The following is a 72089-nucleotide window of genomic DNA, read 5'->3' on the forward strand; positions in this document are numbered from 1 at the left end:
ATCATATATCAGTCTGATTAGAAGTAACAATAACATATGACCCCCACCCCCCCCATTAGCAGCAACTAGACTAAAAAACCTTTCCAAAGCCAATTACAACACAATACATGACAGCATTAATAGCTTTATAGCCTCTTCCCTCAATGATGGCATAGACATCTATACAGGGATTTACACCAGTGCCTTGTATAAGCATTTGTACAAATCTATTGACTCAGCTGTACCTGATGGGATCAAAACAAGATCCTCAAGAAAGAACAAGCTGGCCTGGTGGGCATCCACCATTAACAGGTTATACAATAAAAGAAAGAAATTGCTGTCCAAGAGCAGGACGGAACCATCTCTGAACTGGAAGCATTCCCTCCTTGACTTAAGCAAGCAAATAAGGCACCTTGTCAGACATTCTAAAGCTAACTATGAATCCAAATTAGCCTCCTTCACTAAGGATAACCATAAGGCCTTCTTTAGTTATGTCAGAAACCTTAAAGGAAGAACCCAGATCTGCATGAATGGGTTGTTATTGGCACCACATATACTGAACCCACAGAAATAGCCAACTTGCTAGCTGACAGGTTCAGTGAAAGCTCCCCCCTGGCCCTGCTACATATCCCCTAAACCATCCCTACCACCTCCCATCCATCTAGAATCTCCAAGGAGCAGGTTGTAAATGCTCTCTCCAAAGCCAAAAATACAGACTGTATGGGACCTGATAATATCTGAGGCTGCATTCTAAATGGATTAAAGCAGGAACTGACTGCACCACTGGGTACTATTTTTAACTACAGTCTAAGCACTAGTTTTGTACCTGCTGAAAGGAAATCAGCAACGGTCATCCCTTTACATAAAGGAAGTACCTCCATAGACCCTGGGAACTATAGACCCATAAGCCTGACCAGCCTAATCTGCAAGGCTATGGAAAGAATACTCATGGAACTTATCATCAAAGATATAGGAGACCGCCAAACACTTGACCCAACCCAGTTTGACGTTGTTAAAGGGAGATCCTGCCTCTTGAACTTGGTAGACTTCTTTGAGACAGTCACCAAAGCCCTGGACGAAGGCAAATCCATGCATATGGCCTACTTGGACCTGGCCAAGGTCTTTGCCACTGTTCCCAACTCAGGCATCACTGATAAACTCACCCAGCTGGAGATCAACCCATATATTGTCAGGTGGGTTGCAAACTGGCTCACTGATAGAACACACACAGTCAAAATAGGTGACTCTACCTCTACCAGCAGACCCGTAACCATTGTTTTTGCACAGGGATCTCTGCTGGGGCCCCTATTGTTTGGAATCTACTTCTCAGATGTACAGGATAAAACATAAGGACTATGGCTGACAAAGTTTGCTGATGATTGCAAACTGGGCACCGTCATCAAGGCCCCATATGATTTCAATACTCTACAAGAGGGACTTACACAGATAACTGACTGGTGGCAAAGTCATGGGCTAAAACTGAATGAAAAAATGCATTATCATCCTCTTTGGCAAGGGCAACATCCATGCAGATTATCACATTAATAATAACACCCTAAGCATGCAAACAGTGGTGAGAGATTTGGGCACACGTTGACAGCCACGATTTTTCTTTGAACACCACGTCTCCACAGTGGTAAGAAAGGCTTTCTACATCACCCACCTCATAAGTAATGACATTGTATAGAGAACAAAAGAGCTTATAATCCCCCTGTACTCCTCACTCATCAGGCCAATAATAGAGTACAATGCTACCTTTGGTTTGTACCTTTCCAGGCACCTGCAGCAACTAGAAAGACCTCAGAGGTTTCTTACAAAGAAAATTCAGGGTCTTCAACATATCTCATATGTTGACAGACTTGAAATCACTATCACTACACTCTGTCTCTTACAGACTACTCAGAGGTGACCTCTGCCTTGCATATAAAGCAATCTCAGATTCTGCTCTAATGGAAATGCTGCACATTCGTAAATCAAATAGTATAAGATGCAGTCGCTCTAGGGAACTTAACCTAGTATGTGACATCAACAGGACTTGCTGGAGATACAAATACATCTTACAGCAGTTACCTCTCCTTTGGAACAAACGTCCAATTCAGGTGAAGCAGAGCTGCTTGCGGACCCTATTTAAGTATAATTTGGATGATTGGATGCCGCAAATTCACCCTGGGAATTTCACCTGTGTCTGTCTTAGACAGGGGCAGTAGTTGTTGGCTTATTTCCACTTAATACCTTGATATTCTTGGGAACATGGGTTGTATTTGGCTAGGCTTGTAAGGGCCCTAGGGCCATTAGCCTGTTACCTCCTATGTTTCTATCAGAGTGGGGGACCACAGCTTGTAAACTACCCAAAGTTGAAGGTACACTTAATCTGTTACTTATTGTAAGGGTGAAACAAGGTATGTCAGCAATTATTTAGTCAGTGGTTGAAGTATGCCTACATTTGAGTAGGAGAAAGGAGCAGAGAGGCATATGGCCAGGAGACACAGCTGAAGTGGGAGAGAGAAATAAAAAGGGAGAAGTATGGACTGTGTATGATAAGAAAGTCTGAAGGTGGAGTGGTGGTGGTAGTGTGATTGATGTGTATATTTGCAGAGAATTTTTGCTACTTATATGTGTCATGTGATAAGAGTTGCAGAAAATAGATGGAATTGTGATGAAGGAATAACATGGCTTGCATCATGCTTGCAGTGGATGTTACTTGTTAAAAGAAGGAGTGATGTGTCTAGGTGCAAACTTGCAGAGCGAACAGCTGCCATTTAGCAGAAGGTAACTTTTTACATATTGCTTATTTTGTAAATTGACACTAACCTTAAGGGGAGTCGAGGATAAACTATTGTATAAAATCATAGGACAAGTCCTTTGCATATCATGTAGCTAGATATATAGAAGGATAGATATCTTATTGTACCCAACTGACTATAAATTTTAGCATGTTCTACTAACTCTTGTATTTATTGTTTATATGGCACTCAAAGTGTAATGTGTGCATCTGTTATCATCACAACCAAATATGGCAGTAAATTTGGCCTGCCATGCTTCACTGCTGCTTCTGTCTGTATTGATATCCATCTATTCCATACTTCTAGTATTATTGTGTTATAGTTCATTATCACATCATTGCTTTACAACTTATTGTGCTTATCTCACCGCTCACTGTTTCTTCTATGCCCTAATGGCTATTGTTTATCTAGCATATGTTGCCTTGTGTTTACTTTTACTGTAATCTATGTTTCCTTATTGTCTATGTGATTTTGCAATCATTTCATTCTTTCATGTCCTGTGTTATTGCTCTGGTCTTGGCTGAAAAGGATGTTTTGACCAGACCACCTACACAGTTAACAAAGTCTAAATAAAATAAAGTAAAACAAAATAAAACACAATTAAGGCATCAGTTATCTTCTATTTCCGTAAGTTATTATTTCTGCTTGTTCAAAGCAATATGATTTCTTCCAATTCCTAATAGAGGGGCAGATTGAATTAAACATTACATTTTTTTTTTCTTACTGGGGAGGCAAAAGCAGACCTTTTCTGTGCATATATTTACTTGATATGTACTTGAGTGAAGAGGCTGGGAAGCACAAAAGTTTCAAGTACTGGAAAAAAAATGGATAACAAATAGCAAGCAGTAGAGTCAGATGAGGAAGGACTATTTGATGAAATGTGGGAAAATTTACATATTAGTTAACTGAACATACATTTGCGAAGGATGTTGGAAACCTCCCACTGTTCTGAGTCTGATTTTTTCAATAAAAATAATTAACAGAATATCATATCAACAATGCAGACAGTTAATGCTAGACTAAAGCATGGCAAACATTTTTATAAATTATGCAAACTTGTATTCTTGAAACCTTTTAAAGAACATATATATATATAAATGCATGTGTAATCCAGCTCTTTTTATGCTGTTTTATTACTGTATCTGTGTATATGATCTGTTCTTACTGTGCAAGTACATACATTTGTTAAATTGGGGGATCAAGTTATTTATGTAGCCATGAAGTGTAGGAAAGTTATAGCACAGTAAACTTGTGGGAAAGATTATATGAAGCAGATGTCTAGGTATAGTATGGGACTCAGCACTTGAGATGGCAGTTTGTTAACAGGAGGGTCACTTGTATTCTTCAGGCCAAGAGGGATAATCTTGCGTCTTTATTACCCAAAGTGTCTTCATTTCTAGCTTTAGTGAAGTGGTTTTGGACTAAAAGAGTAGGAGGAGTGGTGCTGGCCATATGCAACATGGAATGTTTGTACAGACCAATCAGCTGGTAAACAGTTTTGCCAATACTGAAGAGGAAGTAAAAATTGTAATCCTGCAGAAAATAAATATTAAGGTAGAGGAAGTTATTAAGTTGTGTAGGAAAGTTCATAGGTTGGTACTAGGTTATCGGCCCTAGGGCCTATACAAGCCTAGCCATAACAATTCCCTGGCTATTTATTCCCACAGTATTTACTTCCCTGGAACCCTGTCTAGCAGGGCGACTGACGTGATCCCCGGGGTGAATTTCCTATCTCCCATCCAATCATCAAGGTTCCTTTTGAAGAGGGCCAAAGAGGTGCTCTGCTTGACATGTATGGGCAGTCTATTCCGGAGTCTGGGGAATCTTTGGGTCAGAAACCTATCCCTCCCGTATGTTTTGTTCATTGCAATGACAAGGTTTAGATCCCTGGAGCGTGTGTCTCTGAGGGATTGGGATTTCTTTAAGTGTAGCATGTCCAACAGCTCTGGGTTTGATATAGCCTTGTATGTTAAGCAGAGATTGCCTCTGAGTAGACGATATGCGACACAGTATAGGTGGATATTTTTTAGATGGTCAGCACAGAGCATCTGCTTTAGGCCTGTGATTCTTTTAGTGAGCTATTTCTGCGGTCTTTCTAGTTGTTGCAGATGTCTTGAGAGGTACACACCAAATGGGCCGTTGTATTCTATAATGGGTCTAATGAGGGATGAGTACAGTGGGACAATGACTTCCTTTTTTTCTGGATGAAAAGCCCTTAGTGATGAGGTGTGCCACATAGAAGGATTTCCTGACTGTTGCAGCATTGTGGTTATTGGAGGTGAGACCACTGTCCACCTGTGTCCCTAAGTCTCTTATCACACTTCCGGTGTTTAGTGTACTGCCACCTATGTGGTAATTCATGGGTACATGTTTTTTCCCAAAGGGGATACATATACATTTCTTGGCATTGAGCTTGAGCCCATAGCTCTGGCACCAAGTATCTGTTTCTGTAAGGCCCTTTTGTAGAATATCCACATCATTTGGGGATTCAATAATGGCTCACAGTTTTCAGTTATCTGCGAACTTTGTTAGCCAGAGTCCCTTAGTGTTGGCCTGTACTGGGTGGGATGGTTTTGAAGGCCTTGGCAAGGTCCAGATAGGCTGTATGGACCACCTTACCCTTGTCCATGGCACTGGCGACTGATTTGAAGAAGTCAATCAGGTTCAGGAGACAAGATTGACCCTTCACAATCCCAAACTGTGTGGGGTCCAGTGTTTGAAGGTTGCCAATGTCTTTGTTTATAAGTTCCATGATAATACGTTCCATGGCCTTGCAGATCAGGCTCATCAGACTGATAGGGCAGTAGTTCCCAGGATCCAAGGTGTATCCCCCCTTGTGGAGTGGGATAACTGTAGCTGTGCATCATTCAGTGGGCACGGAGCCTGAGGTGAGGCTATGATTAAACATGATACTTAGGTGAGGTGCCAGTTCATTTTGTAGTTCATGTAGTACACAGCCTGGGATGTCGTCTGGTCCCATGGATGCTGTATTCTTAGCTTTGGAGAGTGCATTTTTTACCTGTGTGGCCGTTATTACCAGAATTCGGCAATCTTTTGGTATTGAGATGGGCCCTTTAGAGGGTGTGAGGGGGTGAAGTTTGCACTGAATCGATCTGCCAGAATATTGGCAATATCCTTGGGATCAGTATATTTAATGCCATTCTGTTGTAGCTCAATGCAGATCTGAGCATTGCCATTTAGATTCTTGACATAGCTATAGAATTCCTTGTGTTTATCTTTGGAATCTTTGGTAATTTTATTTTTGGGGTTCGAGGAATCTCAGCTTCTTACTGAGGATGGTAAGGGAGTTTTTTGCATCCTGGGATTTTCTTCTTTTCTGCAAGGGACCACCAGATTGGCTTCCTTTTTTTGGAGGAGAGCATCTTGGTTCTATTGGGTTGGTATGATTCATGCACGAGTGGATTTGCTCGTACAGTGCCTTAGTGTAGGATTCAGCAGTCGAACTTTCAGTTCCTGTCTGCATGGATGTCATGATGTTTGTCACTTCTGGCTTGAGTAGCATGAAGCTGGCTTTGGAGAAGTTTTTTCCGGAGGTTTCCTTACTTGGTGGTGGGGGTGAGATGTGGATGTCAAGGGTGACTAGTTTTTGGTCAGACCTGACAAATGAGGGGGTGAACATAGGTGTGGAGCATTCATTTCCCATGTTGGTAATGACCAGGTCTAGGATATTGGAGCCTCTGGTGGGACTAAAGTTGATCCAGGGCATTGGAATTTATGAATTCCAAGAACCATTGGGTAAAGGTCTTCGTACACAAGTAGTTTTCCCAGTTAATGGCAGGGTAGTTGAAATCACCCAGTATTAGGGTGTTTCGTTGTATCTTAATATTTTCCAGTATGTTTAGAAAGGTGTAGTGAGAATCTTGGGGCATGGTGTGGGATCTGTAGCAAGTACAATTTGGATTGCAGTCTTCCCTAGTGTTAGTTGCACCTGGAGAATTTTAGACTCATTGTGTTGGGCAGCTAGCCTGGTGTTGTGAATATCCTTGGTGAATATGGACACTCCTCCACCTTTAGTGTTTCGGTCATGGTTTGGTGGCCGAAAAGTGTGTTAAGAGTTGTAGCCTGGTATTGCAGGGGTGCTCTCTGGAGTCTTGAACTAGGTCTCAGTTACTGCACAGATATTGATGTTCTCCATTTTTAGAAGTGGCTCGAGAGAGTGCATTTTGAGGTTAAGACTTCTAGTACTGAGTAGCATTACCTTTAGACTTTGCATGCTTGTACCTGTTACGGTGGTGGTTTTGTACTTTGAACTTTGCCTAAAAAAGGCACTATAGGGGTGGCAAGAGCCTTAGCCAGTAACCTGAATCCCAGGGGCAACAGGTGCAGACCATCTCTGGCAAAGCATTGTGGTCTGTCGATCATGTCGTCCCAGGCAGACAGATACTGGATCCCCTTTGAATGACTCCAGAAGCTTAGCCAGTTGTTGAAGTCAATCATTTTGTCCTTATACTGTGGTATCATTCTGGGGGAAGGCAGGATGCTACTCAGGGCTAGGGTCATACCTGCCTGGGCCACATTATCTGAGAGTTCTTCCATGTCTCTTTTCATGTAGTCCAGGTATATAAGATCCAAGTGTATAAGAAGCTGGATAAGCAGGGGAATTAGAACAAAGGGTAACAACTGGGATGAACCTTGAGGAAGGATGTCCACTGCAGGGTGCTGTTTATGTTCTGAATCAGGAGGATAGTGAAGTCTGGAAGAGATTTCTGTGAAGACAACAATGATTAGGAGGGAGGATAGATAAATGCTGATTGGGGGGGGTTCACCATATTCCTATATCTGCTGAGAAGTGAACACCATTATAAAATAGAATACCACGAGGAGTGTCAAGAAACTGTAAGTAGAAGAGGGGGTTGTGGAAGTATGGAAATAATTGAAAGGACAGATGATACATTTTCATTTAGTAGAGAGAATTTGGAAAGAACTCTAGGGATGGTCAGATTAGCAGAGTAAGATGGGATTAATTTAAAGTGACCAGAGGAGATAGAAAATAAAAAAGAAGGGGTTGCTGAGGAAAGAAAAAGAAATATTAATAAGGATATGTGGAACAGCTCAACGAAAAAGCAAGAGAGTTAGCTTCAGTACTGTAACTGGTTATAGGTGCAAGTGTGGAGACTGTAGTAGAAGATTAAACTGGAAGAGTGTCTTGGATTGAAGTTGAGCTAGAGAGAATGAAAGCAGTTTGCTGAGGATAAGGGAGAGGGTGTGCACTTACTGCCATAGAGGTTGAAGAAAGATGAAAGTGAAGAGATTACAAGATGAATGTAGTAGGCACATTACACATTGCCTCTAAGTGGCAAGGCTGTTGCACCACAGGGCTGTTACAGAAAGGCAAAAGGTGGCAGTGGCTTTTACAAAATTCTAAGCAGTGATGGATGCCACATGTAAGACAGTCAAGGAGAAGGTAAGAGACAAATGGGTAAAGGGTTGAGAAGGCATGAGGCTAAGTAAAAATAAAAGAAATAGAGCAGAGAGACATACTGAGGAGGATGAAGCATATTTTTCAATTAAACATGCTGAGGGCAAAAAGCTGGGCAGTGGAATGGCTACTCAACAGATAAATATAAGCTGATGGCACATGAAGGATATGAAGCTTTGTGGGAAGATATGAATGAAATGTTAGCAGGTGATGAGCCCCCAGATTGCTGGGGGTGGGGATCAATCCAATTTTGCTGCATATAGGACAGAAGACATTAGATGATCCTTCAATTTATAAACCACATTGATTAAGCAATAATGATGCAACAGCATTTGCTAGCATTGTGTAGCCATGTTAGAAGGCAGGTTGAAGAAGTTGGTGGAGAAGAGGCAAGCTGGGCTTTATGAGTCCAAGGTTGTCCATGTATAAATAAATTTAATTTCTGGATTTTATTGGTTGGGTAAAAAGTGCCAGTCTAGAAGAGTGTGGAGTGATAATAAACACATAACCTAGATTAAGGATAGTGGTCAATAGTGTAAGATAAAAAGTGGAATTAGAAGAAGGATGAGGCAAGAAGGTTGATTTTTCTCTATCTCTTCATAGGAGTTAAATAGATTTTGGCTAGATGAGCTAAGATGTGTTTGGCAGAGGAAAATTATATGAGGAATTGAAATATTAATTTAAAGTCTTTGCAGATAAGTGAGTGTTATTGCATAGGAATACTATAGAGATTTTGCTGAATATCCATTGAGGTATAGTTTAGGTTTAAATATCCTCCAAACTATTCAGTTATTATACCTAGTGGAAGGTGAAGTCTTAATGCAATGGTTGAAGGGCTCCTAGTAGTAGGGCATAGGGCTGAGTACTTAAGATTGAAAGAAGTACCAGATATTAAAAATATATTACTGATTAGTCAGAAGACATATATTTTATTATACAATGTTTACAGGGTAGACGAGTCGTTCTACTGACCCTTTTCAGTCATGGCCGAGGTATAAAATGTATAAAGGAAAGACATTTTGTAAAAATTATATGCAAGTTACAATTACAAAAGCATTTCTGTACAAGTGAATGTTAGAAAACAAATGTGCATTCAAATAGATCATAATAAAGTGGAATTACTGTGGAAGTAGAATAACATAGCATATAAACAGCAGTAGCGGAATTACTGTATTGTCTGTGAAATCATCAGTATAATAGCTGTGAAATAACAATACAATAAATCTGTTACTCCCCTGATTGTGATTATATACAAAGATATATGGAAAAATAGTCACAATAAAGAAACAATACATAAATAATTTCTTGCTTTTTTTTTACCAAGTCTTTTGGGTTTCTAATACCATGAAAGGAATGGACCCCATTCCTATATCAAGCCATAATTAAAATTGATGAAATTAGTATGGTTTCAATCTTTGATGTTAGCCAGAAGTGCCCTTCGCAGCACCTGCAATGTGCCCAGCAATGACACCTAATACAAGGAGTTATATGTATCAGTAACATATCTATGATTGTAAATTCTTTTTTATAAGACCCGTTGCTCCTACTACTACTGGAACTGTCTGGGTATCTTTCTTCCACATTGCCCTATTTTCTGCCAGTGACACCCATTCACTGGCCTAGTAATCAAGGAACCTCAATTGTCACCATTAGCACCAGTGAGGGATGGGCACATTGGGAGGGTAACAAGTACACACACATTAAAGTACAGTTTCCCTTAAGAGCACACAGAGATCACTGTCAGTCTGGGGATGTTTTCTCCCTCTTTCTCCAGATCCCCAATAAGACTCCCCACTGGCACAGCTATAGAGTTGAGTCTTTAGCCAGGGTTCCAAGCCAAGTCCTCCCAGCACTCACTCTGTCTAACCAGTGTTTTGTGTATCTGCCCAAGTAGCTGACACACATGCACACTTTGAGATTTGATTTATTCAAAAACACACACCTGCCAAAGGCTGCCACAGGTTTACTAGCTATGCCTGCTTCTGCCCAGCCCATAAGGTAGTTAGCACTGCCACCATAACCCCTTACCAGCTACTTTAAGGCCCTTTCCAAAGGATGACCAATCTTACTGTGTGATGTTACTATTATACAAATGGTAAGTGTGACCAAGGCCAAGGCTACTTAGGAGAGGCTTATACAGTGTCACCAAATACATATGCAAGTACACAAATTGTTTAAATATCTCTAAACAAACCAGCCAAAATTAAAAGGTTTAACTATATTTAATAATAAACCAGAAATCAGAGTTGAGACAACACAGAATTCCCCAAAAGTGAAAGTAAACGCTGAGATATAACGGATTCAGACCAAGCACAATGCCAAAGCCAGTACAGGTAAAAGCAATCCCATTTAATGTTAAACAATAAATTCTCCCATAACATTAAACATCTAGCTCTAGACATCCTGTCTCTTTGCATTAACTAACTTTTATATCGCAGTCATAAAATATTTCAACTTATTTTCTTGAAGTTTTGCAAGTTAACTCTGCAGGTTCCAACTTCTACATTAAAAATACACATTTGCACAAGTATATAGTTTATACACATTTCTGCTCTTTTCCAGCAGGGTACACTGCGGTTACATTCTTGAAGCTCAGTATATAACATACAGTTTAACACTCACTTCTGCACCAATAATTTAATATCCACATAACATAGTTCTCTTACATTTGTAAGTCAAGTCTATGGATCATATTAATATTCACAAATGACATATGATTATTTGCAAAATTCCAGATAGCTGGGCTGGCAGCCTCTCAACCCCCCCCCCCCCCCTGAAAACTCAAGCTAGTTTTTCAAATGACCCTTAAGAAACATTGCTTGAGAGGGTTGAGCCTATCTGGAAATACCTTACCCCGTTCTCTGTCTTGACAGCCCATCTGTGTTGGCATTGCTAACCCCACTGCAGTGCTGCACTGTCATATCATATACTTGCAACCTTAGACTCTACCTTAGTAACTTGGCATTTTTCTGGCTGGCTCAATGTAGCCATGTTAAGGGATTGTGATCTGTGACTCCAGTCAATTTCCTTCCAAACAGATAAGGCTGAAGTTTCAGCAGTGCCCACACTATGGCTAGACATTCCTTTTCTACAACTGCATAGCATTCCTCCTTGGGTTGGAGCCTATGACTGAGATAAACCACTGGGTGCTCTTCTCCCTCTGAGGAAATATGGCTAAGTACAGCCCCCACCCCATGGTTTGAAGCATCCACCTGCATAACAAATTCCTTGCTGCAATCTGGACTGGCTAACACAGGGGGTCCTCCCAAAGCTCCTTTAAGCTTCTGAACTGCTTGCTCACATGCTGGGGTGCACACTACCTTATCTGGCCTGTTTTTCTTGTCAGGTCTGTGAGAGGAGCAGCTATTGTACTATAACTAGGGATAAACTTTCTGTAGTACCCCACTGTCCCTAAGAATGCCCTCACCTGCTTTTTGGTAACAGGTACAAGCCATGCCTGAATGGCTTCTACTTTGGCAGGTTCTGGCATGATCTTACCACTCCCCACTCTATGCCCCACATAGGAGACCTCTACCATTCCCACCTGACATTTCCTGGGCTTAATGGTCATCCCTACCCTCTATAGTCTGCCCAGCACCACCCTGACATGCTGAAGGTGCTCTTGCAAGGAATGACTGTAAATGGCATTATCATCTAGGTAAGCAAGGGCAAAATATCATGTTCCTGCTAGCATAAGATCTACCAATCTTCATAATGTTGCTGGGGTATTTTTCATCCCAAAGGGAATCGTTGTGAACTCATACAAGCCAAAAGGAGTCACAAAGGCTGACCTCTCTCTAGCACTGGGAGTCAAGGGCCTTGCCAGTAGCCCTTGGTAAGATCAATGGTGGTAAGATACTTAGCCCCACCCAGCTGCTCTAGGACGTCATCTGTCCTAGGCTTGGGGTAAGCATCTGACTATGTGTGATTATTTAATTTCCTGTAGTCCACACAGAACCTGGTGCTGCCATCCTTCTTTGGTACTAGCACCACTGGGGAGGCCCATGGACTGCTGGACTCCTGAATTACCCCTAGTTCCAACATTTCCTGTATCTCCTCCCACAGAGTCTGTTTGACTCTGTCAGGCAACCTATAAGGGACCTGCATAATAGGCCTTTGGGGTCCTCCATCCACACGGTGCTGCACAAAGTAGGTGCACCCTGGTTTCCCAGTGAACATGTCCCCAGACTCCTGTAACACTGCTCGGATTTCTCGAACCTGGGGTAGGGGATAGCTGCTGGGATATTGCTACCCCTTCCACTGAGGTGTCAGTCCAAGCCTCACTGAGGGAGATCAGTCAGCAGATCCCCCTCAGACTCCTCCTGTAATCCACTGAAATACTCAGCACAAGGGCCTACCTATCATGGTAAGGTTTCATCATGTTAACATGGTACAATTTGTGTCCCTGCACCTCCTGCCTAGCAGTTCTACCATGTAGTTAACATCCAACTGCCTTACCACCTTGTAGGGTCCCTCCCAAGCTACCTGCAGCTTGTTGTGTCTGACAGGAATGAGAACCATTACCTTCTGCCCTACAGCATACTCTCTAGCTAAAATATTCCTGTCATATCAGACCTATTTCTGCTGTTGGGCTTCTGAGGTTTAGGACATATGCCACAACAGACTTCTTGTGGGATTCACACTTACTCTCCCACTCATCTCAAATTAAATCTATGGGTCCCCTCACCCTATACCCATACAGCAACCCAAAGGGTGAAAAACCTGCAGATTCCTGGGGAAACTCTCTGTAAGCAAACAAAAGATGGGGCAAATATTTGTCCCAGCCCCTCTTAAACTGGTCTGCAAATGCCTGTAGCATCATCTTGAGTGTAGAGTTTAACCTCTCAACAAGACCATTAGTCTGGGGATGATAGGGAGTGGTCTTTAGGTGCTTCACCTCACAGTACTTCCACAGACAAGCCAGCAGGTCTGACATGAAATTGGCACCTCTCTCAGTCAATATTTCTTTTGGGAAACCTACGCTGCTGAAAATCTCTAACAAAGTATTTGCCACCTTTTCTGCCTCAATGGAGGACAGAGGCACTATTTTAGGGTATCTGGTAGCATAATCTACTACCACTAGAATATACTTTTTTCCCTGTGGAACTTGGGGTACTCCGAAGCCCCACAATATCCATACCTACCTTCTGAAATGGCTCCTCAATTACAGGCAAACACATCAAATCAGCTTTCACCTTGTCTACTGCCTTGCCTACCTTATGGCACTGGTCACAGGTCCTGCAGTACCCTGTTACATCTCTGGAAATCCCAGGCCAATAAAAGTTCTGAATAATACATCTCTTTGCATGTTTTATGTCCATATGACCTGCAAATGGAATATCATGGGCTATGGCTAGAAGGGGTCTATATTAAGTCAGTTAAATGGCATTACAATGAATGCCATTTCACCGATACATATTCAGTGAAAGCTGGCAACAGCAAAACCCCAGGTCACCGATTTTTTTCCCAGGGAAAAAAATCAGTAGACCAACAAAACACAACACACAAATTACAACACTGCAGAATGGGGGACGTTGCTCCCCCAATGTAGGAAGCTATGCCCCACACACACCCAACTAAATATACCAACTCCGAGATCACACTACAGTGGGGTAGAGGGCAATGTCACGGCTCAGGCCAAGCAATTTTTTCCCTAGGAAAAAAATCGCTGACATGAGCTTTCACTGTTGTCAGCTTTCATTCTATATGTGTCTGTGAAACGGCATTCGCTGTAATGCTGTTTTGTTGACTTAATACAGATCCAGCTAGAAGTGCCAGATGGTAGGCTCTGGGCATTATCAACTGCTGTATTCTTTCACTCTCTAGCCCTCCTTCAGGGGTCAACTCTCTATGCAGTAAACATTTGTCCCAGTATACAGATTCCCCCTTCCATTGAGAATCAGGTGCCTCACTACCTACCTCCCTCAGGCCTTGTAATGTAGGGTCTGAGAACTGAGCCTGTCTCAACTCTCTCTTTGCAACCCTTCCCAGCCCCCCTTTCACAGGAAGTCTGGTATCCTTTGACAGTGTTGCCTCATTGTTAGCCTGGCTACTTCTACTCACTTCTGCTCTTGCAGTCACTCTGTCCAAGGGAACATCTGTACCCACAAGCAGCTGTGGCTCACCTTCAGTCTTACTGTCACAGGGTATCTCCCTCCCTGAAGTAACCTCCTCACCAGTCCTGGCTGCAAGTGTGCAGTCTGTCTGCATCTCCCCCAGGTTACCAGACACACATGCTTATCTCCAAGCCTGACTGCATGTAACTGCATGAACACACAGTATTGCATTATCAAAATCATTCCCTATCAGGACATCTGCAGCGATATTCTCAAACACACTACTTGCTGGCTTCCTTTCTAAAGCTCTGATTGGAGTAGATTGCCCAAGCAAGCAGTGCTCCTCTGTAACCATTGCAAACTTCACAATGGTTAGGTCAGAGGCTGTGTCCCTCTTAGCCACGACCTCTTTCCCATTCACTAAGATAGTATATAACCTCTTGTGGTAGTATGGTACCCTTGTTGTCTCAAGACAACTTACTGCTGTCATTTTGTCATTCCCACTTACTGGTTCTCCCACCTTTTGTTCCCCACCTTGCCTCTGTGGACATTTATATGCTACATGGCCCCACTGGTTGCATTTAAATCATTTAACCCTTGGTTCTAGATGTGTACCTGGACTAGTGGCTTCCCCTGCTACTGGTGGACTCTGTTGGGGCAGTCCCTTACACCCATGAGCAGCACTGGGTGTCTCTTTTCTGTACAGTGATGCCCTGCTTGCTAGGTATAGGTCTCCCTTCTTCTCCAACTCATCTACAGTAGTGCATTGTCCATCAACTAACCAGATTCTCATGCCCTCAGGCAAAGTGCTAAGGGCTTGTTCCCTCACCAAAAGGTCTGCCAGCCCTTCAAAAGTGGTGACCTAACATCCACTCACCCACTTATGAAAATAAGTGCTTAGGTCAGCAACATATTCACGCACCCTTTCATCTGTCATGCGTCTATGCTCGCTAAACATTTTTATATATGCTTTAGGTGTTAACTTAAAACATTCTAGCAAACATTTGTTTACAGCATTATAATTTAAACAGTTAGTATCAGACAGTTTGGAAAGAACAGTTACAGCTTTACCGTGGAGTAAGGTGGTCAAGAACCATACCCAGAGCCTTTGGTCAACATTATACAGTTTACATACCCTCTCAAACATATAAATGAAACTATAAAAATGATCCCCTTCTGTAAATTGTGAAAGAAATTTCCTGACCTTTGTCAATTCTGGGGTTTGGTTACTCCCTTCTCCATTACCTCCATGACTCTGGCAAAGACTCAGCATCTCCTTTTCATGTTGCTTCTGCCTCTCCTTCTCCTCAGCTTTCAGGCATCACAGTTTCTCATTTTCTTCAGCCTTCAGCCATTGCCATTTCTCATTTTCCTCAGTCTCTAGATGCCTCAGTCAGTCTGCTGCCTCTCTTTCCAAATGCTTGGTCTCCAACTCAAGTCTCTCTTTAATTCCAGATGGATTTTTAAGTCCTCTGTGGAAAGGTTGAACTGTCCAGCTTTTGAGAGTTGTACATCTCCAAGGCCAGTCTGATTGTCCTCCTTATTGCTGGGGTGTGATGCAGCTGTGACTAAAGCTGCTTTAGTCAGGTTGGCATGCACCAGTTCTTTAGCCTGTCACATTTCAGCCAACCGGGTCCTTGTCAGCTTGCCATACTCCTCTGCTAACATGCTTGCCTGCTCTTCCTGACTAACTAAGCTAACAACAAACAATGTCAGTGAGCATGATAAGCACTGGGCAACCTATCAGTCACAAGAGGAGTGGTCTCAAACTTGGAAATTGCAACTTATTGGCCGTTTGTGCAGCATTTCTGTCCCTTTTAACTTTCTGCCTTAAAAATGCATGATTGTGCAGTTTTGTGTATCATGTAGTGCTGCTAAGCTAGGGTTAAACTATTTCTGGTGCCAGAAAGTCTAATCTTCAAATTTTCCCTTAAATCTTGCCAGTCTAACATCCGTTTGCACTCAACTTGAATATCAAAGTCTAGCACTTGCTTAAAGCCTCTCAAAGCATTAACATTAGCATTTTTACCGCTACCAGCACTAAACAACTTCAGTACTATTAAATTAACACCCATCCAGGTATGTCTAAAGGTCAGTTCCCTGTGCTCACTCCTAGTAACCTGGTGAACCTGGGCATCCTGAGGCAATGTAGCAAGTGCCTCATGTACACAGACAACCCTCTCTTCCTACCTCCCAGCACCCAGACTTGTGAGAGATGCACCTATATATCCAAGTTGGAAGCAAACTGCTCTCATGCCATGACTGGACTTGCCAGCCAAGAGCAGTAGGTCAACATCTGCACCACACCACATGAAACACAAAGTCCTCCAAAACATACACCACCACAATCCTATCATAAAAACACAAAACACACACCCACCTTTGTGGAGTCTCTCATTAAAAATCTACCCAAACATCAGAGACCTCCAAGGCAGTCACACAAGCAACCACCACACCATGGTACAAACCACGCAACATATAGCTCACACAAAGAGTGTGCCACCCAAAAAAAACCCTAAGGCAACACAGTATACCCAGTACACTAGTTATAGGTGATTCAATAATAAGGCACATTGATGTCCCATTCACCAGGATGAACAAGGAGAACGTTAGAGTTAGCTGCCTGTCAGGTGCCAGGATCTGCCACATAATGCATGCACTCAGGTCACTCCACAGCAGGTACAAATATGACTCAGTCATTGTCCATGTCGGTGTAAATGACCTGAGACGTGCCTCTCTGGACAACATGAAAAAAGACATGGAGGAGCTCTCGGACCATGTAGCTTAGGCAGGTATGGCCCTAGCCCTGAGTATCATCCTGCCATCACCCAGAATGATACCACAGTACAAGCAGAAAATGATTGACTTCAACAATTGGCTAAATTTCTGGTGTCATTCTAAGGGGATCCAGTATCTGTCTGCCTGGAATGACATGATTGACAGACCTCGATGCTTCGCCACAGATAGCCTGCATCTGTCACCCCTGTGATTCTGAATACTGGCTAAGGCACTTGCCACCCCTATAGTGCCTTTTTTAGGCAATGTTCTGATGTCAAGAGTACCACTTTAACTGCTACAACCAAATGGAATCTGGGGGTTATGCTACTCAATGCTAGAAGTTTGAATCTCAAAATGCACTCACTCGAAATCCTCCTTAAAATGGAGAACATCGATGTCTGTGCAGTAACAGAAACCTGGTTCAAGGCTCCGGAGAGCACCACTGAGCTACCAGGTATAATTCATACCACACCTTTAGGCCCCAAAACCTGAACCGAAGCACTAAAAGCAGCAGTGTCTCCATATTCATAAAGGATATACACACCTCCAGACTAGTAGCCCAAAACAACACTTCGGAGATACTCCAGGTACAACTAACACTGAACAAGACAGCAATCCAGGTGGTTGCCTGATATAGAACCCTCACCATGTCCCAAGACTCCCACTCCACATTCCTAAACATCCTGGGAAATACCAAAGTGCAACCCAGCACCCTAATACTGGGGGACTTTAATTACCCCTACATAAACTGGGAAAATTATTCAAGTACTAACTCACTTGCTCAACGATTCCTGGAATTCATAATTTCAAATGCCCCAGAACAACTTGTTCTTATCCCCACTAGGGGTAACAACATCCTCGATCTGGTCATGGCCAACATGAGCAACTGCTGCTCTACACCTGAAATTAACTCCTTCCTGGTCACATCTAACCGCAAGCTAATCACCATGCATATCCACATCCACTACTCTCCCACTGTAGAAGAAACAACTGTAAGAATCTTCTCCAAAGCAAACTTTGGGCTCCGAAAAATGGAGGTGGCAAACTTTACGACATCCATGCATTCAGAAAATAGCTGCTCAACTGCTGAATCACACACCATTGCGCTTTACAAACACATTCACAAGTGCATGGATAGAGCCATCCCAAACAGAATCAAGATGCTTACTTCCAAAATAAAGGAAGCCAATCTGGTGATCCCCTACCATAAACAAACTCTACAATAGAAGGAAGAAACTACTGCAGAAAAGGGTAAAGTCCCAGAACTGGTAAAAATCCCTAGCTAGCCTTAGCAAAAATGAGATACCTCCTCAAATCCTCTAAAGCTAGCTATGAAAACAAAATATCAGCGAATTCTAAAGACAACCCAAGGCATTCTACAGTTATGTCAAGAAATTTAGGGCAAAACTCAGGTCTGCTCTGAGCTACATCACAATAGCAACACATATACTGAGCCAGCTGACATTGCCAATATATTGACTGATAGGTTCAGTGCAATCTTTACCTCCCTTTCATCCCCCAAAGTGCCAATCACAATTCCCAAAGAGTGTCAAGTTCCTAATATTAGTGCTGCTTAGGTTAAGACTGCACTGGTCTAAAGCCAAGAACACAGGTTCCATGTGACCCGATAATATCCTTGGATGCATTCTACATGAGCTACAAAATGAACTGGCATCACACCTGAATGCCCTGTTCAATCACAGCCTCACTTCAGGCTTTGCACCAACCAAATGGTGAACAGCCATGGTCATCCCACTCCACAAAGGGGGAGCAATTACAGACCCCAGAAACTACCACCCCATTATCCTGTCTAGTCTGATATGCAAGGCTATGGAGCATATCATCATGGACCTTATAAATAGGGATATAGGAAGCCTCCAAACTCTAGACCCCACACAATTCAGATTTATGAAGGGTAGATCATGCCTACTCAATCTGGTAGACTTCTTTGAGTCCATCACCAGAGCTATGGATGAGGGCAATCTTGATCTTGCCAAGGCTTTTGATATCATTCCCCACTCGGGAATCATTGATAGACTCACTAATCTAGGCATTAACCCCTATGTCACAAGGTGGGTTGCTAACTGGCTCATGGATAGAACTCACACTGTGAAGGTTGCAGACTTCAAATTGGACTACCGACCAGTCAAGACTGGTGTCCACAGGGATCTGTCCTGGTTCCCCTTCTGTTTGGAATCTACTTCTCAAAAGTTCAAGCCAAAACAAAAGGACTCTGGCTGACAAGGTTTGCAGATGATTGCAAACTGAGAGCCATTATACAATCCCCAACTGACATAGACAGCCTACAAATGGGTCTCACTGTCACCAATGACTAGTGCCTGAACCACGGCATTAAACTAAATGCCAAAAAATGCATCATTATTTCCTTTGGGAAAAACTCTTTGCCCATGAACTACCACATCAATGGTGTTCCACTAAACTCAGAAGGTGTAATAAGAGATCTGGCAACACAGGCTGATAGCAACCTTTCCTTTGACAACCACATCACCACTGTGGTTAGAAAATCCTTTGGTGTAGCACATCTCACCACAAAGGGTTTCTCATCTAGGAAGAAAGAGGTCATTGTCCATCTCTACTCGTCCCTCATTAGACCTATTATAGAACACAATGCCCCTTTTGGCATGTACCTCAATAGTCACCTGCAACAGCTGGAAAGGCCACAAAAATACCTCACAAAGAGGATTCTAAGCATTAAACACATGTCCTATACTGACAGACTCAAAAAATTCCAGCTATACTCAGTCTCATATCACCTCCTTAGAGGTGATCTCTGCTTATCCTACAAAGCCATGTCTGACCCAGTGCTGCTAGACATGCTACATCTAAAAAAAAACAATCCTGTCATGCCACATGTTCCAGGGATATCAGTTTTGTTACCACATTAAATAGAACATGCTGGAGGGATAGGTTCCTTTCCCAGAGACTGCCCATGCTCTGGAACAGACTTCCTATCCACATCAAACAGAGTTCCTTTCTTGCCCTCTTCAAAAGAAATCCTGAGTGGATGGGCAATAGAAAATTTACCCTCAGGATCACCTCAGCTGCCTTGATAGATAGAGGCAATGGGAACTAACATCTGTTGACATGCTACTAGTGATTCTTTTTGGCTAGGCTTACATAGGTCCTAGGGCCATTAGCCTAGTACACACCTATAAAACAATTGTGATATGAACTCTGAATGTTCACTGCATGGCTGATTGACAGTGTAAACACCTTCAGTGACCACTGTATACAGGCTACAGAAATTCAATATCCACACCACAACAAGCCAATTAATATGTGATGTGGCTATCTCACCACTATCAACCAAATAATATGTGATGTGTCTATCCCACCACTGCCACCAATTAATATGTGACACCCCTGCACTGGCCCAGTAATCAAGGAGCCTCAATCCTCACCACTAGCACCAGTGATGGACATGCACATTAGGAGGATGACAAGTACACACACAGTAAAGTGCAATTTCCCTTAACAGCACACAGAGATCACAGTCAATGAGGGGCTGTTTTTCCCTCTTTCTCCAGATCCCCAATAAGACGCCCCACTGGCACAGCTATATAGGTGCTTCCCTAGCCAGGGTTCCAAGCCAAGTTCTCCCAGCACTCTCTCTGTCCAACCAGTGTTTCGTGGCCCTGCCCAAGTAGTTGACACACACACACACACACACACACACACACACACACACACACACACACACACACACACACACACACACACACACACACACACACACACACACTTTGAGATTTTATTTATATACAAGCACACACCTGGGAAAGGCTGGCACAGCTTTACTAGCTATGACCCAACCATAGGGTTGTTAGCACTGCCACCAGAACCACTTATCAGCTACTTTAAGGCCCTTCCCAAAGGGTGACCAATCTTACTGTGTGATGTTACTATTATCCAAATTGTAAGTGTGACCAAGGCCAAGGCTATTTAAGAGTGGCCTATACAGTGTCACCAAATACATATGTAAGTACTCTAAGAGCTTAAATATCTCTAAACAAACCAGCCACAATTAAAAAGGTTAAATATATTTAATAATAAATAATAACTCAGCACAGTGACTACAGAGTTCAGAATCACAGGAAATATTTTAAAACAGCATTGCAGGACAGTCCCAAATAAATACAGAAAACATCTAAACCAATCTTTACTATATTCCTATCCATCTCTAAAAGAAACTATCCTCTAAATAACTTACTTACAGAGCAAGGCAAATGCAGATGAGAAGTGCTGAATGAATGTTTTCAGATTGAGGACAAGATACAAAATGCCCAGTCTCTGAGAGAGTTCCCAAATTAAAATCAAAGCATTACTGCTGGGTGAACTGTATGACATCTCTATTTGTCACCTGCCTTCAGCTCCCAGGCTAAACAGATACTTAGAATTTAGCAGCTCTGTGTCAGAGGTATATATCTAGAACTGGAAGTCGTAAAACAGTTAAACACTTTTACATTTTAAACCTAGTAATTATTTCTGTTTCAAGACAATAGAAAACCCTGCAGCTCTAGACATCCTGTCTCTTTGCATTAATTAACATTTATAGCACAGTCATAAACAATATCAACTTATTTTCTTGAAGTTTTGCAAGTTAACTCTGTATGTTAGAACTTCTACCATTAAAACACACATCTGCACATGTATATGGTTTATACCTATTTCTACTGTTTTCCAGCAGAGTACACTGTGGTTACATTCTTGAAGCTCAGTACATAACATAGAGTTCAACACACACTTCTGCATCTGCAGTTTAATATCCACATAACATATAGTTCTCTTACATTTGTAAGACAAGCCTATGGATCATATTAATATTCACAAATAACGTGATTATTTACAAAATTCCAGATAGCTGGGCTGGCAGCCTCACACTGCCTGCAAATCCTGGTACTTTATGACTTTGTGTCTCTCTGTATGTAAGACACTATAGTCACTAGGTGTAGCGATTTCAGTAATCAATGCTACTTTTGTTTTCTTTTCATGGACTATTATATCTGGTTTTCTCACATTTATTTTTTGAACTGTTGGTGATGGATTATCCCATGTGATATAAACTTCAATTTCTATAATACTTTGTGGCTCGTGTTTCAAGTGTTTTTCAGCTACTTAAATTCAGTCCTCAAGCTACCTGTATACAATATGCGGACGACTCCACAATAATATGCTCAGCCACATCTCCATCTGAACTATAGTCCCTAACCCAAAAGGCATTCAATACAGTAGAAAAATGTTTTTTACAGCACTGCCTCCTCTTGAACCACAAAGAAATAAAACTTTTGCTTTTTACTCCAACCCGGAAGTCCACCCCAGTAGATTTTACAGTCATATCTAATAATGGCACTCTCATATCTCCTGACCCAACCACCAAACTCTTAGGAATAACAATAGATAGCAACCTTAACTTTGATACTCATATTAACAACACAATAAAAACAGTCAATAAGAAATTGGGGTCCCTCTACAGAATCAAACCCTACCTTACACCATTAGCTAGAACCACTATAGCCCACACTCACTTAATCTCCACACTCCTCTATGCTTCATCTATATATACTAATCTGTCAAAAAATAACCTCAACAAACTGGCAATCTCCTACAATAATATTGCTAGATTTGCCACTGGCACTCCATTTAGAACCCATCATTGTCTTAATCTAAAGCAGCTAGGATGGCTAGCGTTACAAAATCAGCTTCAATTTCACCAGCTTACTATTGCCCATAAGACCCGTTATCAACCTACCAATACTTGAATACTCTCTAGTCTCATTACCACTTACAAAAATCTTAAAAACTTATGTTCCACAAAAAAACTACGTCTGTACAAGCAAATCCAACAACTTGGCAGGAGACTCTCTGTTCTCTAACACTGTTGGAAAACAATGGAACCTACTTCCCACTGAACTTTTATCACTGTCTTCAATAATACTTTTCAAACATAAACTGAAACTATATCTTAGAACACATTGGTTATGCCCCTGTACTAACCCTGACTAGCTCACCATGTTTATACTAATGGCTACTCCCCACCTTTTACTCTTCTGTACTAACTCCAGACTTTTTAAATAACCAAAGAGACCATGATCTTGCAATTTAAGTTAATGTAAGATATGTATATAAAAAGATCTTTTATGCATAAAACTTTTTTTGTGTTTTTGTTAAGATTGCTAAAAGTATTGCATTTTTGCTAACATCATCTATTATGTTCTTGTACTGTAGCAACATTTTTTATTGTAATTGTGTGTGTTGGAGCTTATCTCCCCAGGCCTCTACTAAAAATTGACATGTATCCAGTTAGACTAGCCTGGTCAACAAATGTAAAATAAAAATAAAGATAAAATAAAATACTTCCATATTATAATGCTTTCACAATCCCCAATGCAACAATCTTGCTACATTATTTTGCCTTTTAGTATATAGTCCTTCTGCCATTAGTATATCACAACCAGCAACATGATGTGCAACTGTTTGTAATTCTGTTTTACAAAATCTACATTTGTCTGTTTCTCCCACATGTTCAATGGACTTTGTAAACCAACATGTATGTAGTCCACTATTCGGGCCGCCAATATTAACCTTTCTTCTTTTGGTTAAAATTCACCTCTCCTTAACCATTTTCAATCCATATCAACTTGAAGTTGTTCCAAGAATTTCCTATACTTTCAACTATATTTAAGCATTTTCCATATTTCTTGCCTTCTCACCTGATCCTTCACCTTGTATTTTTTCTTTTGTTTTTTTGCAAATTCTGTTGCTATCTGATTTTTATCTACTTCTGGTTTGATTTCCATTCCCATTGATGCCAATATGCTTCACTAAACTAAGCAGGGAAGTCATCTTAGGCTTGTTTTCCTCATGTTTCAAAACTTTGACTACATTTAGGTCTTGTGAGGTCAGAAGATATGTATGCAGTGCCAATATCGCAGATCTATACATGTAATCAATTTCGAGGAGGCCCATACATTCTTCAGAATGAGGAATATATAGTCTTGGTATGTAATGATTTTTATAAATAATTTGTTGAGCATGAAGCATCCTTCTCGTTTCCATGTCCAAACTTTCCAACATCTTTTGGGGCCAGTCAATCACTCCAAAACACTAAGTTAGGTCAAGAAGAGCAAATTGGTTTATAGCTTGGAATTATTCCTAGATGTCAATGATGTTTTTAGTATTAATTTAAGCCTTCTAAAATATTCCTTGCTAAGTTTTATTCACATTTGTTCATGCTTTATTACTAATCCTTCATCAATCCCCAAATATTTATACACTCCCTCTTGCTCAAGTTCTTTTATATCACATTTCTGTCCCAAACTGGTGTTTTCTTGGTACTGTAGCTTTCCTGCTTTAAAGGTTGTTTTTGCACATTTATCAAGACCAAATGATATTCCTATATCATCTGAAAAAGTTTTGACCACTTGCAGTTGTATTTTAAATTTCTTGTCTAATGAACTATACAGTTTTAATCATCTACAAAAAGAAGAAGAGAAGGCTTTACACTTTGTTGTTTTCTAGGTGGCAAAATATAGCCATGACCTAATCTATTAAGTAGCCAGCTTAATAGGTTAATGACAAGACCAAAGAACAGTGATGAAAGAGAGTCACCCTGGAATATCCCCTTTGAGTTTTTATCCCTGGAATAATAATTTGTCCTTTATGATGGCTTAACTACAGAATGGTTTGCACTGTTTCATGGTCACTGTAATGTAATCCATCAGTGTAGGGTGTAACATTTTTAAGCACTCTTTTATCCATGAATGTGGGGTACGGTCAAATACTTTTTTAATAGTCTATCCATGCCATACTAAAATTCTTCCCCTTTTTACAGTTCTCCAGTATGACTGTAACATCAAGTGATCCTTTGTTCCATATGACTTTCTTTTATTACCCTTTTGTTCTATTACCATAATTGAGTTTTCTTCTAAATGACTATAAACTCTGTCAGCATCAATTCCTGTATATAGTTTATATGTTGTCAGAAGGCAAATTATTGGTCTATAGTTTTTAGGATAGCTTGCAGGTTTGCTGTTAAGTAGGAGTATTGTTTTTCTGTTTTTTACCCAGACCAGGCTGGTGTCTGTTCAGGGTGGACATATAAATAGTTCTTAGTCATGGCTAAATCTTCATTTAAAGATGGTAATACTAACCAGAAGTTAGGTACTGCATCTGGGCCTGGGGTGTTTGAATTGTTAGCTTTTCTTAACTCTCCTTCTTTTCCCTTGCTACCCTGTAATTTTGTGGTAAGACTTTATCTAGTATTAATTTAGCTGCACAGTAATATATACAATTTACTCTATTATGTTACATGAATTTCTGTGGACAGTCCTAATTATTGTGTTCATTTGTTTTATCAAACTTCTAACCTTTTGGGTTTTATTGACTTTCTATAATCTCTTTCTTTCACTGACCATAAAATGTCTTTCCATCTCTGTTAAATTAAGCAACTCTTCTCTTAGGTCATTTTCCACGAAACTGAGAGCATATTCTTTATTCTTCATTTCCTGTGGGCATTCTATAGGTAGCTCCACAGCATCTTCCTGTGCCATACTCTCTTCAGTTTCATTCTGTGTCAATCATTGCTCTTTCATATGGGATCTCACTGACCCCACAACATTGGCTGTATTAGAGTTGCCACAGTTTCCTGTTCCTCCCTTTGCTGTGCACCTCCAGCTGAACATTTGCACTTATTTCCTATGAAAAGCTCCAAAGTATCTTCACCTGACAACTGATCAGATGTTTCCCACTCCACTGATTTCACCTTCATTTGGGTCCCATTCTATTTTGCTGTGATGTTTTCTGAGTTTAAATTTCTGTACTAAATCACTCACTTCACAGGTAGTCAATAAACTCAGTTTTTATTTCTTTAACTTCTCCATCACAAATCCTCTTTTCTACTTTTCTGCTTTGTTTTCTTATTTTTTGCATTGTTAAATTGTCTGTGTCTGGATGCATTGCCTATATTTCTCTTCATATATCTTTGGTGCTGCTCTTTTTGTTTTGATTATTTTTGCTTTCTCTGCTGCATAAATATTGCACCATATTAAATCTCTTTTTTCTTTCCCATGCCCATATTCTTCTTCAGATGTCTCCTGATCCTCCTGTTTCTCCTTACTTTGGGGACTCGTTCCATCATGCTGTGATGTAACCTGTGCTAAAATTTCTACACTAAATCCTTCAATTTGCAAGTGTTCCATAACTTCAACTTCTATTTTTTTAACTTCTATTTCACTAATCTTCTGTTCTGTATTCCCTCTTTGTGATCTTGTTTTTTTATTCAGAAATTTTCCATATCTGGATGCCTTCGCCTGTATTTCTCTTTAAATATCTTTGGGTCTGCCTTTTTTGTGTTTATTAGTTTAGCTTTTTCCTCTGCATAAATGTTGCACAAGATCATATCTCTCTTTCTTTCCTATGTCCATATTTCTTTTTTATACGTTTCAAAAGTCTCTAGACTTTGTTCTTTATATTTTCTTACTTCCCCAGTTGCTTCTTTTTCCAAACAGAATAAGGTTCCTTGGTCTACATAATGTTTTTCATAAATCTGTTGTTTTAATAAACACAATTTTTTATTTGAAACTTCTGACTCTTTCTTGTGGAAGTATTTTTCTTTCCTTTAATTTTTCTCTTAATATTTTTGTATATCTTTTGTCTAAAACAGTAAGTGAGAAGGTCACTGAAAAACCAATCAGTAAAAACAAAATGAAAACTCCAGCAAAGCTAGAACTTCCACTGAGTGACCTCCCAAACCTCTTGTATCAGAGGCACATGGGATTTATGCAAGTGACCCTTATGAACATCAGGTGTTTCAGCTAATTGGTGATTCTGAATGCCCAAGACTTGTTTCATTGTTTTAATGGACAATTTCAGGCCAATAAAGCCTAACCCTACTAGCTGTGGATATGCATATTTCGGCCTTGTTACGACCTCGTCAGCACAGCACAAGCAGAGTGTTTGACTAAGCATAAGAAACACAGGGCTGTTATACCCAGCTGATGTCCATTATCATTAGGGTCACTGCAATGACCTTCTTTTGTCTAGAAATTCTGAGTTTCTTACACAATAGTAACAATACATAAGTTCTCTCTTATCCTCAGTAGTCCACTGTATTGTCTTTATGACTCTTCTTTGTGCTATCAGTTTTTGTGATTTTTGTGGACTGTTACTTCCTTCTAAAAATGGGGCCATCCTCTCTCTAAGCCTGGCCTAGCCCCATTGTAGGAATAGTTCCATGTCTTAAGGATTCTACACTGTCATTTTTTCCAGTCCTGGCACCAGTGTGCCTACCTGGATTGGGCACTTTTTTATCCTGGGTCTTGTGCACTCAGTTACCTTTTTTTATTTTTTTAATCTACTTCTGTCTGTAATATATGCTATATAAATACAGTTTATATATCAATGTCATCTTGGTGAGATTTTGTAAAAAAACAGAGTCCACCTTGTGAAGGTACTCACCAAGACTTGAGGATGAATTTAATTTCAGCAATACTACTCTCTTTTGCTTATTGACATATTATGTCTCCATTTGGACCCCATAATTTCAGTGAGATAATGCTTCTGGCAGAGTAGGTTTGTATATTTATTTAGCCTGTAATGTGGATGCAAGTCATTTAGACTCTTGAAATTGGAAGTCTTTCAAACTTTTCTTGTATAAATCCACGGTATCGTTATTTTTCACATCTGAAGGCAGATGGTTTCAAGGGGTGGGTCCTATTCCAGTTAATACCTTTTCACTGATTTTTTGCTTTTTTTATTGTAGCCTGTTCATAATAATAGTGTCATCGCAATTGCTTCTGAGTGCATAATCTTGTTCTCTAAGTGGTGGCAATAATCTACAATAAGAATTTTGAATATCAGTGTACCTATCAGCAAAGTATCTCATCTTGATATAGGCAGCCAATGAGTATTATAAAAGTAGGTCACAATAATGTTTTCTATTATTTCCAAGCAGGGCAAATTTCAAGACTCTTAGTCCTAGTCTTTGATGTTTTTTCTGTGTTATGGACTAAATATAGACTGAGTGGTAGAGCATTTACTTTCTTACTTTCTTAGGAATTAAAACATTTTTTTCTCTTTTTTTGTTATCGATATTCTTGCGGCAGGAGAGAGAAAATTGAAGATGCAATATCATGACTATAGTTGAGAGAGAACTTTACCGGTAATAATGTTAGTATGAGTAGTACATTAAGGAGGAGGTCAAGCTTAACTCTAAGGGTTTTTTGTTAAATTTGTTAGGTACAAAGTTACTGCTTACCTATGGAAATACCAAAGATGGTATTATGAGGTCTTTATATGAGGTTAAAAACACCATAACATTGTTTTTGCTGGGGCTGATTAATTGTCTATTACAGTGAAGCTATGTGCAAAGAGCTGGACATTTGGATTGGAGATCTGCACATATTTTAATTTCCTCATGCAAAAAAATATCATTTACATACATTATGATATTAAATTAGTAGAAAAGGTTGAACATTTGTTAAAAATATAAATGGGAAGTTGTCACCATGCTGGGAATATAGAAATGGCTAATATGGAATTTCAGTTATATTTTGTATCAGAAAAGGCACAATTTGGTATAGCTTAAATATTTACTGAGTGTGAAAGTATGAAATGCATGTAACAGGTATAATTGGTGAGAAAATATGATACTGAATAGTGGTACAAAAACGAAAGGGAGAAAGACAAATTATAGAAGGACAGACATTGAGCATTATATTCTGATTGCTAAATAGGACCATATGATTTGTAAGGATAGTGGGTGAAGACTTGTATACATGGAAAAAGAAGACTAAATGGAGTGTGAAGGCCTAGTTCTGGAAGTGCATTGAGAAGAACTCTATTAAGCATGGGTGTAAGATAGGAAGATTAAACAGGAAGAAGGATGAAAGGAAGATGGAGAGCTGAGGATGAAAGATGGTTACAGGTATATTTTTTGGGACATGTATAGGAGAAATGGTAAACTTGACATATGCAGATAACATTTCATAGATACTGCACAAATGAAGAAACAAAGACAAATAAATAACAATAGTATCATTGAGATCACCTATTAAAGTTTTTGCATGCTTCAGTTCTATCATGCATGGAGTGCTATAATGTCCTTTACCTTGAGTCTGACTCTAAAGATGTTGGTCACCTTCAAGCAGCACAAAATATTTTATATAATTTCCACTATAATCAGCAGGCAATGGATGACCCTTTTTTTCTGTTTTCATCTCCTGACTAGTGAAATTAGTTTTTCTGAAAAAATGTAGATGCAATGTGGAATATGGTTCCCATAATCATGTGTGCCAAGTTACCAAAAAAAAAAAAAAAACAAATTTAAGGCTAACAGAGAATGTTGACAATTGTTGAACACCTTTAAAGATGTCCCAACACCATTTGTATTTATACTTGACAATTGCTACTCTCCTTTAAAGCTACCCCTAGTCTCCCACTAGTTATATATACTAACTCTAAGACTGTCATACCTTGTAGAAAATGAAATGCTTCAAGACAAAGATTTCTTAGAAATAGTATTTTTAAGTCCTCATTTTCACAGTCAGTTTTAACTATTCTGGGGCTCATATTTTCAGGACTTGTAATTTAAAACTGTCAGCATGTGATGATTTTAAAGGTACCTTAAAACATTTTCTTCTTGAAACCTATTTTAATGTAGATCCTGTTGTGTAATTAAATATAATATAGACCTTTTTTAAATAAATAATGCCTTGATTATGTCTATTTATTTTAATGTTATATGCAGATAATGTGCATGACAAAAATACATTTATTTACATCACTGGTGGATGATTAACTCTAAAATTCCTCTAAACTTTCCATAGATTTATACTTCATTATAAACTAAATCTCACAGTATGCGCTCACTGCTCCAATGCACACATGTCCCAAAAAGCAACCCCTCACAAAATAACAACCACCAGCAAAATCTCTACACTTAGTATTCAGAAGAAAACATAAAATAAAATATAACAAATTAAATTACAGCTTGAAACATATCTCACCTTATGAAACAAGGGTTAAATAAAACAGTAAACAAAATGAACAAATGATACACTAAACATAATTACTCAATTAGAATATATAATTACTAACTTAATGGTCATGATTCTGTTTAAATTAAGATTAACCTAACTAAAAAAAGCAATTACACTATGAAACAAGCAAATTGTAACAAAACTCTCACTTCACCATATTATATGAAAAATGGTAGCTTATACTACCGAAAAAAAGAAAAAAGATTGAAAAATGCCTCAGATGAGTTATAGAAAAACACCCACAATATGTTCTACTCCATAAATAAAAAGTAAGAAACTACCTATAACATTATTTAATGGATAATTACACAGTTTGTTTTCCCATCCCAGTTTATTCTGTATTTAAATCTAAGAAAAATAAAGGAAACTGATGAGTGGAATATGTTGGGGTCTGGTTTGTGTAAAAATGAAATATCCTGTACTGTAGGATTATTGAATTTAGTCTGAGGTTTATGTCATTAGCACATTTCCCAAAACTAATTTTCCAAACTGTCAGGATAAGATATTTTGGATACTGCCCTTTGTGTTGCAGTCAGTTAGCTGATTACTGGTTCATTTTGTCCCAGAAGATAAAGCGTCTGGTTAAATATATGTGTAAAAGCTGAGTATATATTTAATCACAGGGAGTTGCTCACATGCAGTGAGCAATGTTTTGGGTATGTCATCTGTCTTATATCTTGAATACTCATTGTGGTTCAAGACAGATGTTGGGTTTGTATGTGCCTATGAGTCTGCCAATGACTATGTGTTTTTGTGCAGCTTAGGACTTGAGAGATGGAATTTGTGCAGGTAATATTTGCTGTCAGTGGTGAGAAGTATAAAGTGAGTCTGGGTTTTGTTTGTGTGAATGACTTGGTAGAAATGCTTCATTTAGATGTTCCTTCGCTTTTTTTTTCAACTGTCGCTGATGTCATCTGAGCTAGTTAACAGATTGTTTATTTTTCAATGGTGAACAGAATTTTGCTGGCATCCTTTATAAATGGTCCCTGATGATTCTTTCAGTGCAGGCACCTAGCAAATGGGACACAATATTTTAAAGCTCAATTTACTTCAGTGAAGAAAAGGCAAAAACACTCAAAGACAATAACATGGAAATATAGCGCCAAACTATATAAATAGTATTTACATTAAGAGAAGGTGTAGATACTGAATTCAGGTTTACTTAAAAAATAAAGTGACTCTTTAATATTATTTTGTGCATAACCTTCCTTCCTTTTCAGGATCTTTTATTTTGGGCGCTCTCCCCATCTTTGCAACGATGTTGGGAACACATTTTTTCCATTCTATTTGATTTCCTAGCAGTCCAGTAGTTAAATACTGATTTATCAGGCAATCAAAGCAGCCCTAGTACACTTTGAGGACTTGTTTCTCAAGCAGATATGAGATGAGCAGGCACGAGCATCTTGCACTGATCTGAAGAGTCAAAAACTCACTTTGCGTGCCTTTGTGTGATAGTGCGATTGGGTGAGTGTTGAATGCATTGTTAAGAAATACCTCTAATAAGGTAATTTACTTACATAATTCTTTAAGGAAAATTGCTGAGATCCAAAGTTTTGCATATTGTAAATGAGTATTGGGATTTCAGCAGTTTAATAACAGATTTTATTTCTTCACTGTTTAGTACATGCGTCAAAGAAAGCAACTCTTTCTTCGTCCAATTTAGTAGAAAAATCAGATTTACATGGTGTTTATTGTGAATCAATTTGAGCAGTAATAGAAGACCATTCTATTTCCTTGATATTTAAAACATTACAATAGAAAGTAAACTCTTTTTCTTGCTATTAAGTAAAGTAATTCTGCCTTGGCATCTATTTAAATATTTTATGTTAAAATAAAACTATAAGGAGATGTGTGTGTGTGTGTGTGTGTGTGTGTGTGTGTGTGTGTCTGTGTGTGTGTGTGTGTGTGTGTGTGTGTGTGTGTGTGTGTGTGTGTGTGTGTGTGTATGTGTGTGTGCGCATGTGTGTTTGTTGGTATTTAGTTGGTGTTGCAATACTAGACAATTTTATTTCTTTATTTATCAGTATATTAATTTTATATAGTAATACCTTTTTTTACTATTTAGTACAAGAAAGACTGTTTTGGTATTCACTTACAAAATCTCTGGATTAATTTAAATATCAACAGAAATTTTAAACACATACACATTGAAAGTCTCATTAAACTATGAATACTTATCTGAATGTTCTGGATGTAACTGTATTTTAAGAGCAGAATTTTTTTTTATAGGTTCATATGTTCATAGGTAGGTACTAGGCAATTGGCCCTAGGGCCTATATAAGATAAGCCAAATGGTATCCTGGCTTTTGCAACCCAAGAAAATTTCCTGTGCCCTTGTCAAGCAGAGCCACAGAAGTGATCCCGGGATGAATTTCCTATCTCCCATCCAATCAAGATTTTTCTTGAAGAGTGCTACTGAGGAGCTTTGTTTGAATAGATAGGTAGTTTGCTCCAGAGTATGGGAAGTCACTGGGACAGGAATCTATCCCTCCAGCATGTTCTGTTTATTGCGGTGACATGGTTCAGGTCCCTAGACCATGTAGCTCGGAGGGATTGGACTTTCTTTAAGTGGAGCATGTCCAACAGCTCTGGGTTTGACATAGCTTTGTATGTTAGGCAGAGATCGCCTCTAAGTAGGAGATATTTGACAGAGTAAAGCTGGGTTTTTTTGAGACAGTCTGCGTAGGGCATCTGTTTGAGGCTGCTAATCTTCTTTGTCAGATATTTCTGTGGCTTTTCCAGTTGTTGCAGATGTCTTGTGAGGTACATACCAAAAGGGACATTGTACGCTATAATGGGTCTAATGAATGATGAGTAGAGGGGAACAATGACCTCTTTTTTCCTGGATGAGAAACCTTTTGTGATGAGGTGTGCCATGTAGAATTATTTCCTGACTATTGTGACAATGTGATTATCAAAGGAGAGACTACTGTCCAACTGTGTCCCAAGGTCTCTTATCACACTTTCAGTGTTAAGTAGACTATTGCCTATGTGGTAGTTCATGGGTACAGAGTTTTTACCAAAAGGGATGACAGTGCACTTTTTGGCATTGAGCTTGAAGCCATGGCTTTGACACCAGGCATCTGTCTCAGTAAGGTCCTTTTGTAGGATGTCCACATTGTTAAGAGTTTTGATTATGGCTCCTAGTTTGCAGTCATCTGCGAACTTTGTTAGCCAAAGACCTTCTGTGTTAGTCTGTACTTCAGAGAAGTAGATACCAAACAGGAAAGGACCCAGGACTGAACCCTGTGGTACTCCACTTGTCACTCGTCTGAAGTTGGATTTAGAGTCTGCTTCTTTCACAGTATGGGTTCTGTCAGTGAGCCAGTTGGCAACCCATCTTGTGACAGAGATTTGTACCTAGTTTAGTGAGTTTATCTATAATTCCAGAGTGGGGGATGGTGTTGAAAGCATTGGCGAGATCTAGATAGGCTGTGTGAACCACCTTACCCTCATCTACGGCTTTGGTGACCGCTTCAAATAAGTCTATCAGGTTTAGGAGACACGATCTGCCTTTTACAAACCCGAACTGGGTAGGGTCCAGAGTTTGGAGATTACCAATGTCATTGTTTATAAGTTCCATGATGATACGTTCCATAGCCTTGCAGACCAGGCTCGTCAGGCTGATGGGGTGGCAGTTCCCAGGGTCTGTGGTGGCTCCCCCTTTGTGGAGTGGGATAACCATTGCTGTGCACCATTCAGTGGGCACAAAGTCTGAGGTGAGGCTATGATTGAACATGGTAATTAGATGGGGTGCCAGTTTGTTCTGTAGTTCGTATAGAATGCAGCCTGGGTAATTGCATACAGTAATTGCATTAAGCTAGAAGAATTAATCATGACTGTAGAGAGTAAAATAATGAATCCTGCTACTAATTGTGAATGTAGTAATGGCAAGGCAATTTGTACCATGGTCAATTTTATAAAGAGTTGGATAAAGGATATAGGTACCGTTCTGTCAGATAATTATGATAATCTTGATGTCGCTGATAAAGAAGCCAATACTAACACAAATTTCAATCAAAAAGGAAGAGGAAAAAAGAAGAAACTTATCAAAATTAAAAATTAATAAATAAATAAATAAATCAGGGTATTCTAAAAGAAAAGGAAGGGCTCTCAAACCTATATCGCCAGGCAATAGTTCTACTCCTGAGCAAAACTGTGATTCTCTTCTACACGATATTTCTGTTTCCCCTTTGTTTACTGATTTCTCATCCTTAACACAAACTTGCTGTTTTAAATAGTCACATGGTTAATGAGAATACCCCTAAATCTATGAAGGAAAAAAATAATGGAATTTCTACTGACATGCTGTATAGAAAGTGTGTGAAAAAAATGAAGAGACAAGACTGGGTGGTACAGCAAGTTTGGACATTCTGGAAGTTAACAGAATGATGAATATATCTGTTTATGGCAATGTTAATACAGTCTGTCCAGCATTAGACCCTAACATTTTTGGGTGTCCTGAGAGACAATAGCATGATGAAGATAGAATTTTCTTAATTATTTATTTTTTTAATTTAGTTTTAAAACTATAGCTAAACAAATCAATTATAAAACAAACGAATAACTATTTACATAGGTCCACCATTGATCAATACATCAAAGTTATACATATCAACAACAATTAATATTTTTCAAGCCAAAGCGTTCAACACTATTCCCCACTCAGGCGTAATAGATAAACTTTCTCAACTAGACATCAATCAATATGTTACCAGATGGATAGCAAACTGGATCACTGATAGATCCCACCTAATCAAAATAGGGGAAGCCACCTGAAGCAGTAGACTGTACCGAGTGGTGTACCCCAGGGATCGGTCTTGGGACCTCTGTTGTTCAGGATATACATCTCTGAGGTGCAGATCAATACCAGTGGGCTATAGCTGACCATGTTTGCAGGTGACTGCAAGCTGGGCACCATCACCAATTCCTCAAGTGATGTGGACGTCATCCAAGAGGGTCTCATCCAAACAAATGACTGGTTGCAGAAGCATGGCTTCAAGCTGAATGCCAAAAAATGCATCATCATCCCCTTTGGGGAGAGTGACATCCCCACATATTATCACATTAATAACAATGTTCTAAGCATGCAATCAGTCATGAGGGATTTGGGCCCTCAAGTTGATAGCAACCTGACTTTTGACCACCATGTTGCTTCACTTGTACGGAAAGCTTTCTACATGACCCACCTCATAAGTAAGGATATCTCATCCAGGGACAAGGAGGCGATAACATCTCTGCATTCTTCCCTTGTAGGGCCAGTTATTGAGTAAGGAACCCCCTTCAGCATGTACCTTGCAAAGCACATGCAGCTGCTGGAGAGACTACAGAGGTTTCTCACCAGGAGAATCCAGGGTCTCAAACATCTACCCTACACAGATATGCTAAAAGCCCTGCCCCTCTACTCAGTTTCATACAGACTCCTCAGAGGTGACCTCCGTCTGACATGCAAAGCAATCTTAGACCCCGCCTTGATGGGACTTCTGCATATCTGCAAGTGAAGATTTACTCGAGTAACCCACATGCATGACATCAACCTCGTCTGTGACATAGGTTTACTATTAAAATGGCAATTGGACTATTTCCTAATTGGAAACACTGATCATCCTATTTCGACATTTAAAAATAATGGAAAAAAAATTTGAACTCACAACAGGGAATGCACACTAGCATTCGCTGCTGTGGAGTCAACATTTTGAATGCAGTTGCACTGTAGTGGGGATTGGAAAATGTACCCTTTCCCTCACTGTAGTGTGACCTCAGAGTTTGCATATATAAGTAGCGGGTGTGTGGGGTGCAAGGGAGGCAAGCTCCCCTGCAAAATCGTTCATTGCCAATGACTGGAAGTGTAGTATTTTCAGTAAAGTCGACATTCCTGAGATGTTGACTTTCCAGAAGTACCTCTTTCAGTCATGTTTATGTTCATAGATTTGATTTCCGACATTTTTAATTAAGCTTAGAAAACATTTTAATTTCTAATTACAAAAACATTCTGAAGATTAACTTCCATATTCAACCCTTTAGGGTTTACAGTTTTATAGTTTACAATAAATCTACTTTCAATTAGATTTAATTTGCTAACAAAATCACTGCCACAAGAAACTGTTGGTTTGGCTGGGACAGAAAAGAGAAAAGTAGAATCACAGCCCAAGTGGACTGTATGGAAATGCTCCGCTACTGGACTTTTAAAATTGCAGTTCCTGATATCACCCAAATGTTTCATAATATGCACCTTTACCTTCCTTTTAGTTTGCCCCACATACCACTTAATCCTTTCACAGCAACAGCCTATAATAAACCCACTATTTGTTTTCCTGCTGCCCCTGGGATAGGGGCCTGGATGGTCTGTCCCTGCAGGGCTTACCTTGGCCATGTCTGCAAGGTGCAGAGAATGAACAGTGCTTAGAGGGAAAGTTCCTGCTGAACCTGCGAGGTTGAACCTGAAAGAAATCCTTTACTGTTTGCATAGATTTTGCTTTGTCTTCCATCTTTTTAAGCACCTCTTCTGCCTTTACTCCAAAATAAGCAGTTCTTATCTAGGGGTGCATCAATTAGTTTAGACTTGACATAATCAGGGAGAGGTTGTTCCTTCAACCATGCATGTCTCCTAATGACAGATCCTGACACTGCTGCCCTGCTTATGGCTTCTAGGGTGTCATATCCACAGTGTAACAAGTGTTTGGCCACTTGACAAGTAGAGTGCAGTAAATCTGTTAATTCCTTCAAATTTGCACAGTCAGGAAAGGTTGAAATCTTTTGTTTTAATAGTTCCAAAGTGTGTTGTTGATATTTTAACATATGGAACTGACAGTTGAGTGGTCTGATAGCTAAGGTTGCAGAGGTGTATACTTTTTTACCCCATCTGTCCAGAGCTCTGGAATCCTTGTCAGAAGGAACAGGATTCTTGGCAGAACTAGTCTTAGCTCCCTTAGGTCCCTGTGTAATGACATCTGGGTCTGTGGCAGGATTTCTGTACAGGTATTTGTGAGTATCTGGTACTCTTTAATACCTGTCAGGTTTACTGGGAGCAGGTGAGAGGGCGTCAGGGGCTAAGCTGGATTTATGGAAAACATCATCCACCACTTCAAAAATAGGAGGGAGTGGCCTGGGGTCTGCACTGGGGCAGGTCCAAAAACTCTCTTAGTCTTTTCTTAGACTGGGGGAAATCCTGAGAATCCCATTGGAAATGCTCCCTGAGGGTGTGAAGGGTTTCCCCAAAGGAAAGGTCTTCAAGTGGGGAGGCAGAGGGAATGGATTCCTCTGCATCTGAATCCTCATATGCAGTCAGGGGTTGTTGTTCCTCTTCAAAATCTGAATAGTCAGATTCCTCAGAATTTTGTTCTGTTATAATTTATGGGGAAGGGTGTCTTTTTCTTTTAGAAGTTGTGGCCTGACTACTCCTGATAAGGGAAATGAGATCCTCCACCATTTTAAGCATTTGTGCTTGGGGTGGTGGAGCAGGAACAAGATGGTGGCTAGAGGCAGATTTTCTAGGAGTGTCCTGGCTTCTAGGCTTAAGAGTATGTTTTTTGTCTAGATTTGGTAATGTGAGAGGCCTCCTCGGAAGCCGGTACCTGCATTGCAGCTCTGGACCCAACCAAGGCAGAGAAGCTAAAGGCTCGGAAGATGAAGAAGATTTCTGAGGCATTCTGGACTCCAAAAAGGTCTTGGTAGAGGCCTGCATAGATGTCGAATTGGGCATCAGGGGCTGCGAAAGTGCCTCACTGAATTTCAGAGAACTGACGACCTGCTTAACGGTAGAGTCATCGGAAGGCTTAGTCTTGTGTGGTCTGTCTCTATCTTTATCTCTGCATTTTTTCGGAATGTCCATGGATTGTCGGCTGGTGGACACCATTTTGAAATGCAAAGACAGAAGACGAAAATACCTGTCTACAATAAGAGCTCTATGGCAAATGGTTCTCTTATTAAAGAGGGCACAGAACCGGCAATGGGGGGACATCATGGTCTGGGCCTAAACAAGTGATGCAGTATGAATGGAAGTCTCAGTGTGGGATCTGCTTTCCACAGGCGAGACAATTGTTAACTTTTTCGGACATTGGTTAGTGCAAGAAAAAAAAGGATCCCCAACGGGGTACTTCGGTTCATAGCTTCATAGGTTGGTACTAGGCTATCGGCCCTAGGGTCTATACAAACTTAGCCATAACAATTCCCTGGCTATTTCTTCTCACAGTATTTACTTCCCCAGACCACTGTCTAGCAGGGTGACTGACATGATCCCCGGGGTGACTTTCCTATCTTTCATCCAATCATCAAGGTTCCTTTTGAAGAGGGCCAAAGAGGTGCTCTGCTTGACATGTATGGGCAATCTATTCTAGAGTCTGCAGAGTCTCTGGGTAGGGAACCTATCCCTCCAGCATGTTTTGTTCATTCTGATGACAAACTTTAGATCCCTGGAGCATGTTTCTCTGAGGGACTGGGATAGCTTTAGACATTTTCAGCTGAAATTCAAACTTTGGTAGCGACTGACTGGCACACTTGCAAACTGCTTCTGCTACTGGCTCCACGGAAAGAAAGACTGATGTAATGGCATTGGCTGCTTTGCTTTATAGTACTGATGACCTGACATCAGACTACAGGTGACAGCAGCTGATGCAGAAAAACATTGACTCTGATATTCGGGTCGGCCAAGGGCTATCACAGCAGAGATAACCCACAGGTGATGACTACAACAGTGAAACACAAAGAACATCAAGAATTACTACAAATCTATAAACTCAAGAGCAAAATTGGTCAACACCTCTACAGCTGCTACCCTACCATTTTTTGGAACAAATTCCCATTGGAAATTAGATCACTTAAACAACTCAATGAATTTAAATTAGCCACCAAAGACTACCTAAAAAGTTGCTGGTCATGCCACTGTAGTCACCCTCCATAAACTGTCTTCCTCTCCTATGTAGCTTACTGTCTGCCCTCATTGGTTTTATTTCTGTTATGTGTCAGCTCTCTTACTCATCTTATCTAGGTAATTACCTGTCTCCTAATCTTAAAAATATTTCTATTTATATACTACCTGTTTGATCTTCACTAATTGTAACTACCTTGCCTGTACTTACAAACTTTGCAGACTGCTTCTGCACATATCTTAAGTTAAATGTCAACTTCAACTTTGTAAATAATTTTTATGCTTTTACTGTTCCAACTTGAAAATGTTAATGTTTTTGTTTATAATACTATTTTCATTTATAATTTTATTGTAAATTTGTGGAGCTTTTCTCCCTGGGCCTCCGCTGAAAAAGGGCTATCTGCTCAGCTATACAAACCTGGCAAAAAAATGTAAAATGAATAAATAAATACATACATTTTATTTAGTTTATTTATTTTAAATTTGCTGACCTGGTATGTCCGACTGAGCTGAAGATCCCTTTTTCAGTGGAGGCCCAGGAAGAAAAGCTGCATGTTTTATACAGTTATACATAACAAAAGCAATTAATAACAAAAGATAATACATATTTAATGCAAGCTTCAACAAAAAAAAATATGTTCAGAAGTATGTTCATTGAGAATAAGATGTACTAACTTAGGACGCTACTGTGAAGATTGGGTGAAGATAGATAAAGGCTGCCAGCCTAGCCAGGTAGAATTTTGGAGATAATTCTGTTATCTGTTAATATTAATGTAAACCAGAGGCTTGTTTTAAATGGTAAAAATAGTGTTACATGTGGAACTGGAAAAAAATGTAACGACAGTGCATTCTACTGACCAAGTAAAGCATGTTATTACCCTTTGATGTTAGGACTCAGAGCCAGTGAGTCTAGAGTGGGGCATCCTGCCTATTGTTTTAAAGCAGGAGTTAATGGCCAGAATTTGCATGCATAAATGTCATTTATTGCTCTGGTTTCTGCCCAGAGGTGAAGAATGTAAATGCAGTTTCTGTTAGCCTGGGAACCCAGTGAAGTGTGAAGAATGATGTAATGTGAACCAGGAATGTGATTTTAAAAACAGAGAGAATCAGAGAGCATTAAGCATTTTTGTTTTGACCATCCAACTCATCAGCACTGTCTTGCTCTATATGTAAGTTTATCTTAGACTAGTGTTTTTCTCTTAGAAATAGCTAGAAACTAAAACGATTAGACTAAGTGTTTTCTGTGATGTCAGAACTGTACTACTGAGTTATTTTAAGTATTTCTCTGTGATCTCTGAACTCTTGACTAGCACTGTATAGTAAAATGTATTGTCTTGTGTTTTGACTATTTGTTATTAAATATTGTAAACCCTTTCAACTGTGGCTGTTTTTGTAGAGATAATTTAAGCTCTTTAGAGTACTTGCATGCCTTTGGTAAATTGTACAAAGCCACTTCAATAGCTTTTGCCCTGGGCTATACTACCAATTGGATAATAATATTGCATAGTAATAATTGGACACCCTTTTAAGGGCCTTTGAGTAGCTGATAAATATTAGTGGGTGGTGGCAGCTGGTACTACCATATAGTCTGGGAAAAAGGGGTACAGCTAGAGAACCTGTGCCAGCCTTTCCAAGGAGTGTCTGTGTGGTTGTATAAACTATTCTTAAAGTGTGTGTGTGTGTGTGTGTGTGTGTGTGTGTGTGTGTGTGTGTGTGTGTGTGTGTGTGTGTGTGTGTGTGTGTGTGTGTGTGTGTGTGTGTGTGTGTGTGTGTGTGTGTGTGTGTGTCAGCTACTTGGGCAGGGACATGAAGCACTGGTTGGACAGAGAGGGGGCTTGAGGTCTTAGCTTGCCTACTAGACTGACATCTGGACCCTATAGCTATGCCAGTGGGGAGTCTTATTGGGGACCTGGAGAGCAAGGGAGCAACCAGCCCCGGACTTACTGTGATCTCTGTGTACTCTTAAGGGAAATTGCACTTTACTGTGTGTATTTGTTATCATTTCCTCCCATATGAGACACCCCTCACTGGTGTTAGTGGTGAGGATTGAGGGTCCTTGATTACTGGGCCAGGACGCTGGCGTCACAGCTACCTAGTACATTATAGATAATATTAAACGTTTTAGTTAGACAGTACATGTATTATTGAATGAACACACAAAGGTGTTAGCAGATTAGGTTAAATGTTATGAATCCAGTATAAACCCAAGGGTTCATGAAAGCAACATAAGATATTATGCAGTGGTGTGCGTATTGTGTAATGTAACATGAGGGCATAAGAAGTGACTATCTTGCTGTGTGGGGTAATTACCCTGATAGGTAAGAGGAACATTAGCATGATAGCTTAGTCTCCTGCTGCAGACAGATAGAGCACAAGGGCAAGAGAGTCTGTTATATTGTTGTGTAGAGTTGGCAACTTCATACCATAGTAAGACAGACCACAAGACTTGCTACTGGGAATGTAAGGTTTTCTGTACACATATATCACACCATGTGCTGCCAGAACAGTGCTGCAAGATGGAGGGCAGTGATAATATAACCATTTCCATTGTCATTTCTGTCAATGAGTAGGAATGGTGACAGCAAATGTTCATATATGTTTGCCGCTACCAAATGGAGAAAGGTTGACATGTTGAGACATTTTTGCCTGCAAAGAATTTAGGATGCCATCACTGCTCTGACTGCAGGACATTTGTTGACCTGAGTGTTTCCATTGGCTTCACTCAGCAGCAAATGAGCAGATCAGTAATCAAGACACAGACAGGCACTTTGCACATCATGACAGAGATGCTCTAAATGACGTGTGGCCTATTGAATGACATGTAACCACTGCAGTGATTATGGGATATTCTACAATGTACGAAGGTCTGAAGGCAGTGGTGATTCACTTCATGTTCATTGATGCAGCCATGATGATACTAGCAAATTGACAATGAGGTCATGAAAATGCACAGATGCATAGTACATGGTGACAAGCTAGATATATGCAGATAAGTTGCACTGTCCAGAGACTGCATCATTTTCACCTCTGGTCATGGTTGTCTCCACCCTTAGACATGGAAATTCTAGTGGCCATGGACAACATTTGTCTAGTTCCACCATTAAGTCACCTCACTCGGCCATCAACTATGGGTCTCACATTTCAAGTCATCTCTATCCTTTGTTGGGCTTCTGTGAGGTACAAATTGCCATGCTGTTCATAAGGTTACAGATGCCTACTATCTACTGCCTCCATGCATTGGAGGACAAATTGGAGGTTCCATACACTCTCTCAAAGTGCTACATCATCCATAAAACAGATGGTCTCCACTCCTGATACTGCAAGGCAATAACAGTACACCTGGCTAGGTTCACAACATTGAAGGTCCACCTCAACACTGAAGGAGGTGACTATTAGTCCTTCAGCCTCCTATCTGTATACTTTACAAGCCTGAATGTCTTTTAATGATTTTCTGTGTCTGCAGCAGTATTGTCCTATGGCATCTCCACAATGACAGTTGATTGAGTGGAAGCTCTTCCTGTCATGCACTGTAGAATGTGTGAGGCAGTCAGTGCCTTGAAGGCACTGTGAGCGCAGTGAATTGTCCCATGGACTTTATGGAAATTGGCTGTGTCAAAGAATGCCTGCTTATAGGTGGATCATTTTTCTTCTGCTTGTGAAAAAGAAATACGCTTTTCCTCTTGCTGCATCTTTATATCAAGGAATGGGTACACGGGTTATGAGTCTAACACTTACTGGTGTCCTAATTTGGCTTTTTTATGCTGAAAGGTCCCTGTATGAAATATGTTTTTTGCTACTCAAATCTACATGTCCACTGGGACACAAATTCCATATAGATCTTTTGATTGAATATCAGGGTTGCACATGTCTACCAATTCTCATATGGACTCTCTATCCATACAGCAGTGGCCAGCAATTTATTTATTTATTTTTTATTTAACATTTGTTAACCAGGAAAGTCCAACTTGGAACAAAGCCAATTTTCAGTGGATGCCCGGGGAGAAACGCTCCAGACACATGTCTTTGTAACATGGGAGGAAACTGGAGCACCTGGAGGAAACCCACACAAATGCAGGGAGGACATGCAGACTCCTCACAGAAGGCACCCCAGCCGAGAAGTGAACTGGAGAACCTCTTGCTATGAGGCAACAATGCTACTGCTGCACCACTGCACCATCCATGTCTGGTTATGAAGGCAATGGTGTGTTAGCATTTGACTCAAAAGATGGCCGTTAACACACTGTTAATGCTAATGCCATTCCCAGCAAAATAAAGAAGGTGAAGTTTCTCTACATTGAAGAACACTGGCATTTAGAACAACAGACAGCTAAGGATCATCACCTAATTTTATACAGTTCTTATCAACTTCTCCACAGTTGAGTTCATCATTTGCATATCAAATACCTCTTATTAGCATGTCAAACCTCATTTACATGCCACTATGTCGACAGTTGCATGCTTTGTATACCCCATTATTTTTTCAGTATGGCAGTTATGTTACATGTCTTTGAGTCACACCCTCCTTTTGCATCACCACTTGCTTTTTCGCAAAAGACTGTACACCATTTGTTTTCAAATATCCTCCAGTGTCTGTTTTCTTTTTACTGGTAATGCTGTTCCTGAGTATGCATACTTCTATTCCCATATTGCTTTCTTTGCTTCATCATTATATTTCATACACTTATACAGCACCCAGTCCAGTGCTCTTGTTAACACATTACCTTTGATTGTATACCATTTCTCTGAATTATAGTTAGTCAAGCTCAGTTTTGCATTTGGTTTCAGAATGTGTTGCATTTGTCCATTTTAAACTCATATTGCAATACGTCCACTTTTAAACTATGTCTCAGTTTTATGTTTATACATCTTAGTATATCATTATCAAAACTCACACTTCTCCATAAAAACATCTTGCAATACCACCTATCAAGACAATGAAGGCATTCATATTTCATGTAATTCCATAATGGTAATCACCTCTGTTGTGCAAAAGGAATGTATTATCATCAGTATATTAATATTATTAATTTATGTGTCTGAATGTGACTTTGACATCTTTTTATATTTATATAAGTAGTTGACTGAACAAAAGTGGTCATTTTCAGCTATAGTACCTTAAAATAGTAATAGTGGAATAACAACAGGATGATAGAACAGCTTACAGTAATGCTGGTAACAGAGACAAGATAAACAACAATAGCAATATAAAAGATAAGTTGTATTCCAGTAATTTGGTTCCTTAAGCTGTAGTGCGACTGCAGTAGTGGCAGTATTGTGAATTCTGCTCCAGAATTTGTGCTTCAGTACATTTATAGCTGTATATACCTGCTTAAAGTTGCATTTCAGTGCCTTTATGTTTATTTTGTTACAGTTTTTTGTGTCTGCCCCCATCCCCACAAAGGCATTAAGCTAAAGATTTCTGAAATTTTAACCACAGGACTTGAGCTCCGATTTGAATATTTTGCAACTCTCCCATCCTTTTCTTGTGGTTTTAAAAAAGCTGTTTTTCTGGTTCATAGATTAGTACTAAGCTAACTGCCCTTGTGAGCCATTTTAAGCCTAGCCAAGTATCCCTTGTTAGACTCAAACCCTTCACCTTGTGTTTGTAAGGCAAACACCTTAACCATTAAGCCACCCTCTCAACCCCTGCCCCCTTATGATAATCTAACTTCCAAAGTGTCTCCTTCCCATCTTTATTTCTTATTGTCTGTTATGTAACCTATTTAAGCATGTTCCCATCCATTGTTTCCATATATCCATAATACTAAGTGCCCATCCAGCAACCAATATTGTGCTTGAGTAAACCTACCTTACTACAAATTGCCTCTTGAGCATTTTCCCAGATGTCTAATCTGTTTGCCACCCTAGCTACATTCTCTTCAGGTACTAAGTCAATCCTGCTCCATCCTTGGCAGATAAAACATTTATTTTATCATTTTGATCTTCAGTTAATCATTTAGAGTGTTACTGCTTTACTGTTTATTTATTTATTGATTGATTTATTTTGCCTTCCAGTCATTGTAATGGTACTTAATACTTGAAAATGCCTTGCCAAGGTAGTTTACATTTTTTGTCACATTACATTCACAAGCAATTTTTTCTTGGTGCTATTATATCAAGAGAATAGCGGTACCCTGTACAAACATAAATGCTTATAAAGTAAATTTTATCTATAAAACATTCTTTAGAACCTGTAACCTAGTATAGCTAAAACAAAGCGGTAGTGCAGAGACAAGCTTAGAGCATATAGTTTGCACAGTAAATAGAACCATTATCAAATCTTAGCACAATCTAACCTAGTGAATTGCCAAACCCCACAGACCACCCAAGGAGCCTCTGTATAACACAGTCCATGACATAAGTAGCCCACTCAAATACAGGTCCGGACAACATGGCTATGCAATTTCCTAATGTCTCAATAGCCTGCTTGGTAAATATGGACATCATGAGACAATGTAGTAATTGTGTCATATTCACAGACAACAATGTAATGCTTAAGGGGAAAAAAAAACATGTGTCAGATGCACATACACAATTTCACTGGAAGTAAAAATCTTGAAGGTTGGAAAAACACACACAGTACATCCACCACACAAAGTCTTCACCAGACAAGCACACACACACACACACACACACACACACACACACACACACACACACACACACACACACACACACGCATGCACATACACACACACACACACACACGCACACACACGCACACACACACACACACACAACCCAAACAATGCTGAGGCACTACAAAGGTAATTTTTCCAAACCTCAGGGACATCCTAAGCCTATAAATGGTAATGACTATCCTCAGCAATCTCTAAAGCACTCGACAAAAAGCAAAGCCAAACAACACACAAACACCTACACCTATTGGAGTCCCAACAGCAAACTCCATAACGCAACTCATTTCTTAGGTTTCTTGTCATAGGAAACTCCATTGTACGACACAAAGATACGCCACTCAGCAGACTGAACAAGTAGAAGGTAGTGGTTAGTTACTTATCTGGAACCAGGATTTACCAAGTTACACATACATTCAAATCACTACACCAGGTATTAGCATAGTGAGACATACTTACCTGGACTACATAGACAGTCATTGTTGATATCTCTGAATATGTGTCTCAGGCAGTTATGTGTCTTGCACTGAGCAGCGTTTACCTTCATCAAAAATTATGCTGCAGTATGGACAAAAGATGATTGACATCAATAGTTAGATTTAATTTGTCAGCATGGGATGACATGTTAACAGACCATGTTGCTTTGTAAAGGATGGTCTGCACCCATCTCTCCTAGGCAGCCAGATATGGGATAAAACCTTATCCACTCCCTTAGAACCTTTTTAGCCTGTGCCAAATTGGCAAACCTAGCAAATGACAAACAAAGAAAACTAACGGTGTTACTACTCATATGAGCCTACACAAGAAAATCCACACCCTATAAGCTGTCTTCACTCTGGAGAATACAGATATTTGCACCATTACTGAGACATGTTTTAAATCCACAAAAAGTAGTGCAGGGCTTCAGTGCCTTCCACATATTTATACCATCAGCTGTACAGACAAGAACAAAAGATGGAGGAGTGTGAATCAATAATAGCAAAAAGCATAACAATGCAGGACTATTTCCTGGAATCTATCCACGTGCAAAATAACCATAGACAAAGTCCAATACCATATCCTAGCAAGCTATAGGTCACAATCTATGTCCCTAGAATCCCATAGTTCATTCCTAGACCTACTAGAGACATTTACCATTAAAGCAAATACACTATTCCTGGGAAACGTTAACTCCCTCCATAGACTGGGAAACATCTACTGCCTCTTACTTGAGAGCACAATGATTTCTGGAATTATTAACACAAATATCCCTGACCAGATATTGTGCACACCCACCAGATGTTCATATGCTGGACCTGGAATGGGAGAGTGGCAGACAACTTCCCCCCATGCCCCATTGCATCCTCTCTGGTGAGGTTGGACAACAATGCTATCTACTTTGAAATAAAAATCAACTCAATAATCCCAGGGAAACCTGTAATAGTTTGGAAGTATTCTAAAGCAAGCTACATCCTATTAAATAATAGTTTATCAAAGTTAAATCCCTCTCCCAATACCAAGTTCAAAACCTATGGGGAATTGTTCTCAGAGTTCCTGTATAACTATGTAAATAGCTGTATAGAGGCTGCTGTACCTACTAGAAGTAAGCCCCCAAAAAATATAAAAACAAACCACACTGGTGGAATCCTAACCGTAATAAGGTATATGATAAAAAAAAAAAAGTCATGGCTAAATTAGGAAGAGCAACTCTCATAATGATAGGAGCTCTCTGAGTAAACCGAACAGAAAACTAAGAGGACTAATTAGGTCCAACAAGGCCAATTATAAAGTCAAGATAGCATCCCAGTCTAAAGACAAACAAAATGCTTCCAACAGTTAGGTCTGAAAACTCAAAGGCAGAACACATCAGTGTGCTGAATTAGTGGTCAATGGTGCCACCTTCACTGAGCACAGTGACATAGTGAATTGGCTGGCTGACAAATTCAGCTCAAACTTCACCCCGCACTCTTACCATCTCCTTCCATGAAATACCTACCAACATAACCCCTCAACAATTAACAGCTAGCAGGCCCTAGCAGTGCTCACTGAAGCCAAAAACAACACTCTGTGGGCCCCAGCAATATCCCAGGATGCCTCTTAAATAGCTGGAAGCATGACCAATCATGACCATTTGAGTCACTTTTCCACTACAGCCTAAAAACAGGGTTTGCACCACGAGAATGTAGAACTGCAACAGTTATCTCACTTCACAAAAATGCACCATTACCAGACCCCAGAAATTACAGCCCTATTTGTCTGACTAGTTTAATATGCAAAGCCATGTATTAATTATCATAAAAATTATCAAGAAAGACATAGGTAACCTTCAGACACTGGACTTAACCTAGTTTGGCTTTGTCAAGAGAAGATCATTCCTATTAAGCCTGGTGGGCTTCTTTGAGAAGGTTACCGAGGCAATGGATAAGGGGAAATTGGACTTACTGCCTAGCTGGACAAGGCTAAGTCATTTTATACAGTACCCCACTCAGCTATATGAACTGGGCATAAACCCCTACATAACTGGCTGGATTGTCAGGGCCCAGGATTTCAGTACTTATGATTCTACCTCCAATGAGACCAGTCATCAGCAGAGTACCTCTGGGCTCTGTGCTGGGACTGCTTCCATTTGGCATCTACTTCTCAGTGGGCAAGGGTAATATCAAGGGCCTTTGGCTGACCAAATTTGTAGATGACTAATAATTGAGAGCTATCATAGATTTCCCATTGACACAGCCATCTTACAAGAGGGTTTAAAACAGACAAATGACTAGTGCCAAAGTGATGGACTAAAACTAAATGCCAAGAAATGCATTATAGTGCATTTTGGGATAACTGACACCCAGGCTAATTACCACATCAATAAGAAACCCCTAAGAAATGAACCAGTATTCAGGGATCTGGGACCATATTTAGATAGTAATCTGGCCTTTGATAAACATGTGGCCAAGGTGGTAGGAAAATCATTCTGTGTTGACCAGCTTATAAATAAGGGCATGGTGTCCAGGCCTAAAGAAGTCATAATGCCACTTTATTCAGCCCTTTGAGACCCATCATTGAGTATAATGCCCCCTTCAACATGTGTCTAACCAGACATCTGCAAAAGCTGGAATGCCCACAAACATTTCTTACCAGGAGAATCCAGGATATAAACACATTGCCCGATATGGATTGCCTTAAAACATTAAATCTGTACTCTGTCTCCTACATGCTACTGAGAGTCAATTTATGCCTGGCATAAAGGACAACATCTGATCCAGCTCTGATGTACCTTTTGCATATCCACAAAATGATCAACAGCAGAACCACTAGATCCAAGGATTTGAATTTTGCTTGTTATGTAAGCAAGACATGTTGGTAAGACAGATATGTGTATCAGGGGATCCCAATGCTCTAGAACAGGATCATCGTCCATGTGAAGCAGAGGATACCCCAACCCTATTTAAGTGTAACCTCAACCAATGGAAATTCTCCTCGGGTCTGATCCTATGTTCATAGGTTCATAGGTAGGTACTAGGCTATCAGCCCTGGGGCCTAAACAAGCCCAGCCAAAAAGGTACCCTGGCTTTTGCCACCAAAGAAAATTATTTTCTTGTGCCACTGTCAAGCAGAGCCACAGAGGTGATCCTCGGGGTGAATTTCCTATTTCCCATCCAATCATCAAGATTTTTCTTAAAGAGTGCTAATGAGGAGCTTTGTTTGATATAGATAGGTAGTTTATTCCAGAGTATGGGAAGTCTCTGGGACAGGAATCTATCCTTCCGGCATGTTCTGTTTATTGTGGTGACAAGGTTTAGGTCCCTCTAGCATGTAGCTCGGAGGGATTGGGATTTCTTTAAGTGGAGCATGTCCAACAGCTCTGGGTTTGACATAGCTTTGTATGTTAGGCAGAGATCACCTCTGAGCAGGCGATATGCGATGGAGTAAAGCAGGAGTTTTTTGAGACGGTCTGCGTAGGGTATCTGTTTGAGGCTGGTAATCCTCTTTGTGAGGTATTTCTGCAGCCTTTCCAGTTGTTGCAGATGTCTTGTGAGGTACATACCAAAAGGGGCATTGAACTCTATAATGGGTCTAATGAGTGATGAGTAGAGGGGAACAATGACCTCTTTTTTTCTGGATGAGAAACCTTTTGTGATGAGGTGTACCACGTAGAAGGATTTCCTGACAACTGTGGCGATGTGATTATCAAAGGAGAGACTACTGTCCACCTGTGTCCCAAGGTCTCTTATTACACTTTCGGTGTTAAGTATACTACCGCCTATGTTGTAGTTCATGAATAAAGAGTTTTTACCAAAGGGGATGACAATGCACTTTTTGACATTGATCTTGAGACCATGGCTTTGACACCAGGCATCTGTCTCAGTGAGGCCCTTTTGTAGGATGTCCACATCGTTAGGAGTTTTGATTATGGATCCTAATTTGCAGTCATCTGCAAACTTCATTAGCCACAGACCTTCTGTGTTAGCCTGTACTTCAGAGAAGTAGATACCAAACAGGAGAGGACCCAGGACTGAACACTGTGGTACTCCACTTGTCACTGGTCTGAAGTTGGATTTGGAGTCTGCTGCTTTCACAGTGTGGGTTCTGTCAGTGAGCCAGTCGGCAACCCATCTTGTGACATAGGGATTTATACCTAGTTTAGTGAGTTTATCTATAATTCCAGAGTGGGCGATGGTGTCAAAAGCCTTGGCAAGATCTAGATAGGCTGTGTGAACCACCTTACCCTTGTCTACGGCTTTAGTGACTGCTTCAAAGAAGTCTGTCAGGTTTAGGAGACATGATCTGCCTTTTACAAACCCAAACTGGGTGGGATCCAGAGTTTGGAGATTACCAATGTCTTTGTTTATAAGTTCCATGATGATATGTTCCAAGGCCTTGCAGACCAGGCTCGTCATGCTAATGGGGTGGTAGTTCCCAGGGTCCATGGTAGCTCCCCCCTTGTGGAGTGGGATAACTGTTGCTGTGCGCCATTCAGCAGGCACAAAGCCTGAGGTGAGGCTATGATTGAACATAGTACTTAGGTGGGTGCCAGTTCGTTCTGTAGTTCATGTAGAACGCAGCCTGGGATGTTGTCTGGTCCCATGGATGCTATGTTCTTGGGTTTGGAGAGTGCGGTTTTTACCTGTGCAGCCGTGATTACAGGAACTTTGCATTCTTCCGGTATAGAGATGGGCTCTTTAGGGGGTGAGAGGGGGGTAAAGTTACCACTGAATTTATCTGCCAGGATGTTGGCAATATCAGTTGGGTCTGTATATTTAGTGCCATTGTGCTGTAACAAAGAGCAGATCTGAGTGTTGCCATTCAGATTCTTGACATAGCTATAGAATGCTTTGTGGTTGTCTTTAGAATCAGTGGCGATTTTGTTTTCAGAACTAGCTTTGGAGGATTTTATCAGGAATCGCAGCTTCTTACTGAGGCTGCCCAGGGAGCTCCTCCACTCGTGGGATTTTACTCTCCTTTGCAAGAGTTTCTTCCTTCTGTTGTATAGTTTGTTTATGGCAGGGGACCACCGGATTGGCTTCCTTTTTTTGGATAGCATCTTGGTTCTGTTTGGGATAGTATGATCCATGCACTCATGTAAGTGCTTATAAAGTGCAATTGTGTAGGATTCAGTAGTCATATCTGTACTGTCCATCTGCATGGGTGTCATGAATTCACCACTTCTGTCTTAAGAAGCATGACATTGGCTTTGGTCTCTGATAGACAGAGGTTGACAGTAATGCCCAAACTAACATATGCCACCCAACCCCACATAACCTTTAGAAACTTCCAAACTAGCATACCCCCTCCTAATAAATGCCCATGATAAGTAGGGACACAGTTGAGTGGGATTTCACAAATAGACTTATAAAGGCCCTGGTATTCGTTAGCCTAGAAACATAATAGTTCAGCAAAAGTGTAAGACAACACAAATTATAAATAACACATTTCTTTTGTGAACAAAACAATATGCACAATTCCAGATTTTTCTTGTCCTTGGCATTTTTACATGTCTAATAACTAAGTACTACAAAAATTCTACATATTTTGTTCACAATAATTTCAGATATTATAATGACAAAAGTCTTGCTGAAAGGTTATGCAGCCAACTTGCTCTGACCAATATTTCAGTTTAAAAAATCAAACTCTTCAGATAGTACTGTTTATCATGGCCTCACTGCTGTAAATCTATATGTTTTTTTTTTGTTTTGTTTTTTTTTGACGGAGTCAACTGATTATTGATGTGATATAGTGATATTATCTGGGCCCATTGATGCAGTTTTCTTGGCCTTAGAGAGAGCTTTAAGGACCTGTTTCTTTGTGATAACAAGGGGAGTTATATTTGATGGTATTTCCTGAGGTAAGTTTGAGGGGGATAAAGGGGTAAAGTCGGTGCTGAATTTATCAGCCAATAGGTTTGCTCTATCTTCTGGCTCAGTGTAGGTGGCTCCATTTATAATGAGCTCTGCACACAATTGTATATTGCCTTTGAGGTTGCAGACGTAGCTAAAGAATGCCTTGTGGTTGTTCTTGGTCTGGGAGGCCACATTTACCTCAAAATTGGCTTTGATAGACTATTTGTCCTCTGAGTTGTTTGTTTAATTTGATGAGAGTGCTTTTATCTTGCTGGGTGCTGCACCTCCTAATTTTTACCATGATGTTCTTCTTTCTGTTATACAGCCTATTAATTTTGTGTTTCCACCAGGTTGGCTTGTTTTTTGTTAGTTCTGTATTTCTTCCTGGTGGGTACATCTGTTAACTGTCCAGATTTCCACAGAATGTCCAGATTTTTTTCTCATATATTTGGTCTGTTCCTCATAAAATTTGTGGTTTTCTGGCAAATCAATGGGATGATCTGAGGACTGAGGTTACTAAATAACGACATACTTTTGAGTTTCAGACAAAATGTATGTTGACATATAACTTTTTTACTGTAGCAACTTTCTAATTTTATAAGAACAATATTTAAAATGTTTCCTGTCTTTAGGCCTTTGTCCCTCATTTTGTAAGGCTTTATCCAGATTTCTTGCAATAAGAGGTTGAGAAGTATGACTGCCATGCAAACATAAGACTCTCCGAAAATGGTAATAACAGAATATGTAAATGTGTATGCCTAATCAAAGGACTGATGTGTAAATGGCACACCACCTGTGAGGGAATTACTCATTCATGCTATAATATTACAATGGGCAATTTTTGTGTTTTGCAATGATAAGGGCTCACAAATTTGTACAACCACTGAAAGCAATGTGGCCATAATATACATATTGAAAATCTGACAAGTATTCTTAACATATGTAATATTTATTTATTTATTTATTTACATTTGGCAACCGGGTAGTGTCTGACTTGGCAAAAATGCCTTTTTTCAATCGAGAACTAGGGAGAAAAGCTCCCAAAGTAAAGGTTACACTATTTGTAGTCAGTTACGCAAGTGACAGTACAAATGATTAATAAGAAGTATACATAATTACATAGTATAATATACATCAAAGTTAGTAATAGCTGGTAAAAATCAATAAAAAATATATCAAACAAAAATCAGAAATAAACTAGGAATACAACGTCAAGACTTGTCTTTAATAAGACAAACACAAAGCTTTCAAGCATAAGCTCTTTCTCAATGCATAAAACAGCTAGGGTAATGGTCACAATAAATATTCAAATTAGCCAATAAAAAACAACATTCAGTTAATTCAATTAAATATTTAAAACAGTCACAAGCATGATTAACCCATTCCTAGCAAAAAGATAAAAACAAGACAAAATAAAACATACAGATACAAACAGCCTGGTTAATATACTAAATAATAAAGTCATGCTTATATTTCAAAATAGGTTTTAAATTATTTTTTTGAGTTCAGTCCTGGATAAACAGATGCTTGAAAATAATCTATCCACTTACATTCTGCAAGCTCAGTCTGACGTGTAATGTCACCACCCCTTATACCTACATTTACAACTTGAACGACTCGAAATTTAAAGGAATGTATATCACCTTTTAACTGAATATGTCCTAGAGGGATTACACAGCTATTAGTCAGGGAGGAGATTCTAGGTTCTCTTACTGAATCTCATCAAGGGTCGGAACCTCCATTATTTGTTAGTGCTAATATCCTTACCAAGTAATGACAAAAACTGAAGCATGTTTCAGTCCATCCTAAGGATCCTCAAAATGAATGGCAGGAGTTTACTCGGGCTTGTTTTCTGCCTTGGTAGGACTAGTGCCTCCTCAAGTGCTTTTGGTACCTGGACCTCTTGGACCTCTAGCCTTTTTAAATGGCTTAGGGAACTGGATTCCTTAGATGACGATTTAGTGTCTTATGAAGGGTCTTTGTCTTATTCTTCACAGATGCTTTCACCTTTGGCTTATGGTTTTGATGAAGAGGACTCTGTTAGCCCTGCGTCTCCTTTTGAGGAGTTGTCCTTTGGGGACACAACTGCTAGGATGATGGAATACTGTAAGTGGGATTCTTCTCAAGTGTCTGATATTTAGAAAATATATTATGAATTGCTTTTCAGGTGGATACTCCTAAACCACTGGCAATTCCTCTTGAGTTGGCTGCCTTGTTAGATACTTTCATTGCTGCTTCTAAGTCTCCTGATTTTCAGTGTTATGCTCCTATGAAATTTGATAAATTCTACAAGGTTCCTGAGGATTGTCAGTTTTTATTTAGCTGTATAACACTGTACTGCAAACTGGAGAAAAGAAAACAAAATTGCACCTGTCTGGAATAACCTTTATTCAAAAAATTAAGCGCTTTCATAATGAAGACTTCTTCAAAATAACAGATAACATAAGCAATCACATATAAAAAGCCCTCCAGACTCAGTCACATGATATGCAACCAGCAATCCAAATAAAATACATTATTTCAATTAAACCTACTCAATTTAAAGAAATACACTATAATACAATCACATTATATAAAAATATTTAAGTATTTACAAAAATGTTGTCAAGGACCACCTGTCAAACATCTTTTAAGGACTCAGTTGTAATATACAATAAATAATAACATTGTTAAACATTATATGAATGTAATTTCAAAATACTAAGCAGGGAAACTTTATCATTAAGACCAGGGAACATATATGCATTCAACTTAATTTGCCATTTTAACTCCTGTGCCTCAGTCTGGTATACCCAAGGTCCCCCCTAGGGTTTTTGATAAAATTGTCAACCCCCATAAACTCAAACTTATGTCCTGGATTTTTTTTCCCAATATGTTTATAAAGAGCATTGTTACTGTTCTGATTTCTAATATCCAAAGAATGCTAATAAATGTGGTCCCTCAATCTTCTCTGAGTTTTACCCATATAAAGACAATTGAAAAGTTTACATAAAGCTAAATATATAACACCAACTGAATTACAGTTGCAATTAAAGGAAGTCTTCACAAGGGTATTATTATTCATTCTGTCCTTAGGAAAAAATTGTAACATATGTTCCTGTTTCAATGGATACACTGAACTCTTGGGAGCTTTGCCACATATTTTGTATAGAAAAGGTAAAGCTATTAAAAACTTATTGGAATAGGGGGAAATGACAGATTGAAAGATTCCAGTGGAAAGAGGCAAGGTACTTTTAAATGCAGTTCCTATAGTCAGTGCAGGCATTTATCAGAGAAAAAGGAGCATGGATTAATAATACCCTTGTATGGAGAATATGGAGCACAAATTATTAAAGATTAGGAAGCTACAAGTTGAAAACACTTTTCTTGAGAGTACCTAAAGGATTAAGAAACTAGACATTTCCCAATGGGCTTGAAGCTAATTTTCTTCTTCATGGAGAATTATTACATCTCTTTGACCACCTGGGTTGTGAGCTACTATAATTACTGATTAAACACAATCAGCATAATAATAACTTTTTGGTACGTGAATTGACTGAATTAGACAAGGTCATTCGCAACGATTTATTCTTTGATCAATGTGGGGACCATTATAACAATATTTTTAAAAATATTGACAAGATTGTTTCCAATATCATTTATAGGAAGGAGAAAAAGACTGAACAGGATAGGTTAGAATATTTAAATAATTCTGCATATCCCAAACCATACAGATCTGGAAACTTTTCAAAACATGTTTCTGAGTCTGGCAAGCAGGGACATCAGTTATCAGAAGAGTTTAGTGAAGAGTCTGTCCCCTTAAACTGGGAACCTCTGAGATGTTCAGAGAGAATGAAGAACTGGATGAACCAGCAGGGAGTACAACAGACACATTACTGGGAGAACACTAGGCCATCCAATTATTGGAACAGGGAGAGAATGAGCAGCTAGAGGAAAAGGACATAAGTTGGTCTATTTTTTTTTTTTTTTTACTAAAACTGATAATGTCTCCATTTTATCTGACTAGGAGGGATTTCATATTGTGTTTAACTATTCAGGTGAACTCTTGATTTATAATTTTAGTCAGAATGTTTTTCATGTTGAACATGTCAAATTGTTGAGTAAGGGGCAGATTCTTGTTGCTACTATTAAAACTAACATCATTGATTTCGTTATTGACTTGAACTTGTTTCTAAGGAAATTTAATTTGAAAATGCTTTATCACAACAGCAACTGTGTAAGTTCTTTAAACATGTGGCACAGAGCAAGTATTTTCAACCTCCTATTCCCTTTGCCTCTGATAATTTTTGAAAAATTCTGTGAATTTAATTTTAGGGATTTATTATGATCCAAATCTAGTGGAATGGCTTACAATTTACTGCTGGTTATATTCGCACTTTTAAGGGAACTTAGTCAAAATAAGACGGTCAGGATCATAAAACCTGACAAGGGAGGGGGTGGTTATAATGGATAAGACAGAATATTTTAAATGAATGAGTACACACTTGTTTGATAATAATATTTATCAAGAATCATCCTTGAATTCTGTACATGTTTCATATGCCAAAATTGATTGGCTTATTAAGGATTTGTTTGACCAGGGGTAGATAGATTACGCTACTTGGATGTTTTTATGCAATAAATTTCCTACTGTGTCTTCTATTTTTCATCTTTCAAAAATTCACTAGGACTTGATTGATCCCCCTATGAGGCCAGTTGTGAATGCTGGGAAATGCAAAACACACTCTGGCTAGATATGCTGACAGTAAACTCAAACATTGCCTTAAAAGCTTTGAACATCTTTGTATAACTTCATGGGACTTCCTCTCAAAACTTGGAAAGGTTGTCTATTCTGAAAATATTATATTTATAACTGTGAATGTAATGAATCTTTTCAATGTGATACCTCGTGACACAGGCTTAGAGTGGTTCCATGAATTTTAGTGGAATCTGTTAGTTTCAGAAACAATGACATTAATATCATAGACACCTTGACAGAGCTTGTGCTTAAAAACAATTTTGTTTTTTGGGTGAACAATATTTTTTTTACAGAAAAAGGGTGTGGCTATAGGAGCAGCTTGTGCCCCCACATTTGCCAGCATCATTATTTTGCAGTGGGAGAAGAAATATCAATTTGAAATTTTAGTCCACCACCATGCATGGATAACATGTATGTTTTTAGATTATGTATTTCTGGTTGGAATAAACCCACAGGTGACATTGAGAAATTTGTTCAATGTTTGAACACCACTACATTTGTTGATATTTACCTTTTCTTATAATAGTACTTGTATAAACTACTTACATGTTGAAATTTTCAAAGATACAGAGAATAGAAGATCGGTCAGTAATATCTGCAGAAAGCCCACCTATTCCAGTAGTTTATTACACTATTCCAGCTCTCATCTTGAACATCAAACAAGGGGAATTGTGAAAGGGCAATTTGTCAGACTAGGTTGCATGGTTTTAGAAGATGAAACCTTTAAAACTAAGGCTCAGAAGCTAACCAATATGTTTCTGTCTCAGGGGTATCCTTCCACCCTCATCCAGAATGCTTTGAGTGAAGTGAACATCAAAAGATGGGAAGGGGTTTATAAACCATTATTATGCTCCAAGAGTGGGATACAAGCAGATTGTTGTACTAACCAAAAGACTTTTAACAAGGATTATACTTTAGCTTTTGTTACTACTTATACAGCCAGACATTATATTTATCCTGTCATCAGGAAAATTGGAACATATTTTCCTGTTTTAATGGATACAACAAACTCTTGGGAGCTTTGCCATGTATTATGCATAGAAAGGCTAAAGCTATTAAAAACCTATCAATACCAAATGACGTTCTTATATCATCTGAAAACATTTTGACAACTTGCAGTTGTGCTTTCAGTTCCTCATCTGATGAGCTATACATTTTTAAGTCATCAACAAAGAGAAAATGAGAAGTCTTTACACTTTCTTGTTTTATAGGAGCCAAATTATAGTCATGGCCTAAGCTGTTAAGTAGACAGCTTAATGGGTTAAGGGCAAGGCAGAATAGCATTGGTAACAGAGAATCACCTTAGAATATACCCCTTTGAGTTTTTATCCTTGGGATAATAATTTGCCCTTTATCATGGCTTAATTGCAAAGTGGTCTGCCACTGTTTCATGGTCACTGTAATTTTTAAGCAGTCTTTTATCCATGAATGCAGGATACTATCAAATGCTTGTTTGTAGTCAACCCATGCCATACTTAGATTCTTCTCCTTTTTACAGTTCTCCACTATGACTTTATTTAACAAGTGATCCTTTGTTCCATATGACTTTTTTATCACCCTGTTGTTCTACTGCCATAACTGAGTTTTCTTCTAAATGACTATAAACTCTGTCGACATCAATTCCAGTGTATATTTTATACATCGTTGGAAGGCAAGTTATTGTTCTATAATTTTTAGGGTAGCTTGCAGGTCCACTCTTAAGTATGAGCATTGTTTTTCCTGTTGCTATCCAGGTTAGTGTCTGATCAGGATGGGCGTATAAATAATTTTTACTCATGCCTAAATCTTTGTGCAAAGATGTTAATAACTTTAACAAAAAGTTACGTACTGCATCTGGGCCTGGGGTTTTCCAATTAGAGACTTTTCTTAACTTTAATTTCAATCTCAATGGCTGTTACTTCATCCCATTCATATCCTGTACATTTATACTTCTTATTCTTTCTTTTACTTCTTCTGCCATTTTGCATTTTGTTATGTTCCACTGGATCTTCATAGATACTTCTCCAAAATATGTCTATTTCTTCTTTTTTGGTGGTCTTTCAATTCCTTTTACTTTGTTTCCCAGTTCTCTGTAAAACTTTTTTGAGTCATCAATAAATTGCTTAATTTGTACTTTTCTTTTATATTTACCTGCATATCTTCTAAGTTTTTCTGTGTGCGCTGAGATTTTTAGTTTTTTATTTGTGGTAGTGCATGATAGATCCTGGTCTGTTCTAATACTGCACATTCCTTTTATTACATCTATCTTTCTTAGTATTTTTTATCTGTTCCCTCTTCTATATTCTTCTAACAGTGACACTTCTTGTCTTTAATTGCTTTATAGTTTTCTCTGTTCGATACTTTTGTGATGGTATTCGATTTCTCCCCTTTCTTTCCCTTACTACCCTCTGTTTTGGTGGAAGAACTTTATCGGTTATTAATTTAGCTGCACAGTAATATATCCTGTTTACTTCTATCACATGGATTACTATGGACAATCCTAATCACTGTATTCATTTGCTTTAACAAACTTCTGACTTTGAATTTTATTGACCTTCTGCAGTCTATTTCTTTCAATGATTTTAATATGTCTATCTCTATTAAATCAAACAACTCTTCTCTTAGCTCATTTTTTTGTTTTCCATTTCTTGTGGGCATTCTATAGAAAGTTTTATAACATCTTCTTGTGGCACATCTCGTCAAGCCGCTCTGTCACATGGGAACTCATTGTCCTATCACTCCCCAACATTGACTGTGTCAGAGTTTACACAGTTTCCTGTTCCTTCCCTTGCTGTCCTGCCCCAAGTGAATGTTTATATTGGTTTCTTGTGGAAGTCTCCAAAATATCTTCATATGACACTTGACCAATTGCTTCCTGTTCCACTGGCTTCCTCTTAATTGGGATATCCATTGCTCTATCCTGTTGTGGTGCTTTCCGAAATAGATTTTCTATACTAAATCCTTCATTTTGCAGGTACTCCATAATTTCAGTTTCTATTTTTTTAACTTCTCCATTACTAATCTCCTTTTCTACTTTTCCTCTTTGTCTTCTTATTTTGTGTATTGTAAAGTTTTCCATGTCCAGATTCCTTTGCCTATATTTCTCTTCACATATCTTTGGTGCTGCTCTTTTAGTATTGGTTAGCTTTGCTTTTTCCTTTGTATAAATATTACTATTACACCATATTAAAATCTGTTTTTCTTTCCTATGTCTGTATTTCTTCTTCACATGTCTCCTGATCTTCTTGCTTCTTACTTTGGAGACTCGCTCCATCATACTGTGATATATCCTGTGTTAGACCTTCTACACCAAATCCCTTGCTTCACAAGCACACCATAATTTCAACTTCTATTTATTTAATGTTTACTTTACATTCCCTCCTTGTGATATTTTTTTATTGTGAAATTTTCCATATCTGGATGGCTTTGCCTGTATTTCTCTTCAAATATCTTTGGGGCTGCCTTCTTCATATTAATTCATTTGGCTTTCTACTTTGCATAAATATTGCACCATATCAAATCTCTCTTTCTTTCTCATGTCCATATTTATTTTTATACTTTTCAAAAATCTCTGGTTTTGTTGTTTCTATTTTTGCACTTCATCAGATGCTTCTTTTTTCAAACAGATCAAAGTTTCTTGATCTATATACTGTTTTCCACAAATCTGATATATATTTGTATTTGAAGCTTCTGATAGTTTTTCTTGTGGAAGTATTTTTCTTTCCTCTAATTCCTCTCAATGATTTTGTATATGTTGTGAATGGAAATTATGGGCTTCTTGCATAATAGTAATAGTACATATTTTTTTTATCCTCAGTAGTCCACTTTATCGTCTTTATGGCTCTTCTTTAGCCTATCAGCTTTTGTAACTTTTGTGGACTACTACTTCCTTCTATAATGGGGTGGGGGGGTCATCCTCCCCTGGGCCTGGCCTCATTGTAGGAATGTTTCTGTATTTAACGATTTTACACTGTCATCTTTTCCAGTCTTGGCACCAGTGTGCCTACCAGGATTGTTCACTTTTTATCCTGGGTTTTGTGCACCCAGCTATCTTTTTTTTTAATTTTTAACCTACATCTGTCCATGATGTATGCTATATAAATACAGTGTGTGTGTGTGTGTGTGTGTGTGTATATATATATATATATATATATATATATATATATATATATATATATATATACATATATATATATATATATATATATATATATATATATATATATATATATATATATAAATATATATATATATATATATATATATATATATATATATATATATCAGTGCCGTCTTGGTGAGATTTTGTGAAATTTACTAGTGAAAGGGTTCTGCATAACTTGAATTTGCTCGGGCAGCTGAAGAACTATTTGGATAAAACTAAGACCACTCATAAGTCTGATCAGTTTTTTTTTGTTTCCTTTCATACCAGGACATTGTGTTTGGCAGTTTCTAAGCAAATCTCTTCTCCTAGATATCTAAGTCTATTTCTTTCTGGTATTTTTTTCATGACAAATCTCAGTCTACTTCTGTTATAGCTCATTCCACTAGGGCTGTTGTCTCTTCTGGTGCCTTCTTAAAGGAGTTGTACACCAGTTCCATCCTTGAAGCTACTGCTTAGTCTTTAATGCATACCTTTACCAAGCATTATAAGTTGGATATAGTTTCTAGGACCTGAGCAGGTTTTGCTGAAACTATTTTACGTGGGTTTGCTGAGGCCTCTTTTCAGCCTTCCACCTCCCATTTTGATTGAGCTTTTTTACTCTCCCTTCTGTTTAGAATACTGCAACAGTGATATAGAAGGAGATAGTACAGTTGTGTAAAATCTTACCATAACAGTAAATGCCCTTCTCTTCACTGTTGCAGTATTCACTTCCTCCCTTTTTCCCTGAGTAAGCTTTTTCACAATTGTTCATAATATTTATTTATGGAACTAAATGCTTTAAAGAGTGTAACACAGATGTTTTAAGAATGCAAACATTTTTCTATTTGAATGCAAGTTAGTTCACTGTATATTTTTAAACTCTTGTGTTGTCACAGGTTTCTGTTGATATCAGTCTGCACAATTTACTAACCAGGAAACTAGCATTCCTTACCCATACTGAGAAATCAAGGAAACAGATTAATTCTCTTCACTTCTAGGACAGGAAACTCTTACCTTACCTATCTAATTTGACCAGGGCATCTAGAGGCAAATGAGTCTATCTGGCCTAATTTGAAAATGGCCTACACATATAAGTCATAGCATCTAAGAAAAACTCCTCCCTACTACAGAGTATAAAAAACAAAATCTTTTGCTTCATCACTAAGTCACCCTATCATGAGCACCACTGCCTCACCATCAAAAAAAATGGCTTCCAGTGCAACACAGGGTGGACCTGCTCCTGGGCTCTTTCATCTTCAGACTTCTCCCATGTAACTCCTAGTCACCACTACCTGCTAAACTTTACACAAAACCTCACATGACAATCTCAATTGCTTCTTTCCCTTAAACACCCCCCCCCCAATATAACTCCCACAAATCAGGCTACACTGCACCAACCACTCCTTCTCTGTTCATGTTCCTAAAGTATGTTCATCCCTACCCTCATCTAAAGAAACTACAATACTCTTTCCTATCATCATGACTGAAGCTAAACAATTCTTCCACACCAAATCAAATTGTCACACAATAGAGCACATCACCATAGGGCCTCTCAACCTCTACTCATACACTCTCTCAGCTTCTAGCACCTCCTAACTTCACCACCTCTTCCTCCCTTGCCCCAAATCTTATTACCCCTTAGAATTTCCACAGTGATACAAACTACAAATATAATCACTTAAAATTGTAAAATGAGCATTTCTCTCATAACTGTCACTACATCTATCAATTGCTGCTGTGCAATTCGTATTATATATTGATGCTTTCAGTTCTGTTTTTGATATCCACTACTTAGTGTCTCTCTGTTCCACATTTTTCTTCTCTTGAATTATTTCAGCCAAGCAGAATCTGCTAATGATCAATTGTGATCAGTGTACTAGCCCAGTAAACAAATTTAAACATAAACAAACAAATAAATAAATACATATATACATACATACATACATACATACATAAAATAAAATAAAACTAAGCATCCACCTAGGGTGTCATGCTTCTAGGGACAGTCTTTCCATATTTATTAGAGCAATGACATACATTGTTTCTTTGCTCTAAAAAATAAGAAATAAATGATTCCCCCCTTTTAAAACAAATTGTGCCCTCACTGTGACAAATGTCCCCATGAGAAGTGTTCCACCATTCAATTAAAGTCTCATCATAAACATTGTGAGGTTACAGGTAAGAGACCTTGTACAACATTCAAATGTAGATGCAAAGTTGTAGTCCTTAATATCGAGGTTTTGCATCAACATGATACGTTTTTTAAATAAGAAGTATGAAACTCTAATGTCTGGCTTTACTGATGACTGCAATCTTCAGAACTTTACCACATCGTCAAAAATTTTAGAAAGGACAGGTCCAAAATATCAGACAAAACCATGGACATTGTGCAGAATTCTCGACACGACAGGAACAATGCAATTAAAAGACAGAAACAGTGAGGTAAGCATTTTTAATGATACTTTTAGTGATCAACCAGATACTTACAGCAATAATTATGGTTTTGTGTTTTATGTGGAGCAGCTTGGAATAGTTTAGGCTGTGGCACCTTGTTTGTGTGGAGCAATTGAAGTGAAATAATATGACACAGCCATCAGAATTCATAACATTATCTCTTGTGTGTGGTTGGGGGGGGGTGGCTAGATGAAAGCAACTGACTCTCTTCTCATTTTATTAGTTTAAGCAGTTACTATATGGCTTTCTGTGTGCATTTTTGAGAAATAGCATGAACTAGTTAACTGGACACTTGATATCCACAGACAAAGGAAGTATAATTGCTGGGACTGTCTGTGAAAAAACAACAAGCTGCCTGCTGTTGTTTGCTTTTTAATTTGGATTTGCAGGACTAAGCTAATGTGAAGTAACTTGGAATATTTTAATGTATGTCAACTGTTTTCCACAATCATGAAATGCATTACATGGTCATCCTCTTTTATCACAATCCGATCTCTGAATAGTACATAGAGGTGATAATAACTGCTAGGTACTTGCTGTCTGGATGATAGTAACTGTCCCTGTTATTAATTGCTAACTTTAAACATTCATCTTTCAAAATAAAAATATAAATAAAGTGTAAAATGCATCACAGGACACTTGACATTTAGAGCTTCTGGGAGGCTGGTAGCCCTTACACGCAAGATTGCATAAGTGAATGTTGACATGGGTTTAGTAGTGGCCTCTGCCCTGAGCCCAACCTAGTCAAAAAACAGTGTTTCTCAAGGGTGTACATAGAAGGCCACTGTAGGTTGTGTTTGGAGCTGGGGATGATGTCATTATTTCTTTAACTTACAGTCAAAAATCCCAAAACTCAGAGGTTACTATCTTGCTATAGGCTGAGGACACTGTGTTCAGTAATGCTTTCTCTTTCCTGACAGACTTAAAGGGGATGCATAGAAAGCCACCACGCTTAAACAGGAGCAAATTACTGTTCAAAAGTAACAAGTTGGAAACTTTACTGTAATTATTTTGTTTTAACTTTCTTCTCAAAAGAATGCATATACCGATGGATGTTTTTTTGTTATGGGGAGGCAAAGAAGCATTCTATTTATATATATCGAATGGCAACTAAAGTAATTATTCACCTGCTGTAGGACCTCTTCTCCCCCAGCACGCCTATAGCTAAAATATACCACAGAAGAAAGAAACAACTAAAGATACCATAAGCTCTATGTCTTCTAAAACTAATGACTAGATATATGTTCCTTATCAAAAACATACTTAAAAAATGGCAGGCATGTAGAAAAATGATCTTATCTTGTCAAATTATATAATTAACAAAACTAAGAATCAAAATGTTGTAGATGAGCAGCCTGCTCAACAGTCCTAAGCAGCAACACAAGCCTAAAATATAGCCGCACAGAGCAAATCTCCATGCAATAGGGAAAACTGGCATGTTCAGTTGCTAATATTTATTGTTTTCTCAGCTATGGGTTTATGAACCATCTGCTAAGTTGCATAAGAGAGAACTGACTTTTATTACCAACCCCAATCCCCATAGTGATGTCTGTGCTATGATGGCACTTTATTTATTTGCATTCATGGTGGATAGTTTCCCCCATCTTAATACCTTTAGAGATGTCTGTGCCATGAAGGCACATTATTTATGTATTTATCTGCATCACTGGTAGATAGAGTTTCACCACAGTCCCAATCTCCATAGTGATGTCTGTGCCATGAAGGCACATTATTTATCTAATTTTTGTATCACTGGTAGATAGAGTTTCGCCATAGACCCAGTCCCCATAGTGATGTCTATGCATGAAGACACTATATTTATGTATGTATTTGCATCACTGGTCAATAGATTTTCACCACAGTCCTGATCCCCATAGTGAAGTCTATGCCATGAAGATGCTTTATTTATATATTTATTTGCATCATTGGTAGACAGAGTTTCACCAAAGTCCCAATTCCTATAGTGATGTATGTGCCATGAAGGCACATTATTTATGCAGTGTAATTTTTTGCATCACTGGTAAATAGAGTTTTGCCACAGTCTCAATCCCTATAGTGATGCCTATGCATGAAGGCACTTTATTTATGTATGTATTTGCATCACTGGTCGATAGATTTTCACCACAATCCTGATCCCCATAGTGCTGTCTGTGCCATGGAGGTACTTTATGTAAGTTTTTGCATCACTGATAGATAGAGTTTCACCACAATCCTGATCATCATAGTGATGTCTGTACCATGAAGGCACTTCATTTATTTGCATCCCTGATATCTATTAGCCCCCCCCCCCCAATCCCTGTACAATGGTCATGGTAACAATTGAACAAAACCTTTTGGCTGTATGCATTGCAACAATGTTATGAGGCCAGTCATGCTGATGTACATGACTAATTAGCATATGCTTCTGCCTTAGTTTTGCTTATAAAGATTTAGCATGGATACAGGGCTAGCCCTACATGACCAGACAGTTGTTGAATTCCAAAAAGGGTACCAAGACATGCATGCAGAGGTGTTCATACTGCAATACCTTTATGTATTCAGGTCACTATAAGGCATTAAAAAAAAAAAAAACAGAGCAGTAATCACAACAGATCAGACCAAAGTTAGTGAAATACTTATAATGACTTATATGGTTTATCTTATGACATTACAGTTGTAAATCTACTAGTGCAAGAGAAGAGGTAGAACTGTGAAAGGGAATAGAAACAAAGAGAAAATTAAACTGACTCTCTGTTACTCTTTTATTAACTCCAGCTATAATGATTAAGTAGCTTTGTGACTACTCTTCTGCTTTGAAAACTGAAACAGGCTCCATTTTCAAAGCACTATCCTCTCATATTTAGTACTACGCACACCAAGTTCTATATGATTCCAAAAGTCAGAAAGCTATAATGTATAATAGATGATACATGGGTCAACTTCTCCTCTGTGGAGCTCTCTGCCACCAAGATAAAGCAAGTGCAATATTTTATTCTGTACTATTGTTGATATTGACTAACTTGAGTCATAGATTTTGACAATATGGTTTACAAGAACCTGAAAGAATGTCGTTGATCCTAAATTAATACATTTGCATCTCACAGTTTTACAGAAAATAAGAGTTCATGAAATGTTTATCAGGTACAATTAATCATCTTATTGGCCCAAAGGAACTTGTTCACACTTCTAGCTCTGAACTCAGATGATAAATAAACCATTCATAGGGTTAGCTGGTATTATGTCAAGCTTGTTTGATTACATTTGGGGTTCTCTAAGAATGTAATGATGCTATAACAATGTTCTATGAGAGCTCACACTTGTATTAAGATTAAGTCTTTTTGTCTTGCTGTGTTTAATAATGGTGGCTACCAAAAAAGCAATTACTAGAAAATGTAAATAAAAATCGAAACCAACTATACTGGAAGAAGTGAATGCAGTAACAGAGATAAAACAACTGGAATTGAGATCTTAAGAAAAGGGTAGGCGCAAACTACATAGGAAAAAAATGGGAATTGTGAGAACAATACATCAATGGAGGAATGATGTCTAAAAGACAGCAGGACTTAAATGAGTTATATAATGTTTGAGTGAGAAAGATTAGGTAGATTATAAGTGGTGCATAATGTTTGCAACTGGGAGTGTGTCAGTATGGTTTGTGATGTAAAATGTTTGCAATTAGGATTGTGTGGTTTGTTTTCATTTATATAAATGTAAGATTGCCTATGTAGTTAGTGATGGTTTAATAAAGATGTTTTTTGTTTAAAAAAAAGGCAGGGATTGAATAATTGATGTACTATTGCTTAGATTATATGACATATAGCAATATATGTGAATTATAATGCTTGTTATGTTAATATAGTTTGGTTACTTATATATGATTGTAAAGTGATAATTCATTAAAGGCATTTGAAAAAAAAGATTAATTTCTTTTGTACACAAATTCTAAAATACTAAATGTTACCAGATAAAATGTCTCATTGTCATATCTGTTGCATTTTGTTTTAGAAGTCGAACTTTTAGATAAGAGGATTTTTGATTTCCTTGGTATGTGTAATAAGGGTTATTAGGTAAGTAAATCAGCTATGTAAATATTTTTAAGATGACTCCTTGACTGCCTTCCCTTAACCTGAACAGTTACGTATAGGACGACAAATTTTGAGATTCAGCACAAATGGCTTCCCTACAGTTGGTAGAGGTGAAATATCCTGAGCTTAATTTGCCTGTAGGAAAAAAAAATAGCGAGTCAGAGCATCGATCACTGTTTTCCATTGTAAATCATTGACAGGACAATTGCTATGTATATAATGGCAATCTGCATTTCAGGAATTGTTTTTTTTTTTTTTTTTTTGTATTTTGGATCATCGCCTTTGTGGAAGTTGTCAGTTTATAGTAGAACCAGCATAAATTAATATGTACATTTTGAAAAAGCAAGCCTTGTTGCTGGCTTTTTTTTTTTCTTCTCAGAAAGCATGGTCCATGAACAGTTTTTCATAATTCTTTTCTGGGCTGTCCTGAGTTACAATTCAAATAGGAACATTTTTGAATTATATTTATTAAAAAGGAAGTTGAGGAAAGGCAGGTCTCAAGAAAGGGATAAGCTTTTGAGGAAATATTCTATTTTTTTTCCAAAATTGACCTCATATTATGGACACACTATAGGGGATTAAACAATTTTACCTGGTGCAAAAAATATATATACTGATAAACAAATGTATCTGATAAATCATTTCATAGTTTTGAAGAGCGATCTTATTCTGCAACATGTAAACACACCTAAAATAAGGTCAAGTGTCTGAGGTATTACTAATTAATAATCTCATGATAATGGGGCTTCACAGTGGAGAAAGAGGAAATCCTGTCCATGATTGTGATGAGTCTAGATTGAACAGCAAACTACTTACTGGAGGACTCACTAACGAAGAGTGGGAGTGAGTAAACAACCCTGGCTTTTTGTTATGCTAACACTCATGTACTTCATGTACTGAGAGTATAACAGCAGTAATTAGACAGTGACAAATGTATAATGCCAAATAGTACAAGTTGTAGTCAGAGGCATACATGTTTGGTAAAGTATGTGTGGGGGCACTCATTTTAGGCATAGCCTATCAGCTAACTCTGCAGACTCTGGGTGGGTTGCACCTTAACAAGAACCCTGATGTTAGCCTGGATGAGGGCTTTCCATGACTACCTGTCATCTGAAAGGGAAAAATGAGCTAGCTTGATCATAGGAGGGATAATTTTTGACAGGCAGCGATATTAAAAATATATTTAAAAATATGACAGAAGAAGAATTAGGTGAGTCAGTCATATGTTGGTTATCCAAACAGTTATTGAGCTATTTGTGAGTATTGTTTATTAGATGCACAAGACTCTGCCTAATATTATAAAGGCTGTTTAAGTGTCTGTTCTTCAACTTAAGATGTGACTGTTAGCAACAGGGACTTACTCTTCCTTTCTCTCTTTCAAACTGTCTTAAGACAGCATTTTAAGAGGTATAATTGGCAGCGTTGAAGATTAAGATAAGGTGCTGATTGTTATATGCCCAGTTGTAATCTTTCTTCTATCCTGAGTTAAGATTAACCTGGAGAAATATAATGTTTTCAACATGCCAGAAAGTATCTATTAGATGTTCTCCTCAGCACCCAGAATTTGTTGGTTATGATGTGATAAGGTTTTTGGAGCATGCGTTGCCAGATGTACAAAGTTAAACTAATTACGTTTCCAGGGTCTGGCAACTCACATGGGAGGATGGAATAGAGGTTCTGAAAACTGAATTATGTGATGTATTGCTCAAAAAGTAGTATGATAGATGGCGTATGAAGTGTTTTCTAACAATTACTGTAGTTTAAATTTAAAAAGGAATATGTACCTTGTACTCTTCCTGCACACAAACAGCTGTCCAAAAGCCATCTCAAAATTTAGCACCAGAGCTCTTCATATAGTGAATAAATGTCCTCCAAAATTATAAGACTTCTAAAAAGGACAAAATGGATGAAACTTCCTCCCATTTGCAAACTATTGTCAGAGCCACAAAAACTTTTTCAATGCCAGTTAAAGGGTGTAAATAAATAACATGATTTCTTATATTTAAATAACCTCCTATATATTGGTAAATGAGCAAAAAAGAAATAACCCTCATGAATATTCATTGACATTAATGAATATTAAACAAAGTAGTGAAACAAATGCCATGGAGTGTTGACATCTATTGGATAGTAAACACAACAGAAACTTGTAAAATATCAAAAATATTTAAATCACTGAGAAAATAATACTCCTATTTGTACTATTCTTGTCTACTCCTTCGAAATGAATAGTTCTTGTCAAGCTAATCTACTGTGACCTCGAGTCACAGTCGTATGTATTCCGCCCGCAAAAGATAAGGTGTGGCACTGCATGGTTTAGCTTGTGTTTATGCTTAAAGTAAAGGATACCTTTTAGATATTCTGATATTCCTGTCCATAGCATCCTGGTTTTCCAATCTACATAGAAATATGTATAAGAACAGGTGAACAACTATAATACACACTCACTCCTGTATGGAACAAAATGTCATTTGTCAAAAATTTGTGGCGTACTTACTGATTTAAAAAATTTATTTTTAGCAATGTATTTGCAGCAGCAGTTTTCACATGGTGAACTTCCTACTAACAGAGCACTGCAACTTGTCATTTAGGTTTGATAACTCCCCTTAGAAGCATTCCTCTTATAATGACTTTACAGTTGTCTTAAGGTTTTCCTTTTCCTAAGGATAAGCTTGCATTTGCCTGGTAACAACACGCCATGGTCATTATTACCGAGTCATATGTGCCATCCAGTAACATTTTTTTTAAGGTGGATTGTATATGGGCAATACCAAAGATGGTTACCTGTAGCTTATGTACATAGCAATGATACATTAGATTTCATGCACTAATTTTCTTTGTTGATCTGGAGTTGGTAACATTATTATCCCAACTAACTAAAAAAGACTCCAAATAAACAGCAAGAAAAAAACAATAAATTGCAAGAAAAAAAATGGTTCTAAAAAAATACTGCGAAATGAACTTTAATACTTTTTTTTTACCTTCAGTGTCTGACTTTTTAAAATTCACCTTTAATTTTGATAGATAGTCCATTAATTATTTAGACTTGACTGTATATAAAGTAAATAATAAGTTTAAGACTAAAATTTATAGGAAGCCGGTACAGAGCAACAGCTTTTTACATTACAGTAGTATGCACAATGTTAAATTACAGCATAATATTGTCAATAGTCAATTTGATTGTGTCAGTAGATTGACAAAGGATGATGAGTTTTTTAAGGCTGAATGTGAAGTTTTGATAAGAAGGTTCAATAACAGAGGCTATCCTGTTGATATATTAAATAATGTTTTCAATAAGGTCATATTACAAAGAGAGAATGTTGAGCATAATAATGTGAGTGGTGGAGAGTGTAAGAAGGATTACGTGTTAGCTTGCATGTTGAATAAGTCAGTGGATGAAATAAGCATTAGACAGATAGTGAATAAGAATTTGAAGTTTTTGTCTAACTTTTTGGATATCTGGAAAGTTATAGGTCAGAAGGCTGTTTTTCTCACAAAAAGAAGTAAAAATCTCAAAGAACATTTTTACAAACATATTGATAGTTCTGATGCGAATGCTTTAAAAGGGATGTTTAGATGTGGCAATTGTAGTTATTGTGCACATATTATGGTGTGTTCCATGGTTAGAATTCCAGCTAGGAATTATGCACTGGATTTAAACAGTTATTTTGATTGCAAACCTAAATGTGTAGTGTACTTAGCATTGTGTGATCTGTTTCTGGCTTTTTATATAGGAAGAACAAAATATGTTTACATTCTAGGATTTATGAACATTTAAGGGCTATAAATAGGAATGATAACACTAATGCTTTGGCTAAGCATTTTTCTTCCTGCCATGCACAACAGAATCCGGCTAATATGTTTTCTTTCACATTGATAGCTCAGGTTAATAATTATGAATATAGGTGGGATGCTGAAGAGGATCTTGACTGGAAGGAATATTGCTGGAAGGTTAAAATGAATGCATATGTTTTTTCAGGTATTAATGACAAAGAAAACTTCAAAAATTGTACTGAAAAGAAAGGGTTAAGGCATTGATGTAAAAAATCATGTGATGTTAATTGATGTTATTTAAATGTGTTTTTAGCAGTTAAGCAACTTGGTCTGATGAAGTTTATTTTAAATGAAAGCGCTTACCAGTTACTTTTATTTTGTTGTTAAAGTATTAAAGTTCCTTTTGCAGTATTTTTTAGAACCATTTTTTCTGGCAACATTATTATCCCATTCATGTAGAATATCTAGATTAAACAAGTTAATTCACTGCAAGCTGCATTTAATTTGTTTGCTAAGACTGGACAATTGCACATGTTTCAGTATTTGTTAAAATGTGCTTATGAAGGTACACAAAAACAAAGAAACAATAAAATGTTAGTCACACTGAACTGTAGTATATGATGATGTAAGAATATTCCCTAAAATAATATCATCACATATTTTATGATAACTCTTCATGCACCTACCTATAAGATTAATAGTAATAGTATTGTTGTAGAAATAAGCTTTTGTATTACTGTCATCTAAAACATACAAAAAAAATCAGAATGGTGGTACATAACAGTGCCTAGTGACTTTACTTTACATTTCTGCTTCAGCACCACTGAACTCTTTAAGTTGAAGCAGTGTATTATGGCTGCTCAAATAACTTCTAGCATCTTTGCATGTTTTGTATTTTTAGCAGTTCTCCTGAATGATGTATAGTACATATCTGCGTGAAGCTGTCATTTAAAATTAAGTATAAATTCTGGAATAGAAATGGAATACTTTCCTGATTGTATGTAAACATTAAACATTATTCTGTTAAAAA

Source organism: Protopterus annectens, chromosome 5.part1, assembly GCF_019279795.1.
Source record: "Protopterus annectens isolate FY-2018-M chromosome 5.part1, PAN1.0, whole genome shotgun sequence".
NCBI lineage: Eukaryota > Metazoa > Chordata > Ceratodontiformes > Protopteridae > Protopterus > Protopterus annectens.